At 36.3% G+C, this 72,089-nt stretch overlaps 1 long non-coding RNA gene across 1 annotated transcript; it reads right to left on the bottom strand.

Annotated features, from left to right (window-relative positions):
- Window positions 1–18,869: 18,869 nt before the first annotated feature.
- LOC140170419 (uncharacterized) lies at window positions 18,870–23,627 on the bottom strand. Its single transcript, XR_011861543.1, has 2 exons — window positions 23,055–23,627; window positions 18,870–20,201 (listed from the first exon to the last, which is right to left on the bottom strand). It is a non-coding gene; the product is annotated as an uncharacterized lncRNA (long non-coding RNA).
- Window positions 23,628–72,089: the final 48,462 nt, after the last annotated feature.

Genomic DNA, 72,089 nt, shown 5'->3' with positions numbered 1-72,089 from the left:
CGCGCACCACGTATTTAACATCGCAATTTCTCTATTGTGTTTCATGAATGACCTGAGGGATAAATACTTTGCAACTTGTTCCCTTGTTAGTTTCCTAATTAGTTTCGTAATGATGCCGTAAAGCTAGGGTAGATCAAGAAGTTAAATTACACATGACGAAATTTCGAAAACCTTTTCAATCTGACGACGCTCTCTTTGAAATTTTGTTGTTTGCTATGGATTCCCGTTGTAAAAGCCGCACTACTTATCTAGCCGAGGGATTCACAAAAAGCTACTATTGCTAAACACAAAGGTAGAGGTAATACAGCAATTTATAACGCCTTGGGAACGCATAATCCAATAAGTCATGTAACAATACCAGATTCAGGTGTTGTTTCTATGGTTTCTGATACGTTAAAAGCCAATTTTAATTAACATTGTAACCAATTGTCGTTTGTAAGACATGTAAGTCGGCTCAAGGTTTGAGCGCAAGAAAAACATACTGATATGTTATTAGCAATAGTCATCGTCTTCAGTTTGGGGTACACAACTTGCATTGAGTAGTAGTGAGTAGTTTTCAGCAGAAGCGGTGTCAAAGTTTTGGATTACTTACGTCTCACCGGTGATATTTGTTTATACTGGACGTCTACAAAGAATGGTCCTCTTTTAGTTGCTTCATGATTGGCACGCGGCTTTATAGTTGTATCTATAAACAAATTACAATTTGTTTGTAAATCTAAGATCACCAACTGATTATTTTTGAGGTGCTATTGGATAAGATGACTTTAGCAGAGTCTGATTTAGCAGATTCAATGGTTCGGTTTCTTTAAGTTTAAATAAAGCAGCTGTTAAACAACAGTAAATTTGATTATTTAAAACTAACGTTGTCATCGGTGTCTTTTGACTTCGGCTTTGCACGAACGTTGGCAGAAACAAACATGAGAACTGCACACATTGTTCGAATCGTTTATGACGGCGTGTTGCTTGTTTTCGGAGTTCCAGCAAATAGTTTGATACTAGTCGCATTTGGACGAAAATCAGTGTCGAAAAACAACACTGTTATCATACTGATTGCTTTAGCATCTGCTGATCTTCTTAGTTGTTTTCTAGAAGGTTCTTTTCGTGTTGCTGTGCTAACGCTACCAGAATTGAACGACACAAACGACATCAATATAGACCGTTGCTACGAGCGTCACAGGAAACCATGGATGTGTCAAGGGATCGTTTTTTCTATGGTGACATTGGAAACGTATACCATGTTACTTAACTGTCTCATTGCTATCAATTGTTTTGATACAGTCCGTAAACAACCGGTAAGAACATTAACCAAATCCCGTGTCTTGGCTCTTATTTTGGCACTTTTTACCTCCTGCGTCATTTTAGGAGTTATAGCAATGCTAATGGATTTTACGCCAGCAAATCGGAATGGTCTGATACAATTTGTTATTTGGGGTATCATTGGTTTGTTAGTGTGTCTGGGTTTGTTGATCGTCATAATCTGTAACATTCTGACTGTTTGGCAAATAAGAAAACAACAAAAACAATCTGCCGATTTTGCTAGCGAATTAGCGCGTAGATTTACCAGACAGGCAAGTTCTAGACGCAATGAAACACATGGAATGGAACAAAATCAAAGTCACCAACCATCTGATGATATGCATTATAAAACCAAAATTCAAGTCATTAAAAAGCTTCTTATCACAACGTTTACATTTGCCATTACGCTGTTGACAACCCTTATTTTGCTTCTTGTTGTTGATGAGGAAACTGTAAGACAGAGCAGGTCATTTATTGTATACATCTTGTTTTTAATTATAAGAGATATATGGCGAATAAACCACGTCATAAATGCCTTTATCTATGGTTTTATGAGCTCGAAATTTAAGGATGCTTTAAGAAATATTGAAAGGGAAGGCAATGTGAGTAGTATCAGAGAGAATGTCATGAAATTGTGTTGTCGACACAGACGTAAAAGAAAGGTGCATGTAGTCCATGTGTCCGTAAAATCACGTGAGACAGTATCAACAATAAATGATGTGGGTGGTGGTCATCCGGGTCAGACAAACTCATCGGAGCCGGACTGTGACAGTAAACAACCTACAAAAGCACTATCAAAACGTACATCATCAACTCTTACGATCAGCATTGAAAGTACCAAAACTTCACAGATTCCTGTCAGTTCAGTGCATATAGCATGCGAGGGATATCTTCAGAGTCACTATTAACCATCCGAAATTCATCATCTATTGTTTTATTAATTTATGTTTGACATTATTATTAGTATTGCTCAACTCAGTTTTTTAATGAATTGTCTGATGTAAAATTTCCTATGAATATTCTATCAGTGTTTTGATCATTATGCCGGGATTCGATTTTACTGTTTTTTGTTTCTATCTATATTTTTGATGATGTAACTAAAATATATATGTGCAATATGCACGAATGGAAATACCCATCCGATCGTCTACCCAGGGTAAGGTTACCCAGGGTAACCTTACCCTGGGTAGACTCTATATTACTTTGTAAAAATCTGGATATATATCCGTGTGCTGTTACTAACCATGCTAACACAGACAGGGTATATGACGTATGACTTCTTGCCAACGTGTAATGTCTATGACAATTATACGCCTATGAACATTATACATCTTTTGCAGTGTTTTTTTGTTTTTTTGTTTTATTTCTTCTTTAAACCTGGGACACTCAATCAGTCGAAAACACAATTAATCATCTTTTCTTCCTTGAGGCCCAGGGATCAATACAACATTTACATAACATAATTATTAAGATTTTAAAAATACTACATACATTCAAATACACGATAATATTGCAAATTAAGAAATGAAGATTGTTCAAACCCCCGGGGGGGGGGAGGGGGGCACTCAACTAAGAACTAATTTTGGGTCAAAACAGGAGCTTGATGAACTGAAATTTCAACATATTTGTGGGGCTCTGTGAACTAAAATCGGCCAAATTATAGGCTTTGGAGCTAAAATTTTCCAAATTTTTCCAAATTTTAGCTAAAGAGCTACAATTGTCAGAGTTTGAGGCTTAATGAACTGGAGCATATTGCAAATGTGGGGCTTAAGCAACTGCCGCAGAGTCTGAAAAAGGGACCCTTGACCGCCGCACATACCTGTACCACCTTTACATGTGAGTGCCCCCGTGGTTCAAACGGTCTAAAATAAGATTTGGAATTTTATCCACTAAGAAACTGTTCATTCAAACTCGTTCGTAATATTATGACTTGTAATATCTTTCAAACCTATCTGTCGAGCTTTCAGGGAAAAAGGTTCCCATATGTTTGGGAGAAGATTTGATAATAACAGAACAATTTCACATTAAGTCCGAAATTGTGTCCTCCACAAAGCTCAAATTCAGCCTCCCTAAATCCGCCATTTTAGGCAAATTCGCTACGTTATGAGCATCATATTCATGTTAACTTATAGAAAGCACATTTTCTATTAAACAATAAATATTTTGCACCATCTCCGCTCCCGACACACTTCAATTAATATTTAGCCCGTGCGGTTTATGAAGACCCCTTCCAGATCAATCTTGGAATTTTGCAAACAAATATTCCATACTTAATGTCAAGTCTGTATAATAATTGATAGTATCAGTAAATATAGAAACCATCCCAATCTGCGGGTTTTGCTTAGAAGAGAATTGTATTTAAGAAAGTTGGTGTAAAAATTAAAATGGCATGTCATGGTAATATTGAATAATATGGAATACTGTATAAATTGGAAGGAGAGATGAAAAATAAAGTGTAATAAACAATTTATGAAAGACAAACAAATAAAGCAACAGTGAAGTGTGACAATTTTACTCTATACAGGGGGTGTATTTATTACGTACACATTGTGACTTTTTGCATTTCAGCATTTTCATGACCATATTCCAGTAGAACATGATGAAAAACATCCACAGTCCAAATTTGGTGGGAATCGGATCATGAGGGCCCGAGATATGGCCACATGAATACCTTATTAGCCCCATTGAAATCAGTGTAAATTGGCCTGGTTCATAACTGTTTGGTTACATGGTATTCAAAACGCTGAAATGCAAAATACAGTTTTCTGTGACGTCATCACTTCGGTACTCTATTGACGATTATATACACCCAAAACAGTTCTAAAGGTCATGTGAATTTTACAATCATCTCTGCAAGTAGATTAACCAAATAGTCTATATAGTCTAGGCTAACTCTATTACTATTTGAATTTCAAAATTTCTTGCGCTCCACGCCTTGTTACTAACTTGGCGATGCAACCGCGTAAATACATTGATCCTCGCTATGATAACGGTTATTGCACCACTGAGAACTTCTCATATTTAGGGATATTAAATTCTAACAAGGTAAAACCTGAATACGTACATACTTGTGCACGCATCACACCATCATCATCCCTATATCTTCGTGTTCGAAATTGCCACGATAGTAGATTGAATCTACTAGTTCTTCAACAGCCACACATGGTGATTTTGATCCGCCGTGTTTAACAGGTTTAATAGACTCAGGCTAAGCATAAAAATACGATAGATATTTCCAACTATGCAATGCGCCTCTACGCATCTTTCACCCTTTAAAACTCAATCAAATCCGAATTTTGGTCAATGTTTGGTTTCAAAGCGCCGGCTGGGAATTCAAAGCGGCGATGTAGGCTTACCGTAGTCTTTCAACACACGTGTTCATGTACACGTTAAAGAAAAGGTTTTTAATGAGACCAAAAATGAAGTGATTTTCATACTTTTCTACACAAAGTCGAAATGTAGGTATCAAAGGTCGATGGTATGAATTTGGTACATCATAGTCAATTTCGATGACGTCACTGGGAACCACGTGATTCACTTGGCGTATTTCTATTGGTTCGTTTTCCCGCCTATGATGTGCGTACTGCTTCATTAGTAAAATGACTTATCCCGTATTTGATTGACAGTTGTTGTGCATTTGAGTGCATTAATCAGTCTTAATTCCAGACCTGTTAAGGGGGTACTACACCCCTGACCAATTTTGTGATATGTTTATTATAGGGGCAAAGACTACAACTACTGCACCGAAAATTCAGCAACTCAAGGCAAGTAGTTATTGATTTATTGATCAAATATTGGTTTTCCTCATTTTTGACTGTAACTCCACAACTGTTGTCTGTGCTGAAATAAAATTTCCAGTGCAGTAGTTGTAGTCCTTGCCCTATAATATACATATCTTACTTGTCACCAATGCGCTATAATTTTTGAGAAAAATGCAAAATAGGCACAAAATTAGGCAGGGGTGTAGTACCCCCTTAAGGGCAGAGTAATGGGAGAGAACATGGACCTTTTCGAGCTTCATTATTTCTGAATTGTATGTGCAAAGTATATAAAACTATACATTTTTGAAAAGGAAATGAGTCAAGAAATCCCATGGTTACGTCAGATTTGTTCAAAAATCTCAAGTTTTTGAAAAATCACAAAAAATCACTTTTTACCCCAATTTTTTGTGACAACTTAGAAAAAAATCCGTTCGGAGTAAAAAAAATTCAGTTAGCTTTTCATGAAGAAGAGACATAAACTTAGGGAAGGTTTTTTTATTTTTTTGAAATTTGTCTCTTTTTTCGAAATATTGATAAAAACATGTGAAAAAAGCCATTTTGTCACTCTATTAAGCTAAAAATTGCACATAATGGTGTATATTTTTGGTTAAAACAAATATTTTGAAAAAATGAAAAAACCTTCCCTAGACTTTGATGTACTCTAAAGAATAGTGCAAAAAGTTTACCCATTGCTTGCATATTTTTCGAGTTATCTTGTCACAAAAATCGCGCAATATTGTCAAAAGTGAACTCTGAGAAATCGACGTTTTAGTAAAAAAATGTCAAAATTATGCACAAAACGTCCTTAAATTTTAAAACGGTAAGACTTTCACGCTTGTAAAAGCTGCACCTGGTGCATGGTCTAAATATGCGTCTTTTTGCACCAATGAATCTATAATCTCTGCTTTCAGTGCGCCAAAATTCAAAATAATTAAAAAATCCAAGTGGCATTTTGACTGCAAACTTTTGTTTTGTTTACACCACATTTGCTGGCGTTAACAACATACCGAATGCGCCTTGACTGCGTTGGACATACGCGCAGAGTTGCGTCGCGTCACTTGACGCGAATCGCGCGCGTAATCACAATATTTCGCATTCGCGCATTTCTGACTCATTATTTCCCGCCAATTTACTAAGCTGTCTGAGCCATGTGACTTTTTAGAGTTGAAAAGAGTGAAATAAATCAAGCAAAAATACGAATAAATATTAGCAAGTTGTATTTTATCAGTTTCAAGTGAAAGAATACATCTTAGTGTTGATAAATATCAAAAAATCTCAAATTCGGTCGTGGACGAATGTGTCTTCCATTACTCTGGCCTTAAGTTTGCACGAGTGACGTATACGTTAATATATTATTTTCAATAAGGTGCAAAAAGATACTTTTAACATACATACCATATTGTGCATTTCATTTTCGTCATTAAAGCCATATTATAACATTTGATGAGGACGAAGCCCTCAATATTTTTTTTTTAAATTCTGTTTTACACACGATTGTAATGTAACATTCCCTGCAAAAATCAAGACTTTAGGTGCTGTACTTTAGGTGCTGTAGTTTTGTCAAAATCCGAGATTTTGGATAAATGATCTGAACAAAACGGTTTATTATTACTATGGAAATATAAGTCGAACACGTATGCGATGTTCATAACACAGTACATACATAGCGTGCGGACTGTCATACCTTAATATTTACCTCAGTTGTTCGGCTCAAAATTAAAAGGGGACATATCTGACAGCAAAAGCTGACATTTTATGGAAATATTAATATATTTTATATGGCTTTAATAATTCAAAGTTATTTAATCTATCTCTAAGATATAAACTTTTTCATAAATGGTGCGCGATCATTGGGCTATTCCAGTTGAAATATATACACCCCTTTTGAAAACATGACCTTAATTTTCTACACAAATGTTATTTTGGTTTGCAAGGCTTTAAATCCGAAATATAATTTACCAAGGTGTACAAAATCGGATTTATGAAGGCATTCATGGGCAATATGAAAACTACCGTCCACGCGTACAATATTAATGAGATATGAATCCCTGCTAGGGAGAGGATTGACATTATGATGATCGGCATCCAGCACATACAATTTGTACCAACGATTACACACATGCGCAGCGCCATTTTTATGTTTCGTTGAAAGTTTTGTGAATTCGAGGCTTTTCCCGATTTCCAAGCTGCGACAAAAATAGCAATGTACGCAATTAATATCACCATACAGGCAATAAAATTAATTCCAGCGAAAAGGATTAAAGAAAAATACCACAACGGTTGTGCGGGAGGAGTGATTTCCACTTCAAATGTTACCACAGATTTCTGGCTTAGAGAAATAGTTTCTATTTCTTCACTAACATTTGAAGAGCTCATTATTAACGGTAACCCAACACACACATCGGTAAGACCATAAAACCTATTGTCTGAAGTACCAGCCAGCAATGATGAAACTAAAGCTAATGCAATGGTAACCACCCAAATACAAAGGATCACCAAGACACACCTTTCACGTTTCATGTGATTAATACTGAAAGTATAAACGCAATGATGATAGCGGTCTAATGTTATTACCGTGAGCAGAAGCAAGGATGTTTCGCTAGATATGACAGCTGAGAAATTTGCAAATCTGCACATCGGACTTGACCGCCATTTATCTGAATAAAGAGAAAATGTATCACCGAAGTATTTATCTACACCAGCTAATATAATCATGTACACACCCATCAAAAAGTCAGCTATGGCTAAGTTTAATATTAAAATATTAGATACGGTTTGTGAGTTATTTTTTAGTTTCGTGTTCAAACGCCACACACACACGCGGTACACGATAACGTTGCCGATGATAGTTGATATTCCAAATAACCATAGAAATAACCGAAGAGCAACATTTTTCATCAAGCGTCCGCACATGAATAGAACTGGCTGTGCTTCAACGGAGACACAGTTATCGATGGTACTGTAGCAACATAATCTATGGTCGTCGACATATCTGTAAAAGTAGATCATAAACATGCATAGTTGTTCTTCAAAGATAGATACCTCAAAAAAAGTAACTAACCCCCCTTAAATAATGGCCATTATTCAAAAAGGGGCTATTGTATTACGAATCTGTAAAATGCGTTGGAAGCAGAATTTATTTCTGCGCATTTTGACACCTCATTTGATACAATAGCCCAGAAAACAATAAAACACAGGTCAATTTAATGTAGTTATGTCGAGATTTGAAAGTTGCGCTTACATACAATACAAAAACACTCAGATATCATTACACAGATTTCCTTCCATTACACTGAATACAAAATCAATACAATTTACTGCAACTTTCAAATCTTGGGTTACCGGTACATTGATTTAAATGTACGCTGTGACGTCAATATTTAGTCAATTACTATAAATGAAGTGTCAAAATGTGCAGAAATAAATTCTGCTTTCAACGCATTTTACAGATTTGTAATACAACTGTTGTTGAATAATGGTCATTATTTAAGGGGGGGGGGGGGGTAGTTATTTTTTTGAGATATTTACATTAACAATATATAACATGTGATTCCACAAGCGTAAAACCCTGACAGAAAAACTGCTCACTAGTTTAGTGTCAAATTGTCATCGTGCATAAGAATTCATATAGCATTAATTTTTCTTGGTTTTATTATTTTTCTTACAGTGATTTGAGGTTATTTAAATCATCAAATCCTCCGGTTTGTACAAACACTGGGCTTTCATCATGTTCATTGTTGTTTCCTTCAATAAGCAGCCTGGAAAAAAGAACAGAGACAATAAGTGTTGCGCATTATCTAAAAACCAGGACAAAAGGATTGTGATGAAATTAGTACGGTATTACAAATGAGTCCCCGTTCTTCCGATCAATGTTGAATCCTGACATTTTGTTCATGTGCACTCAGTAGTACCCAATATTGATTGGTGGGGCAGGGGGAGGTATTGGGAGTGAGGTAATGTTTAGACCTGACACTAATGAAATCGCAATTTCATCACTCTAAAAATAACGAAAATATGGCCATTACAATGTGCACATTCTATTTTTTATTCCAACCTATTTAGTCTAGCATTGTACTATAGCTCTACGCCCATAATGCATATACATTTTGTCGACGTCCGCCACCAGTGCGTAGATCTCTGTTTGACATGGGGTTGGGGTTGGGGTGGGTGGTTGGGTGGTTGTGGGGTTGGGTGGTTGGGTGGTTGTGGGGTTGGAAATAGTTGAAGTATATTGAATCCACCACATTTTGGCGACAGAATATGTTTATGGTACAAGTGCGACCAATTTGCCATAATGAAGCTAAAATGGTAAAATATGGTGCAAAAGTGGAACAAATGTCACTCTTGAGGCTAAAATGGTCATACTTGCATACGTGCGTCAACCTGGGGGTGAATGTATGGACCATCCCCCTTATCAACATATTGGGGATTCATGCCCCCCCGGATCTAAGCCTATGGCCGTCAACCCACATACAGGCGTCAATATGGGATTGATTGTATGGACCACCCCCTTGGCCCCTTCAAATATTAGGCCTCATAGCGAAGCTGTACTTAAAAAAATCTGAATCACGTCAATGTCCTTACGTAGACTGTATACCGGACAGCACCACGGATTGGCACAGTCAGGGGTTTATATCTTACTCTTTCCAAAGCAGACAGTGATATACATCTACTCTCAGTCTGTACATGAGACTAACCGCTTTAAGTCCCTTTCTAAGTACGAAGTACTGGGATGGCCCATATTCCCAATTCTAATGCACATTCTCGTCCTATATGATGTACTTCACAACCGTGTATGTATACTCCGTATTGGTGTCTCAAATCGACCAAGCCAGATGTGACAGCCATACGTGTAGATCCCGGGGGCATGAATCCCCCCCAATATTTTGTTAATGGGATGCTCCATACAATCAACCTGGTTATCACATTAAGTGTTATATGCGTGTGGTATAATGTTGTGCAGCTTGTTGTTATGTGGTCACAGTGACCGATAGCAAACCTCAGAGGGATCTCATTGGGAATTACACATGCGTACTTCATTAAGACAGAGGTTATGTAATGTCTGTCCCTGGCCACCATTTGCCAATTAATGAGTCGTTAAAATTTGTTTTAAAATCGTTTTAATCACAGCGTAGGCTTAATTTATACAATTTCAAAAATAAAATGCATCATTCTTACATTAACTGAAGGTTTGAAAGTCCCTTGAAAATATTCTTCGTGATGTGATAAACTCCTGTGTTCTGAAACAAACTGATAAAGATGAAATACCGTAAAACCGCATCTACAAGCATATATTATTTTTGATGAAAGCTAAATTAATGGATCTGTAATTTATTTGCTCAAACTCCATAATGGCGCCTGCATTAATTAAGCTTTTATCAGAAGCACTCTATATGCTTGTAGACGAGGTTATACGGTAATACGTGTTTTTATTATAATTACTAGTATTGGAACGAGCTCATTTAAATTCAGTTCAGACTGATCGTTGATCAGTCATGTACATAGCCACAGCGTGTAACATTCAAACATACACAGTAATGCAAATTATGTGTATCGTTCAGTACACCGCCCACATTGGACTATTCCAGTTGAAATCCATACACCCCCTATGGAACACATGACCTTAATCTCATACACAGGGAGCGTGGCTAGAACCAAAAACACTAGGGTTAAAGCCCCAACCAAAGCGTCACCTAGTTTCAGTGCGTACAATAGCTGAAGCTGAGACGGGCTCCTTTGTCGACAGACGCCCTGAAAGGTTGCCACTAGAAGTATAGGCAAAATATCTAATTTTGGACCATGAGAGCCAAGTTTGGTACGCACATATAATTATTGCGTCGAGCGTACTACGCAAAGACTACACGCCTACGGCGCAAGTACATCTTTCGAGAATTGACCAATTCCGGTATTTGGTCGCGCGATCGTGTTGTTCCAAAAAAGTATGCTGACGCAGATCGAGAATTAGTTACATTGCCTATAGTTGATCGCCGAAATACAGGGACCGGACAAGATTGATCATCAAGCAACTTTCTCGGCGATTGACCTCGGATGACCCGAAATCATCCACCCAGCTGAAAGCCAAAGGTTTTGGCCGTAATGTCGGTGATAACATCGAAACAAAAAAAAAGAGTTTTTCTGGTTAACATGATTTAATTTACCGAAATATTGTTATTTGATTTTTGACTTGAACCGAACTATAACTTGAATGAGATGAGGTTATTTCAAAAACAGAAAGCCAGTAAATTTATATAAACACAATTAAAAAATGTTCTTACAGGTGGGATTGCCAATATGATTTTAACGTAATAGGTTTTTACATCGAATGTTTAAAGGTTATGCGTTTTATTTCACTGAATTTGAAATGATTTACATTTCATATCACCATAACAATGTTACTTACAGTATTTCCAAGGATCTCAAATCTCCAAAAATACCGTCAGATAATGCTTTTAGGTTGTTAAATGACAGATCTCTGAAATAAAAGTTGATATTACATGAATAACAAGCATAATATTTACAGCGGCGACGGTACCAAGTCTTAAGGGCTCTGTAACTCACTTTTGCACATATCTTTTGTGGGACCTGAGAGTACATTAGACATACTAGTAGGATCAAAATATGACACAGCTACCCCTAACCCCAAAAAATTGCAACAGAAGCTTTTTTGGTATTTTCTTGCAGTATAAGGTCTAATGAATAACATATCAAAAGTTTACAAAAATTCAACTTGGGCGAGGGGTCCAACAGTGACGTAATCAAAATGGCCGCCAAAAGCTGGAAAAATACCCATTAATCTACTGATTTCATCAATTTTTCACTCGTTTTTGTGGGTTCCACTGCTGACAACCTTGTTCAGATGTACATTACTGGATGTAGTAATGAATCTTTATATTGTGGTATTCAGATTGATCGATTTTACAACCATAATGAATTTCAAAATGGCCGCCAGTTTGGTATTTTGGCATATGAAATCAAATCATGCACGTAATTGTAAGGCGAAACTTAAAGCGTTTAATTTTCTAAAATAGCCAATATCCTTTGCACCCATATTCCCATTAAATTTTCTATAGAGGTAGACATACGAACCAAATTAGCAGCAACAGCGAATTTCAAAATGGCCGCCATTTTGGTATGTTAGCTTATTGACTTAAATTATGCACATATTGCAACTTGAAACTTAAAGCGACATAAATTCTAAAATAACCAACATCCTATGTACCAATAGTACCATTAAAATTATACTTTTAAGTAGGCATACATTGTATGTACCAATTTGGAGCCATATAGCATTTCAAAATGGCTGTCAGCTATAATCACCATTATAAAAATCAATATGTTGCTTACAGTATATTCTTGAAGTAAACAAAATTCATCTTGCTATTCCACGATGCGATGCCTTTGTTTACAGTGGTATACATCGACCACATGTATGTTGTAATTAGTTATCATCATCATCTGAGAATAGTTCCTGATCCATGTTCTCACATTAGCCTATGTGTGCACATGCTCCAGTGCAATTGAGTCCATTCTTTCTGCAGCTACATTTCATTGTGATGCATTCTGTAGAACAATTGCATCGAATCATCTTCAGCAATGATTCTGGCGCTGGACTTCTTTTTGTCACCTTGAAGAATCCATCCTCAGTCAATTGGATGCATACCATCACTTTTACACATCCACTGCATGACCTATAGATACATACTCCTGGAGTGATACTTGGCAGCAGAGGTTGTGGGTGGAAGTCTTTCAGGTTAAACGAAGCTCTTTGCTGTGCATTTTTTTTTGGAAAGAAACCGGCAGCGTAAGGATTCCAAAGACTCTGATTGCTGACCATTAAACAGGGACACCATTGCTTTGCAGCCTTCACTTTATACATATTCTTGATCCATATTGGGAGTGCGAAATGCCTTGGAACAAACTTGTAATACAGGATGACCATTGATGGTTTTGTTAAATACATACTTGCCTACCACAAATATTCTTGAAGTAGTGTCACAACCTGAAAACGCATGGGCCAACAACAAATCCGAACATATGTCATAACTGAGTAAGCGGTTCGGAACCTTGATATCATACATATAGTTTATCATTGTCAGACCGAAAGTACAAGTCCTTACAGTCCTTTTCTGCATAATGAAGAAGTAATACCCTAGATGTGTCTTCTCCAATTAGGGTTGTTAACTTAAATGATGCCATTGCGACTGTTGCTTTCACTGTATCAATATCGGCAGCTCCATCAGCGTGGATCAGATGACATCCTTTCTGTTCCATACAGTCCCCAATTTATCAATCAAAGACAACCGTGGCCTTGCCATAGTGATCAAATGTGAAAGAACATAGTGATCACTCAGTCCTTGGAACTGTCTCAGGGGCATCACCCTCTGATAAGTGAGTCACATGCAAAACCAGTTCAAAGTAGGTAAACAAAATGGAAGGACATGCTGACTTTTCATATAGCTACAAACGGAAGGCTAGAGTCAAGACCCTTGCATCTGCACGGACTGTCAGGGTCACTGATGACCAAACCATTGATCCAGCTATGTTGTTCAAAAGTTTCTGGTTTCCAGATAAAGCACCACTACTACAAGCCATACAGGATCATGTGTCCTCATCAGAGGCTGATGGCCCTGAGGCAGTTCTAAGGACTGATCACTATGTTCTTGATGGAGATCTTCTACATCGCTTGAAGTGGACAGAAGGAAGCACCTATAGTTCCCTTGCTGATATAATTAATACATCCTTCACATTTGATCACTATGGCAAGGCCACGGTTGTCTTTGAGAGATACACTGGTGGACAAAACACAAAGGATAACACGAATCAGCGCTGCAAGAGTCGGGTTGCAAATAAGGTAGACATATCAGATGCTGGCAATTTGCTGGCAAAAAAAAAATGATCTGAACAAACAGACACTCATTAAACTAACTGGGGAGCATATGCAACAGAAAGGATGCCATGTGATCCACGCTGAAGGAGATGCATATGTTCCGAAGCGCTTACTCAGTGATGACATTTGTTCGGATGTGTTGTTTGAACATGCGTTTTCAGGATACAACACTACTTCAAGAATATTTGGGGTAGGCATGAAGTCTGTATTGCACAACATTATCAATGGTGATCCTGTATGGATCAAGAATATATAGAAGTGAAGGCTGCAAAGCAATGGTGTCCTTGTTTAATGGTCAGCAATCAGAGTCTTTGGAATCCTTATGCTACAGGTTTCTTTCCAAAAAAGTTTGCCCAGCAGAGAACTTTGTTAAACCTGAAAGACTTCCACCCACAGCCTCTGCTGCAATGCTTAACTCTTGTAGAACGTACATCTATATCTGACTGGGGATGGATCGTTTAAGGTGACAAATTTGTTCCATTCATGATAAAAAGAATTCCAGCACGAGAATCATTGCTGAAGATGACTCCATTCAATTGTTCTACAGGATGCATCACAAAGAAATGTAGCTGCAGAAAGAATGGACTCAATTACACTGAAGTATGTGGACACATAGGCTATATATGTAAGAATATGGATCAAGAACTTTTCTGAGATGATGATGATGATGATGATGATGATGATGATGATGATGATGATGATGATGATGATGATGATGATGATGATGATGATGATGATGATGATGATGATGATGATGATGATGATGATGATGATGATGACCACTAATTCCAACATACATACAATGTGGTCGATGAATACTACTGCAAACAAAGGAATCGCATCGTGGTAAATATGGTTCCCAAATTGGTACATATGCCTACTTGAAAGTATAATATTAATGTTGGTTATTTCAGAATTTCTGTCGCTTTAAGTTTCAAGTTACAATACGTGCATAATTTAACTCAATAAGCCAACATACCAAAATGGCGGCCATTTTGAAATTCACTCTTGTTGCCAATTTGGTTTGCATGCCTACCTCTATATAAATTTGAATGGGAATATATGTGCAAAGGATATTGGCTATTTTAGAAAATCTAACGCCTTAAGTTTTGCCTTACAATTACGTGTATGATTTCACTTCATAAGCCAAAATACCAAAATGGCAGCCATTTTGAAATTAATTATGGCTGTCAAATTGCTCCATCTGAATACCACAATTTAAAGATTCATTACTACATCTAGTAATGTACTTCTGAACAAGGTTGTTACCAGTGGAACCCACAATAACGAGTGAACAATGGATAAAATTAGTTGATTAATGGGTATTTTTCCAGCTTTTGGCGGCCATTTTGATTACGTCACAGTTGGACCCCTCCCCCAAGTTGAATTTTTGTAAACTTTTGATATGTTATTTATTAGACCTTATACTGCAAGAAAATACCAAAAATCCTTCTGTTGCAATTTTTTGGGGTCCTGTGGTAACTTTACTCTACTATACCAAATTGCATTCTGAATACAAACAATGTCCTTATGATTTGCGATATAATACCAACCCTATTAAAATGATCATATTAATCATTCTACAACTGGTCTTAAAATGATCATATCAATCATTTTAGTGCAGTGATAGCGCCATCTGGTGTTATTTAGTTAATGCTGCATATAAAACGTTTTGAAGCTATATTTAACATCATAAAATATTATAATATATAATATATAATTTGATAATTAAGGTTGTCGATATTTTTTTCTCAAATTTAACACATAGTATGTGTTTAAAAATGGGCAATTGTCAATGAACTCAAAAACAACAACGTGGGAGACAACACTTTTTGTGGTGGTCATGTTCTATACCAACCGAGAGATCATTTGGTTTATTTATAAAGAATATCCGCTATGGGATTTCTTAAGTATCTCATACCAAAGAAAAATGCCCCTACACCAGACAATACCATAATCTGCGCATATTTAAAGGCACAATATTTCTTTATGACGTTATTATCATTCATATATAGAATATTTGATTCTTACATAATGTATCACATACATAATCCGCACTACTTGGCACCATATTTCCAACTCCATGGAAAGTACCCAACCTGACGCAACATGAACATAATCTGCGCTAATTGGCACCAATATCCTATGGAGTAAAAGCCTAAAAGCCGTGACAAACATAATCAGCGCTGTAATTGAGCCCACAAAGATCCCAAAACGCAGACAAAACAATCACGCGCATTTTAATTTCAATTTAAAAATTGAAAGGCCATCCCATTTGGAATTCTTATCGTGTGTATTTTATAACACCCAATTCCATACTTACACACATGTATTAAAGGTTACATGTAGTTACTATTGAAAATATATTCGATTTCAAATAATGACCATGTCATTTGCCATGATTTGTCATAAATGCATATAATTAATGCAGAATATCATTGAAAGCCGAAAAATAACTGCACGTATGCGTCTTCTTTTATAGACATGAAAAGTTTTGCTTCAATCATTTCATGTATTTATTTACCACAATGACTAGGAAACTGTTGACATACATGTACCAGGCTTATGTCTTTAACTTCAACAACCATTTTTGACTTGTTTTGTTTTTGATTATGCAGTAAACAAGGTAGACAGTGGTAAAGTGCTTTTTCTTTAACTTTGGCTACTTTTTGATTTTATGATAAAGTGCCTACTTGACACCAACAGAAAGATTCTTTTTGTGGAATTATTTAGCTTACATATTTTCAGACTTTAGAATTTGCTATGAATTCAAAGTCATATCAAACTTATTTTGAACTTGTTGACTTATTACTTTATTTCTATACAGCTGGTTCTCATTTCCTTTGTGAACCATTTTTCTCCAGTGTTTTGCGCTGGGAGACATCTTAGTTTAACACGACCGCTCTATGCAGTGTTTAAGGCTCAAGTATATACAATTGAAAGCTTTTAGACTTGAACTTGAATACAAAATTATAATCACTTGCTGACTTGCAAGTTATTATCTTATCTGTGTCCCCACTTGTTATGATAAACATGTTTTATTAAACATAAGCCATTTAATTAATTTCAATTAAGCCTGCAAAGGCTAGATAATATTTACTTCAATTCTTATGTTATGCCTGAATTCGAAGTTACCTCATATTGTGAACATTTGACATTCATTGTGATATTTCTGTATATACAATTGAAAGCTTTTAGACTTAAACTTGAATTCACAATTATAATCACTTGCTGACTTGCGAGTTATTATCTTATCCGTGTCCCCACTTGTTATGATAACCTGTTTTATTAATCATGTTAAGCCATTAAATGAACTTCAATTAAGCCTGCAAGGCTTGATTATATTTACTTCAATTCTTATATTGTTATGCATGAATTGGAAGTGAACATTTGACATTTATTATATTTCTGTTTCAAATGATTACCTTGAAAACGTTTAACGCTCTGATAAAACATTTAATGCTCGTGTTAATTTAAACCGCATAATTTAGCATAAAACATGTTTTCAAAGTTACGTAAAACTTAAAACCAATTGATTATTCTTACTTACTTTCCGCTAAAACATGTAAACTTATACATGACTCACTGTTACTTTACTTTCACTTAACATATACCTTTATTGGGCGTGGAGGGTGGGTTTTTCAGTAGACGTTGATCTCTCGATGATAAAACATGATGTGAGTCAAAAACCCATTTGCATTTGCCAGCTACAATTATGCCAAGTGATTGGTTGTATCATAGCAACAACAAAAACCTTTAACAAAACCATTATGAATGCATTCAATAACCCTGCACCTGTTTTAACATAGGTGAACGCATATCTGAAATCACTGATGTGCATACCTCCAAGTGGATCAACGGCTTAATCCATATTATACACAAGGGTAAAAAAAAAACCCATTTATACGCCTGGCCAAAAATTTTCTCCCCATTGACAATTTGGTTTTAATTCGACTTCGCTTAATTAAACGCTATTGTCAATGAACTCAAAAACAACAACGTGGGAGACAACACTTTTTGTGGTGGTCATGTTCTATACCAACCGAGAGATCATCTGGTTTATTTACAACGAACATCCTCTATGGGATCTCTCAAGTATCTTATACCAAAGACAACTGCCCTACACCAGACAATACCATAATCTGCGCATATTTAAAGGCACAATATTTCTTTATGACGTTATTATCATTCATATATAGAATATTTGATTCTTACATAATGTATCACATACATAATCCGCACTACTTGGCACCATATTTCCAACTCCATGGAAAGTACCCAACCTGACGCAACATGAACATAATCTGCGCTAATTGGCACCAATATCCTATGGAGTAAAAGCCTAAAAGCCGTGACAAACATAATCAGCGCTGTAATTGAGCCCAAAAAGATCCCAAAACGCAGACAAAACAATCACGCGCATTTTAATTTCAATTTAAAAATTGAAAGGCCATCCCATTTGGAATTCTTATCGTGTGTATTTTATAACACCCAATTCCATACTTACACACATGTATTAAAGGTTACATGTAGTTACTATTGAAAATATATTCGATTTCAAATAATGACCATGTCATTTGCCATGATTTGTCATAAATGCATATAATTAATGCAGAATATCATTGAAAGCCGAAAATAACTGCCAAACAAGTTCCTTTATTTCAAAAGGAACTTGCTTAACACCCGCCCTTTTTTTTCAATTTCAATGATTCAATGCTCCTGGATGCAACATGGAACATGTAGCATGAAGTTAGCTGGCGCTACTCGGCTTTATAGGATAAAGAATTATTTCACTTTTGGAGCTTGAGTTGATGATTGTGATTTTAGAGTGGCACACGATTGGCCAACATAATTGCCCAAATTACTTTTGGGTTTTAAAGCGATTAGCACCTCGAGAACTGATTTTAAGCATTGCAGTGGCTAAATGCTTTACCGTATATTTTATTTCTTACATGTAACGGTTTTCAAATAAATGTTGAATAAAATGAACACATATATTTTGAATCATACATATCAAACACAAATTCCCATATCAATCATTTGGATTTCATACTGTCACTGATACCGAATAGATGCAATTGGAACGTAGAAAAACCTAATCAAAACCTTCGTGGGATAAAAGCAGGAAAACCTTCCAATTGCAGCGTGTATCGTTTCAATATTTACAAAGGATTTTCATACAGGATATATATACAATTTTTCTTTTATGAACTTGTTTTATCATTTCGCCTTTGCCAACTGTGAGGTTCATAGCAAGAGTGTTATATCAATATATGTTACCAACTTGCTTTATTATGCATTTCAGGAATTAAATTTCAATTTGTGTCCCCAAGGAAACCAAATTAAATGTATCTTAGACTGCTTAATCCTGTACTGTATACTTGTAGTTCATTGTCCTTTTTTGGTCATTGTTTAGCTCTAGTGATGATCATGCCGTTTCCAAATAAAGTTTGCTTGACTTTGTTTTGTGACTACAAACTACTTGCATTGTTTTTTGTTTTCATCTGAGCTTTCATCAAATGCCAATTCCATGCTGTCACACCCCTGACAAATATGTTGATGATGCGGTGATGCGACTATTAATATTGTAATCGACTGTGCATCGATTTCAACGGTTTCTCTGGTTTACAACATCGTTCACCTAAACACGTAATAATTCCTGCACATGTGAGAAACGTTCGCACATCCGGTCCTTGCGATTTGGTAGTTCACAGCACCTAGCTTGCAATTGGTGGTGAGCTTTTGCCGAAATTGCCTTCATCCTTTCATAGCAAGTGTGTAGAAGAATTTAAATATCACAGATACACATAGGTCATGTGGTTCTTGAATTATGTTGTAACAAACGCTGAAACAACAACACTTTTGTAAGAAGTGTGGAGGTACCAACTCCTTAACAACAATACAATAATCCAACACGTTTTCAAGCTGACGTTTTCACGGTATATGATTTGTAGAATTAACTTTGCAAAACATCAACGTTTTATTTTTCCATGACATATTGATTTAGATAACGAATCAATATATATATCCATGTGTTCATGCATGTCCACACGTTCCTGCGTGAATTTGTTTTTAATTTCCATGAGCTCAGGAACTTCGCCTTGTGAAGTACCGCCAATTGTCGCTTGTTGTAGACTGAACTTTATACCATGCATGATGTCCCCTACACATTTTGCCATGTCCCACACGATATTGTTCATGTTCGTAATGTTCACAAGTGGCCTATGCTAATTCCACAACATCAACACTATGAATTTCTGAAATGAAACAAAATACACAGCAAGAGACAACTGATGCTATACACTGTATGTCTTATACTACTGTTTTATGATATGCAGATATGATTTGTCTGTTGGTGTCTGTTCTGCCATGTTTCTTTTATAGACGTCTGTAAATTATAACTATAGGCCTACTCCTTTGTTTTTATTTTTAAAACGCCTATTTGTTACAAAATTGTTTGACATTGTAGCTCATTGTATGCATGTGAATTCGCGAACGTGACCTTTGCCCTTTCAACTTAGGCTTGTTTTGTTCTCTTACTACATTAGCTGTTTAACTATAATGAAAATGGTGGCTAACATCACAACGCACTATGCAATTAGTGGCTTCCTCATATAACTGCTCCCCTACTTTCTCATCTATTTTGTATAATCATGTATTCCTTGCCCGTTGCCTACATACATATACCTCTTAACCATATTTGATGTGTCCGCATACTTTATAAATACCACCTACAAACATGAATGCCTATATACATAATAGTTCGGCTTTTTAGTGTAGGCCTATACTCAAAAATATATTTCTTGCCTGTACGAATATGCCATGTGGTCTGCCTATGTTCCGCACTATTAGCCAGTACCTAAGGTATTTGCTAGCTTTTGCTAACCCTGTAATAAGCATAAGGGTTCTCAGATTTTACATTTGCACAAGTCAGTTTTTGTTTGTTTTTTTTTTCATTCTTTTTAACTAGGCCTCTCGTTCTTGCACTCCAAACGTCCTAACCATGGATGGAGTATAACTGGTATTAAATTGACAACCACCCGAAAGAATTTCTTTAAATACATGCCAACTACAATATTTTGATATGCCTATGTTCCATATTATCAGCCAGGGTATTTGCTACACACTGTAATAAGCTTTTAATGGTTCTCAAAATTTACAATTTTTGTTTTTATCATTCTTTTTAACCAAGCCTCTCGCGCTTTACCCGATACTTGCACTACAAACGTCCTAAACCATCGCTGGAGTTGTGCGAATGCACGAATTCAATAATATAACTCGTATTAATTGACAATCCCCCAAAAGAATCTCTTTAAGGTTATTAATTATTTTAAACTGTTGTGATTTGGTAGTTCACAGTATCTTATGAATGGTTGTGAGCTTTGGCAAAAACTGCATTGCTCAATTCATAGCGAGCGTGTAGAAGAATCAAAATATCACAGATATACTTTTATAATAGGTGCTGCGGTTCTTGAGTTACGTTGTAAAGAGGGCTGAAACAACAACACTTTTGTAAAACGTACATAGCTCATTAACAACAATAAATTAAGCAAGTTTGCAAAGTATACGATTTGTAGAACTTTGCAAAACATCAAGGTGTTAACTTTCAATAATATATTGATCTAGATAATGAAAATCGATTTTTAGATTGCTTCGACCAACAATACCTCGTCTACCCTTAAACGCATGTAATTTATAATTTTTTAATATTAGGCCTAAGGCCTAATATACTCAATTCCATTTATTTTGTATTTATTTTTTCTTCATGCACTATATTACCTGTATGTATTCTTTGATATAGTTATATTAAATTGTATAATGCAGATCCACTAATCGGTCATTTCTACCTTGTTACTAATTTATGTTCTTGAAGGACTATTTATATATTTTACTGCATATCTATATTGTATCTATCATTACCCTTACAAAATGTGTTTCATTTTAATCTACTAGATGCTATTACTCGAGCTCGTAAGCTCGTTATGTTGTATATTTATACAGTACTTAAACTTCATTTTCCTTATTTGTGACCTAAGTGACCATCCCAATTTGTTTACCTCCAGAAAATAAGATATTTTTTCTTGTTGGCCTTCTTTACTTCCCGTTTTTATATTTTACTGCATATCTATATTATATCTATCATTACCCTTACAATTGGGGTTTCATTTTGCTATTACTGTATCTGCTTATTATTTTTTATATTTATATTAGACCTATTACTTATACTTCCATTTTCCTTACTTGTGACTTAAGTGACCATCCCTATTTGTCAGATTGTTTTCCCTTCATTAAGATCCAGACTCTGCCATTATATAGAGCTGGTCTATCTCTCTTGATAAACAATAATTTTTCTTTCTTCTTATTCTGTTTTTCATTAGTAATAGAACCATGAATTTAGTGTAACCTCCTTGACCCTACCATTTGTTGCTTGATTAATATTGTTCCCCGCTAGTTATCCTTGTACTTATTGCCTACCATAATTACTAGCCTACTACTATTAGATCCTGTAATATTCATGTTTAGGCCTATGATTTTTTGAAGAAACCATGTCAAACTGAAGCGTCATTAATAGCTATAAACTCGAACTTGTGGGATATTGGTTTTACGTACTCTATCAACTTGCATTAACTCGAAACTGAATCTGACCGTGCATTTGTATAATAATTTTGATCCCACTGTACTTCGAAAGGCACCATAGGTCATACTACTTGCCCTCCGCCTTAATTACCATGACTGTGCTCATGTGTATTAAGCATGTTTGAACTTAATCTATTTAACTGCATTGTTCATAATTATTCGATCACTGAAATGCCCACGCTGGCACTATTTAATGTTTTAAAACACACCTTATCTTATGCCTTACGCACTCATTTCTTGGCACTGCTTATAGCGGGGCTTATAGATGTTATATGTGTAGGCCTATGCATGTAGGCTTACATTTAATAAAATTTCAAGAGATAAGGGATACGTATAGTTGCGTAATCTTTTCGCTACATGTATTAAATTAATTAATCGCTGTCCTTCATATTGATCCTCGTTAGTGCTATTTCTGTTATTTATTATTATCATTATTATTTCATCGTATAATTAACATATTAATCATAACTTGCCTACTCAAGTACATTGTCCCTTCCATACCGCCGAAAGACAAAGATTCCACCATGATGACGCACCGTCCTGCACAATCACGATCTATGTTACAATCACACCCTGATTGTTTTACTGTTGCCATTTTGTTTATCCTGTTGGTAGATTGCTATACATTGCCATAGAGCGAATGCAAGCATTAACATGTCACTGTTTTATATTGACATGCAGCTATTTAACCATAGATGCTTTAACCTTTTTTTTCAGTAGACGTTGATCTCTCGATGATAAAACATGATGTGAGTCAAAAACCCATTTGCATTTGCCAGCTACAATTATGCCAAGTGATTGGTTGTATCATAGCAACAACAAAAACCTTTAACAAAACCATTATGAATGCATTCAATAACCCTGCACCTGTTTTAACATAGGTGAACGCATATCTGAAATCACTGATGTGCATACCTCCAAGTGGATCAACGGCTTAATCCATATTATACACAAGGGTAAAAAAAAAAACCCCATTTATACGCCTGGCCAAAAATTTTCTCCCCATTGACAATTTGGTTTTAATTCGACTTCGCTTAATTAAACGCTAATGTATGTGTCAATATACACAAATAGCAATAGAAGTAATAATTTAAAAAAAACCCTTGAAACTTGACCAAGTGAAATTCTGAGTTAATGCAAACAAGAGCAAGTACAGATTGAACCGATTGGTTTTGGACAAATTAAAAATTACTATTAATTGACCCAAATGGTGAAATTAACATGTATTTGGACAAAGTGGTAGTGTCAATCCCTACTCAGACACGACGCTTATATTATACAAAGTGGTAGTGTCAATCCCTACTCAGACACGACGCTTATATTATACAAAGTGGTATGGTCAATCCCTACTCAGACAAGAAGCTTATATTATACAAAGTGGTAGTGTCAATCCCTACTCAGACACGACGCTTATATTATACAAAGTGGTAGTGTCAATCCCTACTCAGACACGACGCTTATATTATACAAAGTGGTATGGTCAATCCCTACTCAGACACGACGCTTATATTATACAAAGTGGTAGTGTCAATCCCTACTCAGACAAGACGCTTATATTATACAAAGTGGTAGTGTCAATCCCTACTCAGACACGACACTTATATTATACAAAGTGGTAGTGTCAATCCCTACTCAGACACGACGCTTATATTATACAAAGTGGTAGTGTCAATCCCTACTCAGACAAGACGCTTATATTATACAAAGTGGTAGTGTCAATCCCTACTCAGACACGACGCTTATATTATACAAAGTGGTATGGTCAATCCCTACTCAGACACGACGCTTATATTATACAAAGTGGTAGTGTCAATCCCTACTCAGACACGACGCTTATATTATACAAAGTGGTAGTGTCAATCCCTACTCAGACACGACGCTTATATTATACAAAGTGGTAGTGTCAATCCCTACTCAGACACGACGCTTATATTATACAAAGTGGTAGTGTCAATCCCTACTCAGACAAGACGCTTATATTATACAAAGTGGTAGTGTCAATCCCTACTCAGACAAGACGCTTATATTATACAAAGTGCTAGGGTCAATCCCTACTCAGACAAGACGCTTATATTATACAAAGTGGTAGGGTCAATCCCTACTCAGACACGACGCTTATATTATACAAAGTGGTAGTGTCAATCCCTACTCAGACAAGACGCTTATATTATACAAAGTGCTAGGGTCAATCCCTACTCAGACACGACGCTTATATTATACAAAGTGGTATGGTCAATCCCTACTCAGACACGACGCTTATATTATACAAAGTGGTAGGGTCAATCCCTACTCAGACACGACGCTTATATTATACAAAGTGGTAGTGTCAATCCATACTCAGACACGACGCTTATATTATACAAAGTGGTAGGGTCAATCCCTACCCAGACACGACGCTTATATTATACAAAGTGGTAGTGTCAATCCCTACTCAGACACGACGCTTATATTATACAAAGTGGTATGGTCAATCCCTACTCAGACAAGACGCTTATATTATACAAAGTGGTAGTGTCAATCCCTACTCAGACACGACGCTTATATTATACAAAGTGGTATGGTCAATCCCTACTCAGACACGACGCTTATATTATACAAAGTGGTATGGTCAATCCCTACTCAGACACGACGCTTATATTATACAAAGTGGTAGTGTCAATCCCTACTCAGACACGACGCTTATATTATACAAAGTGGTAGTGTCAATCCCTACTCAGACACGACGCTTATATTATACAAAGTGGTATGGTCAATCCCTACTCAGACACGACGCTTATATTATACAAAGTGGTAGTGTCAATCCCTACTCAGACACGACGCTTATATTATACAAAGTGGTAGTGTCAATCCCTACTCAGACACGACGCTTATATTATACAAAGTGGTAGGGTCAATCCCTACTCAGACACGACGCTTATATTATACAAAGTGGTATGGTCAATCCCTACTCAGACAAGACGCTTATATTATACAAAGTGGTAGGGTCAATCCCTACTCAGACACGACGCTTATATTATACAAAGTGGTAGTGTCAATCCCTACTCAGACACGACGCTTATATTATACAAAGTGGTAGTGTCAATCCCTACTCAGACACGACGCTTATATTATACAAAGTGGTAGTGTCAATCCCTACTCAGACACGACGCTTATATTATACAAAGTGGTATGGTCAATCCCTACTCAGACACGACGCTTATATTATACAAAGTGGTAGTGTCAATCCCTACTCAGACACGACGCTTATATTATACAAAGTGGTAGTGTCAATCCCTACTCAGACACGACGCTTATATTATACAAAGTGGTAGTGTCAATCCCTACTCAGACAAGACGCTTATATTATACAAAGTGGTATGGTCAATCCCTACTCAGACAAGATGCTTATATTATACAAAGTGGTAGTGTCAATCCCTACTCAGACAAGACGCTTATATTATACAAAGTGGTAGTGTCAATCCCTACTCAGACACGACGCTTATATTATACAAAGTGGTATGGTCAATCCCTACTCAGACAAGACGCTTATATTATACAAAGTGGTAGTGTCAATCCCTACTCAGACACGACGCTTATATTATACAAAGTGGTAGTGTCAATCCCTACTCAGACAAGACGCTTATATTATACAAAGTGGTAGTGTCAATCCCTACTCAGACACGACGCTTATATTATACAAAGTGGTATGGTCAATCCCTACTCAGACACGACGCTTATATTATACAAAGTGGTAGTGTCAATCCCTACTCAGACACGACGCTTATATTATACAAAGTGGTAGTGTCAATCCCTACTCAGACACGACACTTATATTATACAAAGTGGTAGTGTCAATCCCTACTCAGACACGACGCTTATATTATACAAAGTGGTAGTGTCAATCCCTACTCAGACAAGACGCTTATATTATACAAAGTGGTATGGTCAATCCCTACTCAGACAAGACGCTTATATTATACAAAGTGGTAGTGTCAATCCCTACTCAGACACGACGCTTATATTATACAAAGTGGTAGTGTCAATCCCTACTCAGACAAGACGCTTATATTATACAAAGTGGTAGTGTCAATCCCTACTCAGACACGCCGCTTATATTATACAAAGTGGTAGTGTCAATCCCTACTCAGACACGACGCTTATATTATACAAAGTGGTAGTGTCAATCCCTACCAGACACGACGCTTATATTATACAAAGTGGTAGTGTCAATCCCTACTCAGACACGACGCTTATATTATACAAAGTGGTATACAAAGTGGTATGGTCAATCCCTACTCAGACACGACGCTTATATTATACAAAGTGGTAGTGTCAATCCCTACTCAGACACGACGCTTATATTATACAAAGTGGTAGTGTCAATCCCTACTCAGACAAGACGCTTATATTATACAAAGTGGTAGTGTCAATCCCTACTCAGACACGACGCTTATATTATACAAAGTGGTATGGTCAATCCCTACTCAGACACGACGCTTATATTATACAAAGTGGTAGTGTCAATCCCTACTCAGACACGACGCTTATATTATACAAAGTGGTAGTGTCAATCCCTACTCAGACAAGACGCTTATATTATACAAAGTGGTAGTGTCAATCCCTACTCAGACACGACGCTTATATTATACAAAGTGGTAGTGTCAATCCCTACTCAGACACGACGCTTATATTATACAAAGTGGTAGTGTCAATCCCTACTCAGACACGACGCTTATATTATACAAAGTGGTAGTGTCAATCCCTACTCAGACACGACGCTTATATTATACAAAGTGGTAGTGTCAATCCCTACTCAGACAAGACGCTTATATTATACAAAGTGGTATGGTCAATCCCTACTCAGACAAGACGCTTATATTATACAAAGTGGTAGTGTCAATCCCTACTCAGACAAGACGCTTATATTATACAAAGTCGTAGTGTCAATCACTACTCAGACAAGACGCTTATATTATACAAAGTGGTAGTGTCAATCCCTACTCAGACACGACGCTTATATTATACAAAGTGGTATGGTCAATCCCTACTCAGACAAGACGCTTATATTATACAAAGTGGTATGGTCAATCCCTACTCAGACAAGACGCTTATATTATACAAAGTGGTAGTGTCAATCCCTACTCAGACACGACGCTTATATTATACAAAGTGGTAGGGTAAATCCCTACTCAGACACGACGCTTATATTATACAAAGTGGTAGTGTCAATCCCTACTCAGACACGACGCTTATATTATACAAAGTGGTATGGTCAATCCCTACTCAGACACGACGCTTATATTATACAAAGTGGTAGTGTCAATCCCTACTCAGACACGACGCTTATATTATACAAAGTGGTAGTGTCAATCCCTACTCAGACACGACGCTTATATTATACAAAGTGGTAGTGTCAATCCCTACTCAGACACGACGCTTATATTATACAAAGTGGTAGTGTCAATCCCTACTCAGACACGACGCTTATATTATACAAAGTGGTAGTGTCAATCACTACTCAGACAAGACGCTTATATTATACAAAGTGGTAGTGTCAATCCCTACTCAGACACGACGCTTATATTATACAAAGTGGTATGGTCAATCCCTACTCAGACACGACGCTTATATTATACAAAGTGGTAGTGTCAATCCCTACTCAGACACGACGCTTATATTATACAAAGTGGTAGTGTCAATCCCTACTCAGACACGACGCTTATATTATACAAAGTGGTAGTGTCAATCCCTACTCAGACACGACGCTTATATTATACAAAGTGGTATGGTCAATCCCTACTCAGACACGACGCTTATATTATACAAAGTGGTAGTGTCAATCCCTACTCAGACACGACGCTTATATTATACAAAGTGGTAGTGTCAATCCTTACTCAGACACGACGCTTATATTATACAAAGTGGTAGTGTCAATCCCTACTCAGACACGACGCTTATATTATACAAAGTGGTAGTGTCAATCCCTACTCAGACAAGACGCTTATATTATACAAAGTGGTAGTGTCAATCCCTACTCAGACACGACGCTTATATTATACAAAGTGGTAGTGTCAATCCCTACTCAGACACGACGCTTATATTATACAAAGTGGTATGGTCAATCCCTACTCAGACAAGACGCTTATATTATACAAAGTGGTAGTGTCAATCCCTACTCAGACACGACGCTTATATTATACAAAGTGGTAGTGTCAATCCCTACTCAGACACGACGCTTATATTATACAAAGTGGTAGTGTCAATCCCTACTCAGACACGACGCTTATATTATACAAAGTGGTAGTGTCAATCCCTACTCAGACACGACGCTTATATTATACAAAGTGGTAGTGTCAATCCCTACTCAGACACGACGCTTATATTATACAAAGTGGTATGGTCAATCCCTACTCAGACACGACGCTTATATTATACAAAGTGGTAGTGTCAATCCCTACTCAGACACGACGCTTATATTATACAAAGTGGTAGTGTCAATCCCTACTCAGACACGACGCTTATATTATACAAAGTGGTATGGTCAATCCCTACTCAGACACGAAGCTTATATTATACAAAGTGGTAGTGTCAATCCCTACTCAGACACGACGCTTATATTATACAAAGTGGTAGTGTCAATCCCTACTCAGACACGACGCTTATATTATACAAAGTGGTAGTGTCAATCCCTACTCAGACACGACGCTTATATTATACAAAGTGGTAGTGTCAATCCCTACTCAGACACGACGCTTATATTATACAAAGTGGTAGTGTCAATCCCTACTCAGACACGACGCTTATATTATACAAAGTGGTAGTGTCAATCCCTACTCAGACAAGACGCTTATATTATACAAAGTGGTAGTGTCAATCCCTACTCAGACACGACGCTTATATTATACAAAGTGGTAGTGTCAATCCCTACTCAGACACGACGCTTATATTATACAAAGTGGTAGTGTCAATCCCTACTCAGACAAGACGCTTATATTATACAAAGTGGTAGTGTCAATCCCTACTCAGACAAGACGCTTATATTATACAAAGTGGTAGGGTCAATCCCTACTCAGACACGACGCTTATATTATACAAAGTGGTAGTGTCAATCCCTACTCAGACAAGACGCTTATATTATACAAAGTGGTAGTGTCAATCCCTACTCAGACAAGACGCTTATATTATACAAAGTGGTAGTGTCAATCCCTACTCAGACAAGACGCTTATATTATACAAAGTGGTAGGGTCAATCCCTACTCAGACACGACGCTTATATTATACAAAGTGGTAGTGTCAATCCCTACTCAGACACGACGCTTATATTATACAAAGTGGTAGTGTCAATCCCTACTCAGACACGACGCTTATATTATACAAAGTGGTAGTGTCAATCACTACTCAGACAAGACGCTTATATTACACAAAGTGGTAGTGTCAATCCCTACTCAGACAAGACGCTTATATTATACAAAGTGGTATGGTCAATCCCTACTCAGACAAGACGCTTATATTATACAAAGTGGTAGTGTCAATCCCTACTCAGACACGACGCTTATATTATACAAAGTGGTAGGGTCAATCCCTACTCAGACACGACGCTTATATTATACAAAGTGGTAGTGTCAATCCCTACTCAGACACGACGCTTATATTATACAAAGTGGTAGTGTCAATCCCTACTCAGACAAGACGCTTATATTGTACAAAGTGGTAGTGTCAATCCCTACTCAGACAAGACGCTTATATTATACAAAGTGCTAGGGTCAATCCCTACTCAGACACGACGCTTATATTATACAAAGTGGTAGGGTCAATCCCTACTCAGACACGACGCTTATATTATACAAAGTGGTATGGTCAATCCCTACTCAGACAAGACGCTTATATTATACAAAGTGCTAGGATCAATCCCTACTCAGACAAGACGCTTATATTATACAAAGTGGTAGTGTCAATCCCTACTCAGACAAGACGCTTATATTATACAAAGTGGTAGTGTCAATCCCTACTCAGACAAGACGCTTATATTATACAAAGTGGTAGTGTCAATCCCTACTCAGACAAGACGCTTATATTATACAAAGTGGTATGGTCAATCCCTAGTCAGACACGACGCTTATATTATACAAAGTGGTAGTGTCAATCCCTACTCAGACACGACGCTTATATTATACAAAGTGGTATGGTCAATCCCTACTCAGACAAGACGCTTATATTATACAAAGTGGTAGTGTCAATCCCTACTCAGACAAGACGCTTATATTATACAAAGTGGTAGTGTCAATCCCTACTCAGACAAGACGCTTATATTATACAAAGTGGTAGGGTCAATCCCTACTCAGACACGACGCTTATATTATACAAAGTGGTATGGTCAATCCCTACTCAGACACGACGCTTATATTATACAAAGTGGTAGTGTCAATCCCTACTCAGACACGACGCTTATATTATACAAAGTGGTAGTGTCAATCCCTACTCAGACAAGACGCTTATATTATACAAAGTGGTAGTGTCAATCCCTACTCAGACAAGACGCTTATATTATACAAAGTGGTAGTGTCAATCCCTACTCAGACACGACGCTTATATTATACAAAGTGGTAGTGTCAATCCCTACTCAGACACGACGCTTATATTATACAAAGTGGTAGTGTCAATCCCTACTCAGACACGACGCTTATATTATACAAAGTGGTATGGTCAATCCCTACTCAGACACGACGCTTATATTATACAAAGTGGTAGTGTCAATCCCTACTCAGACACGACGCTTATATTATACAAAGTGGTAGTGTCAATCCCTACTCAGACACGACGCTTATATTATACAAAGTGGTATGGTCAATCCCTACTCAGACACGACGCTTATATTATACAAAGTGGTAGTGTCAATCCCTACTCAGACACGACGCTTATATTATACAAAGTGGTAGTGTCAATCCCTACTCAGACACGACGCTTATATTATACAAAGTGGTAGTGTCAATCCCTACTCAGACACGACGCTTATATTATACAAAGTGGTAGTGTCAATCCCTACTCAGACACGACGCTTATATTATACAAAGTGGTAGTGTCAATCCCTACTCAGACAAGACGCTTATATTATACAAAGTGGTATGGTCAATCCCTACTCAGACACGACGCTTATATTATACAAAGTGGTAGTGTCAATCCCTACTCAGACACGACGCTTATATTATACAAAGTGGTATGGTCAATCCCTACTCAGACACTACGCTTATATTATACAAAGTGGTAGTGTCAATCCCTACTCAGACAAGACGCTTATATTATACAAAGTGGTAGTGTCAATCCCTACTCAGACACGACGCTTATATTATTTAAAAAAAATGGTATTCGTTATATATTCTGTTCGACGATATTCTCTTCAACAAATATTCGTTAAAAGATACAAAATATGAATACCTGAGTGGAAAAAGGGCCCAACTCCATCAAAACTGTTTTTGAGATATTAAGAAAAAACTTAATATTTGGAAAAGTTTTATAGACAGAATGTTTTCATCTTCAGGGGACATTTAATACGTGAGCATACAATATAACGTACATTCGAAATTATATATGATTTTTCTATGGCAACGGTACAGGTCTTAATACGAGCTGGAGTTGGGCCCTTCTTCCACTAATATACTGGAAGTACCAGTTCCGTGTTATAAATAGCTACAGAAATTAGGTAATCACCATTAATTGCACAAGTAGAACTCATGTAATATGTTAGCAAGAAAGTTTATTGTAGTGAAAAGCAGATTTCATGGATAAAAAAAATTCCTCTTTAACCCAATATTTGTGGAAGAAGGTCCCAACTCCATGGTTAAGTGTACGTGGAAGACTATTTAGAGAGTGGATTTTGGCTCAATTTTGTAAAAAAATCAGAGTTGGGCCCTTCTCCCACTCAGGTATTCAGAAACAGATTGAATAAAAGCCTGAACCAGACATGACATATCCAACAGATTCGCATAAACAGGTATATTTACAAAAAGCTTAGTTGTTCCAGACCAGTAAATGTATGCATGTGAATTTCCGTTAATTGGTTGTTCCTCAAAGACCTGTGAAAAGAGAAACAAGATCAAACTAATTTAATATCGGTGCCAATAATCCCTGCAAACACAAACCGGTGCATAGAAAACATTCCTCAAATACATGTATGCTGCAAATCATTCTAACATAATGTTATTTAAGTATTGACAAGTATTTTGCAATGACCATGCGTGCCCTCTTTAATGGCTTCTACACGGTTGTTTGATGGCATATAAAACGCCATGAAATGTAAGGAATAACTCGTATTATTTGGCTAATTTATATTTAAAATATATATAAATGGCGCCCTTAATTTGCACACAAATGTACAGTTATTAAATAAAAAGTACCACAAAAAGCAGGAAAAATGAATAAAAGGGCAACGAATTTTTCAAAAAAACTTTTTATCATGAAGTGTAAGGAATAACTTATATTATTTGGCTAATTTATATTTAAACTATATATAAATAGCGCCCTTAATTGGCACACAGATGTACAGTTATTGGATAAAAAGTACCACAAAAAAGCAGAAAAAATGAATAAAATGGCAACGAATTAAAAAAAACACACTTTGTTATCATGAAATGTAAAGAATAATTCATATTATTTGGCTAATTTATATTTAAAATATATATAAATAGCGCCCTCAATGTGCACACAAATGTACAGTTATTGAATAAAAAGTACCACAAAAATATTGAATAAAAAGTACCACAAAAAGCAGAAAAAAATGAATAAAATGGCAAAATTGATCATGACATGTAAGGATTAACTCATATTATTTGGCTAATTTATATTTAAAATATATATAAATAACGCCCTCAATTGGACACAAATGTACAATTATTGAATTAAAAGTATCACTAAAAAGCAGAAAAAGATTTAATTTGATATAGAAACGTAAATCTATGTTAAAAATAGCTAAAACATAAATGTGTATATTAATGTGGTAACTGTTGCTATTGTCTAGAATATTGAAGATAGATTATATAATGTTTTGTAAGAAAAATTAATAAATGGTCACATCAAACAATCGTGACTGTCAATATTCAAATGGCGACTTACAGCCACTGTAGATTATCTAGCCCGTAGAATGCCCCATAAGAAATACTCGTCATATTATTATCACTTATTGACCTGAAAATCATTTCAAAATATAATAAAATATCAGATCAGTTAGAATTCAAATAGGTTTTTTGCCGCAAAGACATAAATATATAAAAACAAAGGGAGTGCGCGTCTCAAATAGTGTGTTTAGAATGAGAGCAGGTAATTTATTAATTAAGGATGCGTAGAGGATGGTGAGGAGGGGGATGGGGTGTGTGTTGGGGGATGGTGTCGAGGGGGATGAGAGTGCGTTGTGTAGTCACTTGTGTTTGAATAAATATCATGCTGATAAATTCTATATTGAGACAGAGTGACATACAAAATTCTTAGACGTGTAAAACGCTTGAAATATCCTCCTTCAATAGTTGGTACTCGTTCCTCTGATAGCTTTCTGTAAATAAAATGGAGAAATGCTAAAAAAGTCCATTGTTTGCCATACGTACTTTGTCACAAAATCATGATTTTTACCAATATGATTCATCTTTTACCCATTTTACCCCCAGGTGTCTGGTATGTATGGGTAAAGTGTTTTTTATTTTTAAATAGCAATAAATAAACAAAATATTATAATAACAATACAGACAAAAAAGGTGTATTTTGGGTATTGAACAGAGCCCAAATACCCAAAAATCCACAGATGCCAACCATAATAATTAGGTAACATTTGACCCCATTGATTTTACTAATCATATATATAGTTTTGCCATAACATACTTAATGTATTATGATGCCAAGGTATATTATAGTAATTCTCTTCTTAAAACGCTACTTGGATCTCAGGGTAGGCTATTTCTTTTTCAAACATCAAGCCGTTTGGTATATATTATAAAGGTCTGGTATAAGCTTCCATGATTCGTGCCCAACCTAGTGCTCGTTATAAAGTGCTGATATTAAGCATTGTACGACATGTCCTAGTGCTACAAATAATTTTGAGCACTTAAGAGTGATAACGCTCTTGTTGATACGTAATAATGCTCGGCTCAACAAAGGAGTGTCCTTATATTGTAATTGCATTGGTGTTTTTTAAATTGTAAATTGTAACTTACAGGGTGTCTGATTTATAGGCCATGTGAGATAAAACCGAGTTCCACTTTCCATTACATGTCGTGATGAAATTATTTTCGTCATTAGCACAGACACAAACGTCAGGACAGCGTCTTGTCTCTGGTAAACCAGAAGATGGAGGTGTGAATCAAGTAAAATATCACGGAAACAGACCTTAAATGTAATACCGTAAAACCTCGTCTACAAGCATATAGAGTGCTTCTGACGAAAGCTAAATTAATCCAGGCGCCATTGTTGAAATTGAGCAAATAAATTACAGATCCAAGCATATACAAACAAGTATTATTGCAAGACCAATCTATTGTATTGGTATAATTTACGCATGTGTCGTATTAATTGTATTTTAATAATCTTAGCCAGCAAACGTTATTATGCAAATGATTTTGAATAAAATAATAATGAATAAAATCCTACCACATTCAGATTCATCGTCTCCATAAATACAGTCATTATCGCCGTCACAAACTGCTTCCATGGCAACGCAGGATGGTGGCTCTTGAAATGATAGCCTCTTACATAAATGCTTACCCGGGCAAACAACATAAGCTAAAAATAAAATATAACGCTAATTATAATACATTCTTCATGGATCATACGTGTTATTCCTGCATGGAAACACACAAAAGGAAGGCGGTATTTTGTTTTCAGTTTTATTTATTGGCCGAGGCATGCAGTGAACAAGTTTGATATAAAATAGTAAGATTTGATATTGTTAAATTGTACTGAATGATTTTTTTTCACTTGGTGATGACCTAATAAAATTGCGAAAAAAACGTAAACGTGCTTTTAATTTCAGGGTTTAGCCTTGCCCATGATCGTCTTATAGCATATCTATAAAGGAAGCACTATAGGAAGGCAGTACTGGGGAGGTTATGGAAAATGATTCAAAGTCAGTAAACTAAATCTCAAAACTTAAAAAAGAAATAATGCAAAGACTCAGGATAGAACAGAAAAATTAATACGACACGTCCTCCAGTAACTACCCACAAATAACATAGTGATATTAAAAAAAAAAATGAGTGTAAATAACATGTATTTTTACAGATTGACGCCTATGTTAATGAAACAAGTACCACCATAAAAGCACGTATGATATGCTCTCTGCAGTACCGGGTTAGCTCTTGATCAGAGCCCTCGCAGTACCTTAGAAGATCCAGTGATCCCCAAGTAAAATAAACCCAAGCAAGTGACTAGTACCGGTATTAGCATGATTATTAAAGAAAATGTATAGGCCAATCCCTGCCTAGTTTAGACCATGATGATTCTGTAAAAAAATTAATACCACTCCCAGCAGTACGTGTACAGAGCTTGCCAAAGGCAAGCTTCACTATAGGCAAGCTACATAAGTCACCAACAAGTAAGTAGGACCACTATGCAGTAGGACCACTATGCAGTAAAGATCACTGTCTACCTAAGATATTGGTCTACCCCAACCACCAACCGCGAAAGTCCACTCAACCTGCAGTTGGTCTTTACTATTAGTGTCAGAGGGCATATGGCATGGTTTTTCATTGTTTCTTTCAATTGGATGGAAAATAGGTTGGCTTTGGAGCAAAGCTATACCGGGTGAGTCATCATGGGGATGGGCACCTACGATGATCTGGGAGAACTGGGCCATTTATTATTTTTTTTTGGGGGGGGGGGCACATGCTGGTTTCTAATTGGATTTTCTACATTTTAAAGTCGATGGGGGGGAGGGGGCGTGTACTGTCCACCATGCCCAAAATGACGCTACGCCGGTTACTCTCTGGCCCACCTGTTGATCAATATTATACAATGCTTAAAGTTACATTATCCAAATCATAGTACATTTGAAAACGAGTTACCGCAATGTCGTTCGTCTTCGTCGTTATATTTGCACTGTACAGTTCCATCACACACTCCACTATCTAAAATGCAAAATCCTCCTCTCCCACCGCAACTAAATTCATCAACCATGCATATATCTATGATGAGTAACAAATGTGACTTTAAATTTACAGGATTTATTAAAGCCATAATGTGTTTTGTCACCTGGCTTCCAGTAGCTCTTCTGATCAATAATTGGACAATTAGTTATTTATTTATTAGATAGAAAAATCAGACTATAGGCCTCCGTTAATTAATCAATGTAACGTAACATGAAGGAACGTTGGAAACTTACGTTCAATATCATGTGATTGGAATTGCATAAAAAACCCATCAGAATTCCCAAAGTCATCCGCAGTCTTAAAAAATAACCACATTTTCTTTGTAAACGAAGTTATTGATACCAACATCCTTTCTCCAGTAATGCGAACCAGTAATGAATCGGTATTTATCGGAGAATGCTCTTCTCCTATTTCTAAGTAGTCCAAATCCGCCTCAATTTGAAATGTTCTTATAAAAATTGTGATATAACTGCTTTCCCCAGTAAGTAGGTAAGTGCATACAATACCATAATATTGAAACATTAATACTGATTCGATCTTTGCCCTTGTGTATGATGTTAGGTTGTAGATTTCATTTGAAGTTAGAATTCTTTCATTTGTGTCGTCACATGCTAAAGCAGGCAGTATATATAAAGTGAACTAATTAGTAGGCAAAGCCGAATTGTTTTACTTAAGCACTTCAATTCAAATAAAAATATTAATCTTAAGTATATCGATTTTTAATCAAGTTAAAACGAGCTATTGGAAACGGTTTATCCACCAAAATATTTCTAGTAAAAAATTATCTATTATATTTACCACAAAATGAATTGCCAGAGCAAACTGGGGATTGTATACATACTTGTTGCACATATAAGCAAACAAATGTATAAAAAACATGATCCAACTCGCATTTCATCTCAGTAGTAAGATCACAACGCGATGCTCCATCTATAAAGATGCAAACAAATAAAAGTGATACCAACAACCAAAAAACAAAGAATGAAACGCAGCAACGAGACAAAACAAATTGGTCGAAACAATGAACCACATTTTGCCTTATAGCCATAATGTGTGATTTGCTTCACAGCGACGCCCTCAATTTTACTCGGATTTTTCTTTTTGCATAATTATAATGCCCAGTGGTGTACTAAATTACCACGTAAAAGAATAAGCCGGAAGTGCTTTAATAACATTAAAATATAACTTTTTATATTAAAATCCTGTCGACCGGTTTTATTCAGAGTTCATCGATCGACTGCTTGCAAACATCTCCCGTGGATGTCAGATTATGTGTACACACGTCGAGCGCGATGCTCCGTGTAGTATTACATGTTACGATCGGCGAGCGTAGTACACGCATTGTAGGCGCTGGAATAAATTCGCAATTTTCTTCGTTATATCTAGCTCATTTGTTTGGCTCGAAATTAAAAGGGGATAATGTGATCAGTGAAAAGTTTGAAAACAAACATTTAAATAGGAATTTTTTATTCTTTATGCAAATCACACATTATTGCTTTAACTCTCTGGTATTCTTTTCATATTCAGATATTTAGAAAAATACAAGTGTGAGCAATTCTAGACGTAAGGCAGGTCGGAAGGGAGTATGACTAGTGGTAACAAATTATAAAGAAGAAAAACAACTGATACTCAAGAGGAGTGGTATGGGTTTTATAATGCAAAATATAAAACAGAAAACAAGACTAAGAAATATAGGTAAGCAAGCATTGATAGGTAGGTGTACTGATCTTGCTGTGAATGAGGCTCGATCCAACCATGGACGAAGAAGATAGCAGACCGCGTACAGGCAGTCAACGTCTCCGCATCATTCGATAATAAGGCCCGATTGTTCCATGAAATGCGACAAGCAAAATTGCTACTCACTTATCGCAGCGATCTATCGCCTTCATGAATATGCGGGAATTCACAGCATACAAATACAACTTCCAAGATTCAAAGGCCAGGTATTTTCGGCAGTGATACATTGTAATAAAGGAAAATTATGCGCTTTACTTTGTAGCGCCACCACAGGTAACTTACTTGATAATTTGACCTCCATCCAAAACGATAGCTCAATATTTTGTATTTCTGTCGTATGAATGTGACCATCTCTAATATCATATAAACCTATTAATAAACTTGATACGTCTCTTACACCAAACGCACTGGGTCTGTTTGATTCCGTAAACATTACTATAGGCTCTTGGATTTGGTATTCCGATGCAGAAACTCCGATGTTTAACCATTCAGGCCCGCGAAATCCACGAAAATAAACGTTAATATAAGAATTAACAGAATGCAATTTATCGCCAAAAAGTGTCCAAGTGCAAAGTCCTAAAATGTTCTCGAAGTATAATTTCGGATAAAATGGGGAAGTAATGTTGACCGCTTCATCTTTTTTGATATACTTGTCACCTGGAATATGTTTACAAAGTTGCGTGAATTCTGAAAAAAAAACCACCCGATATTGTCGTTATGAAGGCATGCTGACGAATTCCACATAACTACAAGCCGTTCCTTTGTGCAAATAACTATTATAGAGGGCGACTGACGTGTTTTCTTTGGTGCAAGCCCGTTTATATATCATTGGCGCTGTCTGCATTTGACAATTGTAATTGGACTTTTGGTGTGAGAAAGGTTTTTAACACAAGTCAACACATACATAAATGACAGCCAGTGAAAAAATTTCACTGACCATCCAGGATTTGAACCTGGGACCTTCGGATCACTTGACTTTTGGTGACTATAAAACACGATGTCTTTTATCTTCAAATTATAAAAAATATCGGATCTGCCATTGACAATAGAGTTATACACTGAGTGATGGACAAACGTTTAGAATACCTTCTTCCATGCTCAATAACAACTCCCGAAAATTATGCAAATTCAGAAGAAATGGGTATGGTTTGTAATGACGAGTTCTACGACAGAAATCCTACAAATTAAGGCTATAATACATCTTACATCTGCGTACCATAATATATGAATGCCCCCCCCGGGACCTCGTACCTACCCGTGCAATTCTGCTCATCGGACGAATCAAGACATAGTTGGTACCCGTCACAGATCTGGGAATCATCCATGCAGCCATATCCATTAGCGCAGTTGAATTCATTTACCTGACAAGACACTACAGTGTACAGGGAAAATAATTACTCATCAATTGTTTTATGATAAGATAATTCCAGCTTGTTAGATGTTTAGAATACCCCCTCCCCAAGTTGCCAACATAAAGATGTTTCCAGGGGGCAAAATGACATTTCAGCTTGTTAGATGTTTAGAATAACCCCCTCCCGCAAGTTGCCAACATAAAGATATTTCCAGGGGGCAAAAAGGCATTTCCAGCTTGTTGGATGTTTAGAATAACCCCCTCCCCAAGTTGCCAACATAAAGATATTTCCAGGGGGCAAAAACACATTTCCAGCTTGTTAGATGTTTAGAATAACCCCCTCCCCCAAGTTGCCAACATACTCTTGTAATCGGACCTGGCCTCTCGCTGTAGTTGTATTTCATACGCATATACACACACGCCATATAAGGGACACATTATCTGAGTTACATTGTAAAATGTGCATGAAGGTCTTATTCATAGGTACCTAATTTTGGTGCGACATGTATCTCATTTTGATAGCGCCAGTCAAACCAATCAATAGTCCTATTGTTGAAGAGGATAATAAGCTTCTACCTATATCTATAGTATTTTTAAATAGCTCAAGTCTTTGTTTGCTTTGGCTAAAACCTGTTCAAGTGGTGGGTTATAAAGCAATGTATTTTGTCTAGGTATGTATAACCAACAATTAACAATGAGAGGACATTCCTGAACATCGTTGACTTAGGGGCTTTAATATAGATGATTGGTGTTAATAGAGAGGTTGTGATTCCCATACGCCGGGTCATACGTCTGTCATACTATTCATACATATAGATGATTGGTGTTGATAGAGAGGTTGTGATTCCCATACGCCGGGTCATACGCCTGTCATACTATTCATTCATATAGATGATTGGTGTTAATAGAGAGGTTGTGATTCCCATACGCCGGGTCATACGCCTGTCATACTATTCATACATATAGATGATTGGTGTTAATAGAGAGGTTGTGATTCCCATACGCCGGGTCATACGTCTGTCATACTATTCATACATATAGATGATTGGTGTTAATAGAGAGGTTGTGATTCCCATACGCCGGGTCATACGTCTGTCATACTATTCATACATATAGATGATTGGTGTTAATAGAGAGGTTGTGATTCCCATACGCCGGGTCATACGTCTGTCATACTATTCATACATATAGATGATTGGTGTTAATAGAGAGGTTGTGATTCCCATACGCCGGGTCATACGTCTGTCATACTATTCAAAAAAGGACGTCTCTTACCGTATTTAACCAGTATTTAATATTTTGCACGTACTAAATGAACGTGCAAAATATTAAATACGATATAGAAATGCACAGTGTTGGTATGTCTATAATAATATAAATATAATCTATGATTAGTGGGTTTTTAGCGGGTTCGCCGTCGGACAAATTTAGAACTGTCAAGCTTTCGTCAGGAGTAGCTCTGACTTCGTAAAAGCCTATCCCACAATAATCTATGATATGTAACATATTTTGTTTGTTTGTTTTGTCAATGAGATTTTTAATCATGTGGTATGAACGCACGAATGTGCAATATTGCAGAACCTACCATAATATTGAACGGTTATTATCTCTACTTCAAATCCCTTATAATTTGCTTGGTTATTTGTTTCCATGTTCAACCATGTTATTCTGGTATCCAAAGTAATAAGATTCGGTCGTACTTCGTAGCCTGTTATTTCCATAACCATTGACTCTGTTGTGGTGGTATTACCTTTTCCAATCCTTAGAAAATCGTCATTTATCTCTAGATTGATAAATTTCACTATTAGGTAGCTTTCGGTTGAATACACAATCCAAACACAGTCCAAATCATTTGGATATTGGTTTGGATAAAATGGAGAAGAAAGATTGGCAACCATTTCTTGGGTAAGATGAGTTGGTAAGTCTGAATCACAGAAATCTAATTAAATATATAGTAACATTAATGATAGTATTAACCTTATTTCCTAATATTTGTGCTTATTATCAGACATTGATTTGATTATTATAATACTTTTTTTCCCGTCATTGCCCCTGTTTTATGTAATAATAATAATAATAATAATAATAATAATAATAATAATAATAATAATAATAATAATAATAATAATAATAATAATAATAATAATAATAATAATAATAATAATAATGAATGAATGAATAATGATGAATAAACGGGAAGAATCATTGAACATGTGACATAATAATATGGCGACATACACAAAGATAAAAGTGATTTAAGACCAAGAAAAAAAAAATACATAAACATAAAATAATACATAAAAATAAACATACTGCTGTCAGCATGAAGAGTTAAATGCTGTTTATATTTTTTGTAATTGTAATGAAAAATGAAGTCTTACTGCGTCATTTAGTTTTTATGACTTTAAGGATTCCAACATTTTAAATGCAATAGTCAGCACGAAAAGTGGTAAACCGTAAACTAAGCTCACATTGGTTCATTTAACTAAAACAGCAAATTTTTATTAGTAAAAAAACCTACCATTTCAGACAACTGCTGATCCCATAAATTAACTTTAAAGACCCTTCTATCTTAGTTTAAGATCAAGGTTGGGGTATAAATTCCACGTGTTGAATGCACGAAATGGCTATCCACCAGTACGGGGTGCCGCGGGTCAACGCGGACAATTCAAATTAATGGCATTGCATTGCTTAAATCATATAACTACTTACAGTAAGCCAAAAAATTAAGGTACCAGTTGTGTTCACCCCTGTATATCCTAAATAAAGACAAATGTGTCAAAATTAAAACAAGCAGCCGATGTCTGTATTCTTTAGCTCTGATTTAAGACCTTATTTGTTGAAGTTGGTTGAGAATTAAAGAAACGGTAGTCCAAAACCTGATGATGATACGAAATAAAAAGTTGCACATTTGTGTTCTAATCAATGAAAGCACGACGCTAGTTTTTCGTGCTAATCAATGAAAGTACAGCGCTAGTTATCTTGTTTGCGAACGCTTTGTGTACAAATCAATAGGGCATGCAATATGGCAAACTGCAACTTTTAAATTTGCATCTTCCTTGGGTTTTTGGATCGTCGTGTCTTTATTTCTTAAACAATGTCAACGAATGAGGTCTTAAATTCGAGCTAAAAGATGCAGCTATTGGCTGTTGGTTCCAATTATTACATATCTGCCTTTGTTTAGGATATACAGGGGGTGAACGTAAGTGGTACCTTAATTTTTTGGCTTACTGTATTGTATTAGCATTACGAACAGCTTGTCGGTAAATCAAAGGAGAAATGCCTTACGTAATATAGGCCTACGTATTGCATCTCCTTATTTGTCTTAATCTCCCTGGTCTCAATTAGATCTATAATTCAAATGAACCAAATTGTGTTCTTCCCCTTGAGCACTACTACCTTTCTGACACTGCCCTGATTGCTTAATCATATGATATGATTATCAATCAAAATAGAGCTTTTAGATCTTGTAGCAGTTTGTATCCCTACCGAATATTCTTACCGGAGCACACCCGGGAGCACACCGTCTTCACTAGGAAAATAATTATTTTGTATAGGCAGGAAACGAACCGGTCTACAATGCTCCGCCAGTTGCCGAGAGTCACAAAATAACTCAGCGCGGTTAGCGATTGGTATTGGTATCTCATTGGCTAAAAACGCCGGCTAAAAACTAATCGCTATAACTTAGCGATCATGTTATTAATTTAGCTGTTTGAGTTGTCCTTCAAAATATACATAGAAGATTTATTATTCTATTGTATAATGTCGGACAATAAAACTTCATAAAATTTAATCTCAATGAATAGTCCGAGGCGACTCACATTTCTGAAGCACCTATAATTGGATTGATATGAATTGTGTGACCAAACCACGCTCCCGTGCTATAGGCCTATGCTAGCTGGTGTGTTTACTATTGATATGATAAAATCTCAAATCCTTGAATATATTTCGTTATTTTTTTTCATTTGAACAAGACTTTTTACAGGCTTGCACGTGAATATATGTGTTGAAACAATCTGATAACCTTTACTCTGCGTATTGAATTTCTTGCTTGCGTCTAGAAAAAAACAAAACAAATTTGCTTGAGTTAGAAACGTAAAAAGGGCATTGAGCATATGCAGATCGCAGCAGAGCATGCGTATATGCGTAGTGGAAAGAAAAGTTATGTATCTATCGTACCAGTGGTGTTCCTACAGGTACTGGTGGCGTGTTATACTTTGCCTGGAGTGCTCGGCCTTTTATCTCGAAACTATTCAACCAGGGCGAAACAAAATCGCCATACCGTGCTGTTGAATAAACTAGTGGTTCGCACTACTATCATGCGATTTCTGGCACGAAGGTATAGGGATGGTGACGCTATGCGGAGTCCTCTATATAATCAATCACAATACATGTAGCTCTAAAAGTCGATTAATAATTTTACACTTTACCCGTATTTGTAGCTCTTCTTACCGCACTCTTCTTCATCAGACACTGCAATACATTGTCGAAAACCATCACACATGAAACCAACACTCATAAAAGCAACGTCATTAACACATTCAAAGGCGTGTATTGCAGGATTATCTAGATGAAATTAAACACGAAAGGTATCCATATTGTATTAAGGGTAGACAAGGTACTCTTGGTCGAAGCAGCCAAAAAATATCGATTTTTATTATGTAAATCAATATATTATTGAAAAATAACACTTTGATGTAATTGTAAAAGTTCATTCTACAAACCATATACTTTCAAACCTTGCTTAATTTATCGTTGTTAATGAGTTGTGTACGTTTATGTAAGTGAGCATGAGCTATGAAATGAGCAATGCGATTTTTGCCAAAGCTGACTACCATTCGCAAGATGCTGTGAACTACCAAATCGCAACACTTTAAAATAGTGTCAAACCTTAACCCCTTTCTCACGGGTATATTTGCCTATTTCACGGTTCCGCCATGATGCAAGAGAGCCTCGAACTGGCATGACATGAAAGGGAGAATTATATTACGCAACGTTATATGATAGGTTCAACTGCCATTCATGCATGCTGCCAGATCGAGGCTCTCCTCACACATGGCGGAACCACGCAATGGGTGCATACTGACACACTTGTATCAGCTTGTATCTTTATCATGTTGGCGCAAAAAAACCCTATTAGAACCATATTATAGCATTTGCTGATGAGGACGCCTTCAATATTTTTCAAAATCCTGTGTAATTTAGTACCCTTCAAAAATCAATACTTTAGGTGTTGTGGTTTTGTCGAGATTTTGAATAAACCACAGGAACCGTTGTTTTATTATTACGATAGAAATATTAGTCGAACGCGTACACGATGTGAAGAACACAGTACGTACATGGCGTGCGGGCCCAAATTAAAAGAGGACATATATTTGACAGTGAAAACTAACATTTTATACCAAAAAATACAATTTTGTTTCTTATGGAAATATTATAATATGGTGTTATAATAATAATAAAGATTAGAAAACAATTTGATAATATTTCCTAAAAATGTGAAAGAAAAGAGCAACACACCTGCCAATTTGTTGATCGTAAAATGAAATTGATCTCCTGGTTCGGTTTCACATGTAACACAGTGCCATACGATGTACATAGCAGGACTTTGTATCGAAATTTCTTGTGACAAGTGATTACCAGATTGAAGGACAAATATACTCGAATTGTCCGTCTCTGTTTTGCCGATGCCAATTGTTAATGAGCTATGTATCTTGAGAAATACGCGAAAGAATTGAATTGAATAGTAACCACTACTAGACGAAGACCAAAGTTGCCAATTACATTTCCACCGTTTTTGCATAGTTTGTAGGTAAAAGCTGCTAATATTGACTGATTGACCTGCGGTCATTTCAATTAACCTATGACACGAGTCTAACATAAAAGCAACAAAAATAATAATTCCATGAATATTTGAATCAACACAAAATAAATAAATAAATAAATAAACGAATAAATAAATAAATAAATAAATAAATAAATAAATAAATAAATAAATAAATAAATAAATAAATAAATAAATAAATAAATAATTAAAAAAAAGTCAAAGCTTGTTTTTTTCAATTCGCCAGGACACTTGACAGCTGGCGTATCCTTGTTTCCCGGAAGTGATGTCAGCAGTTGTTCATGCAGCAGTGAGTCGTACAATTTGTGAAAAGGCCATCATACAAGATGTCGAAAGCTAAGAATTGTGAGTATATTTGAGATTGGATTTTGCAATCATGATTAAATTTCGCATTACTATTTACCTAGGATAGGTCCAAGAATATCATATCGTAGAATATCATCCCCCCTAAAATCCCTTTGTGCTCTCTGAAATCCACGATGGCGTCCGAAATGGCCGCGGAGAAAATTAAATTGCGCGGAGAAAGGACAATTTTGCGACGCGTCGCGCGATTTTGCGCCGCGAAAATCGTTGGACCCTGGTTATGAGTTATTACCAGGTTATAAGCTTGGCATATTACCTGTAATGACTGACCGAGGTATTTCGCACATAAATTCCGATATGTCCACGTTATCGCACCCAATAAGTTGAAACTCCGATAGGTAGTGATAATACTTGCGATAAACCACACATCTCTCATGGTACATTTCCAAGGGAACTTGAGGAGTAATGGCATTGCTGTAAGATGAATCTGGCAGAGTAACACATACAATTACACGTGGTTTGGTCTGAAATCATCAACATTTAGTAGCTTGGCATCAGGCCAGAGGATGATTTAAGGAAGCCCCATCATGCACTGCAAAAGTGTTATCACTAGAGTTTCAACTGCCACTTTACTTTTCAAATCCCATTGAACTCTGTGCAAAAGATGTTGTTTTAGAATTGTGCGTGTGTCATTATTACTTAATCGATTTCAGAACAAAATTGATGTGTGTTTAAAGGATAATTCACACCTTCTGTAGGTAACATAAAATGTGAAATCGACCAGCATCTTCACAGCGTTTTGTGTGTAAATATAACTGTACAAATTCAAATTAAACCATGCACGTGCAGTACGTCTATATGCAGTGGGCGGGCGAGTAGTGGTGTCATGTTCGCTCACACAGCTATGCTAACCGCAAGTAACATAATGGAATGTTGGGAAGTGCTTAAATCATCCTCTAGCATCAGGCTTTTTAATGCACTGCGCAAAGCAAGGCCCCTCCCCCCCAAAAGGCTGTTGAATTTTAAACTCTGAAATGTTTCACCTGGAAATCAGTCGTAATTCAACAATGAGGCACAAAAATGACCTGTCATGGCCGCACGGTTCTTATTTATATCATAAATTACCACAAAGTTAAGCGAAGTTGACCTGCTATGTTTGTTGTTTCAACGCACTGACCCGTAAATACCTTAAAATGACAGTACACCCTCGACGCTGAGACCCAAAGTGTACAGGGGCGCAAACGTTAGAAAACCGATGTCAGAGTGAGAGAAAACATACCATTTCAAATCATCAATCCCCAAATGATACACTTGTTTGCTATCTAACTTTGCATTTTTGAGTGATTTTAAAGCATCTTTATCAGATGACCAACAAACATGTTCGGTATAACCAAATAGGTTTTGGAGTCATGTTACAGTTAGTGAAAGTTGATAATTTTGCAAGCATTTAGACCGCCACAATTCTCCGAACTCAGAATGTGCATTTGATCCTTTGCAGTTGGTCATCAGACTGTGTGCCCTTTCAAATATTTGAGAAAGGTACCCAGAAATTAGTGCATGTGTAAAAATATCCTAATCTCCTTACCTAATCCGCAAGTCGTCCATCGAACATTCAAGTCACTAAACGCTGATGCAACTCCGATATACTTGATTGTTCCAAAGCATACATCACGTGATACGCTAAATATACGTGAATGGTTGCTGCGAATCTCAAACTTATTTTCATCCCATGATACTGTTAGTGTTTGCAATTCCGCTGGTTTTAACCAAAACGTATTGCCACCATAATGGAATCTATAATTACGTGGAAATGAGCATATTAGACCTGTCCAGGAATTCCCTTTGAAAGGATGATGAAAAGCTGCAAAAAGGCAGGACACATTTATATAACATTGAATTGAAGACCTGAGCGCAAGAAGATCCTAAGTCCACTTTGCCCCTCATCATGTATACACTAAAGTTACGTATAGTTTCTTAGGGTTTAATACATGTTCTAGGGTGAAAACTTCATGAAAGGTTGTGAAAGATTTGTTTTGGCCCCTGAACATGTATAAAACATTACCAAACTATACGCAACTTTAGTGTATACATGTTGAGGGGTCAAGTGGACTTACGGTCTTCTTGCGCAAAGGTCTTCAATTATTATAGAGAAATGCGTTATGGTTGGGAGCCTGAATGTGTATTCAATCAGTTTCAGTGACGTATCTACCGTAAAACCTCGTCTACAAGCATATACAATGTTTTTATGAAAGTTAAATTTATTCGAAACAAACGTAAATATGCCAATACAATAAATTGCTCTTAAAATAATACTTGTTTGTATATGCTTGGATCCGTAATTTATTTGTTCAAACTCCATAATGGCGCCTGGAATAATGTAGCTTTCATCGGAAGCACTCTTTATGCTTATAGACGAGGTTTTACGGTATTTTAGGCTTAGGGTGGGGGAGTGACAAAGTGTCCTCAAAACCTACTTCTGATGGATCTACTGGACATAAACTCAAAAATACATAAAGCCCTCGAAAAATAAAATATTCAATCAATCACATGCTTTTTATCACTCAACCCATATAATGATTAAGAGTTGCCATTACACTCATTATACTACTTTCATGTGAGTGAGTGAGTGGTATTTGTCATTGTTAAAAACATTTCATCATTAGTATACAGACAAAGACAAATCTGTGAAAATTATAAGAAGCAGCTAGTACCTGTACCCTTTTAGCTCTGATTTAAGACCTCACTTGTTGAAATTGGCTGAGAATTAAAGAAATAATGATCTGAAACCCAAGAAAGTAAAGAAATCAAGAGTTGCACTTTTATGTTCTAATAAATGGAAAGCACCGCACTACTTTTAAATACGCTAATCAATGGAAGCACGGCGCTACTTTCTTGTTCTAGAATGTTTTGTGTACAAATCAAATTAATAGGGCATACAATGGAACTAACGGTAATATTTGAATTTGCATCTTTCTTGGGGTTTTGGATCATTGTGTCTTTATTTCTTGACCGATTTAAACGCACGAGGTCTTAAAATTGAGCTAAAACATGCAGACGGCATAACTGTCTTTGTTTAGGATATATTGGGGTTTGAAATACTTCTTCTTCTTCTTCTTCTTCTTCCTTATAAGTGCCTCCCTCATATGTATGAGTATTGTCGCACTGCGTACAGACAAGCTGTACTTATTTTTACTCTGGAACCTAGAGTAGATGAGTGTATTTTGAAGTACAGTCAACATGATGAGGATGATCCCCTGCTCTTTTCGAATAGCCTGTGACGTTCTTTAACGTGCACACTACATTAATGTGAGAAAATATGCATGTACACGGGACCGACAGCTTAAAGTGCCCTCCGAAGCACTAAGCAAGTAGAGTGAAGTGTCTTGCTCAAGGACACAAAGAGCCGGACCTGGGATTCGAACCCTTGACCCTTGGGTTCACAGTCCTATGCCTTAACCGCTAGGCATATCTTGCAAATATCATAATGCAAAATGATGGCATAAAGCCTGTAGTTTACATTAAGGAACCAGTTGTGTAAACCCCTGTATATCCTTAATCAAGACAAACATGTTCAAATTAAAACAAGTAGCTAATACCTGTACTCCTTAGCTCTGATTTAAGACCTTATTTGTCGAAATTGATTGCGAATTAAAGAAACGGTGATATAAAACCTTATGAAGAAACGAAATCACGACGCTAGTTTTAACGTGCTAATCAATGAAAGCACGGCGCTAGTTCTCTTGTTCTAGAAAGTTTTTTGTACGAATCAAATCAATAGGGCTTACAATGGAGCTAACGGCAATATTTGAATTTGCATCTTCCTTGGGTGTTTGGATCATTGTGTCTTTATTTCTTGACCGATTTAAACTCTTCAGGTCTTAAAATTGACATAACTGTCTTGCATAAAGCCTGCAGTGTATTCTTACCTACTATTGGTATATTCGATGCGTAACCATTAAAGAGTTTTGTTGGTGACAAAAGTATGTATATACTGCCTTCCCCTTGAATACCAAATGTAAAATTTGTAGCTCCATATTTCAGGGTTAAAAGCGGTACAAAGGCATGATAATATAATATCATCGCTATATCATGCACGCCTGGTGTTGATATATCGATACAAGCATCATTTGCTGTAAAATTAGAATAGCAGAAACAGTAATAATAATCTCGATGATGATCATTTTGATAAAAGTATGATAATCATGTGAATGATAATCATACTTAATTATGATGATGATGAGACATAACATAATTTTAATATAATATTATAATGTACCGTAAAAACTCGATAGTTAGCATATGTGCTTACTATCGAGCGCTTTTGAAAGTCCGGCGCTTTACCAACTGAGCTATTGGAGTTGAGACACACATTTGCAGGTTTACCTGTTCGTATGTGTATCGATGATTTGCTCAAAACCCTTACACTTTTGTGGATGTGGCTCTTCATGTTTGCATGTTTAAATGCGCTCGATAGTAAGCACATGCTAACTATCTATACGGTAGGCGATGTTACATAAAGGTGGATAATATATTAACATAACTAAATATATTAAAAATGTCTGAGACGTTCTATGACTATGCACAATACAAATACTGGCTCGTCAAATTTGACATATTGCATAAAAATTGCCTTTTTAAGCTTTTGTGACAGCTCTCTATTGTAGCTTCGGATATACAGATGTACGGTAGTCCTTTTTTGGAAATGGAATACATGTATGCTGATTACAGAGAACGTTTTATTATAAATTCTATTACCCCCACGACCCATTATTCAAAATCGCGCACTGTGATTTGTTGAAACGCGTCACGTGACAGACCATTAATTAGCGATAAAGTGTCAAGGGCAACAAACTTTATGTTCTTCTATCATCACAGCGCACAGCAGAGCGCGCAGCACACCTGCTTATGTAGGGGAGAATGGAATGTCAGGGGTGTGTTATTGCATGTGCATACCTGCTTATAGGGGAGAATGGAATGTTAGGTTGTGTTATTGGAATGTGCATACGCTTTGGCTACGCGTATGCGCTCCACCTTGAGGTAAACAACTTGAAATATTTGGGCAAAAAATTTGATATTTTCTCTTTAAATCACACTATTTTGTGGTAATAGAATAGAAATAAAGGGTGCAGCATTATCCTTTACACGCAAATAATGTGTCCTTGGCAGTAAAAACGTTTAAATAATGGGTTCGGCTGCGTCTCACCCATTATTTACGTTTTTACTGCCTCGGACACATTATTTTCGTGTAAAGGATCATGCATTACCCTTTATTTCTTAAATGTACTTCCCTGTGTAAGATATAATCAAAGATGCGCTTATATTTCGCACCCACGTCACCCCACACATCCCTACACAGATCAACATCAATTTGATGTTTAATTTAACAATGCTTACAGAAATTAACCAGATTCCTTTCGAGGTCTCTCAAGACAGTGCTCACGGGAAGCGGCATTGCTGAAAATACATTTTATTAATTATCAATCACGAATAATTAGTGCAGGTTTATAATAGCAATTGGCTGAAACAGCAATTTTACGAAATACGTGTAATACATCAAGTATCATGATTCAAATACACATAGAAGTGTATATAAAACATGATAATAAAATACTGAGTTCAGTGCCTTTATTGCACATATAGCTATACCAATTCATAAAACATTTCTCAACAATTAAACATTTCACAATAATTTTACAACTCTTAAACATGCACCAAGTTTCATATACTGCTTTCAATCTTTGTCAATTTAGAGCTTCAGGTAGCAAATGTGGAACCAACAATTTTCCCCATACGACAATATCAAACAAATTGTCATAACATGCACAAAAACCTGTGAAAATTACCGCCATCCCGTCGATACGCTATCCTGCGTACTCGTGAAATTTGGTCTCCAAAGTTAAGTAAGAAGGACTCAATGCTGACTGCAAGAAATCTTACATAAGTGTATGTACCAGACAAAGTGTGAGTGTAACAGTCACACGTGACACTCACTTTAGGGCCATGTCTTCTGTTTTGAAATCATATACACGTGTTAAAATAGTGAACTAAATTGGGTGTCATTTTGAAAATGTTTCAAATTCTGGTGGTTAGACACCCCTCTGCGTATGAAATGAATAAAGTTTGTTCGGCTTATATAAGGCGGAAATTATTCGGCTTTTGTTACTGCGCAAGTCAATAAAGTCCCAACTCACGCTCGCACATATTATGTTTAATAATGTATGCTTATTAAAGTATAATAATGGTGGACAAACTGGTTTCATAAACAAACTGACATACGACCATATCAATTCACTTGGTTTTGTCAAGCAAACTTTTCAGTTTGTTTATTTAACCAACAATCTTGATGATCTTATTCAACGAAACTAGTTTCGATTCTGCTATGTGATTTGTTGAAACGTGTCACGTGAAAGACCTTTATTTACAATAAAGTTGCCAAGGCAACGAAATTTATGTTCTTCTCGCATAACAGCGCAGAACAAATCGTGATATGTAATGCAGTATAAGTGCCTTTGTACACTGTACGCAAAGCATTACGCTTGCTTATGCGTTCGATGTTTCCGTAATACTCGCTCTTACTTACGCTTTGGCTACGCGTACGGGCTCCACCTTGAAGTAAACAACTTTAAATATTTGGAAGTAATATTTTATCTTTAAAATCACACTATTTTGAGGTAATAGAATAGAAATTAAGGGGTCAGCATTATCCTTTACATCCAAATAATGTGTCCGAAGCAATATAAACGTAAATAATGGGTGAGGCGTAGCCGAACACATTATTTAAACATTATGACTGTCGTGGATAATTCATTGCCCCTTAAACATTATTCAATATTTTGAACAAAAATCCAGATTATGTTCAATAACATCAAAGGCTACAATTGTGCCAATTTTGATGCCTTTCCGTAAAAATGCGCAATAATTCTGCACTACTCTCTCACCTTTTGGTGTCACATCAACATCTTCGCATTCCAGGGTCTTGTTAACACCTGTGACTCGGCAACCCACAGCAAACCTCTGACAAGTACACTTGTCAAAGAGGTATTGAATTTCATCGTAACCATTCGGCACAATAAGATAAGCTTCCTCATGTACTTCTTTACACGTGATCCTTGCATTCTGCCACGTAGGTGGAATCATATTTTCATATTTAAGAATGCTATTGATCCAAAAATAACAACTACTATTGAAGCACAATGGCGTGTGAGCTATAATAATAATAATAATAATAATAATAATAATAATAATAATAATAATAATAATAATAATAATAATAATAATAATAATAATAATAATAATAATAATAATAATAATAATAATAATAATAATAATAACAATGGAATTTGAGGAGCTGCATAGATAATTGGTGGATGTTACTATCTAAGTGCGGATATGTTTGCGCCAAGTTCGGCTGCAACCAGCCTAGTTGATACGATCTGATTGTGATGATTCACCATGGCAGCGAAATTACAGCGCTTTGATCCCTCTGAGATTTGGGAAAAGGCGCTATTTAAAACACCGAAATTTAATTATTTATATATAGTAATAATAGTATATAAGAAATAGTATAATTTTAATATAATTATAATAATAGTTCAGCTTCAGAATTATTTATCCTCCAGTTATTGATATGTAATACGTCCATTTTCTTACAGTTACTGAAGTAACAATGTGTCATATCCTCATCTGATTTATCCATACAAGTTGGGAAGCCATCACATCGCTGACGTTTGTCAATGCATATTGTATGGTTATCACAAAGCATTCCATCTGAACAATACTCGGTCGTATCTTAAATACAACATAAGGAATGGTCAGGATATCATTGCCATTGAAACTACATGGCTAAAAAGAAAGTATACATGTATAAAGAAAAACAAAGGTGCAAATGACCTTTGGATGACCTTTTGCCTATCCATTACTGGTAAACAAATGGTTATTCCGTCCAAATATTAAAGCATAACACACTTAGATAAGCGGTCATTGAAAATCTGTTTATGTGAAGACGCGAAATGCCGTTTTCTTTTAAAAGAAGTGAAATAATATGATCGCGTTTTTAAATACCTAGATAATTAGGCCTATATTCTACGCTTTTTAGACTATAGACTGTTATATGATAATGATGGTAGACTAGGTAATATATATTATTCTTAAGCGATCTACTCATTTTTGAATAGAACGTTTTCAAATGTGCCGATGGAAACTATTCATATGGGAACATGATTCACCAAAATGACAGATCGAGGTCATTCACCGGGGTCATTCACCAAACTCAATTTGATTGCTACATAATGGATGGTGTAAACATGTTACAAACAATATTGTAGTCAGTCTCGCCTGGGTACACGGATACTCTACTCTGTATTATAGATTCTATTACTCTTACGACCCATTATTCAAAATCGCGCACTGTGATTTGTTAAAACACGCCACGTGAGAGTCCATTATTCTGCAATAATGGGTCAAGCGCCATAACACATTCTACACACAGCATTACGCTTGGTTATACGTGCAATATTTCCGCGTTACGCGCTGTCACTTACGCGTACGCGCTCCACCTTGAAGTAAACAACTTAAAATATTCTGCCAAAAATAATATTTTCTCTTTAAATCGCACTATTTTCTGGTAATAGAATAGAAATAAAGGGTGCAGTATTATCCTTTACACGCAAATAATGTGTCCTCGGCAGTAAAAACGTTAAAATAATGGGTTCGGCTGCGCCTCACCCATTATTAACGTTTTTACTGCCTCGGACACATTATATGGGTGTAAAGGATAATGCATTACTCTTTATTTCTTAAATATATATTATAGAATGAATAGATTTGTATCAACTAATCAAGTTTAAGTAGTTTATCTTTTTAGAGGGAAACATAACAGAATCTTGTCAAAATGAAATGGGTAATCTAACGAATAGTTACGGGACAAAAAATAAAAAGGGATTCTGTTAAAAATGAATAGTACACTTGAGTAAAACGCACTTTGAACCTGAGAAGAGTTAAATGCATTAATGATAAAGTAGAACCTGTGTGGTTGCCTCTGAAATCCTGAACTAAATACCATCCACATTGATGACGTAAGTGACTTAATCGTTTTCGGCGCCAGATCAATATGTTTTGGAAACTCATAGACAGCATTGGTTCCAATGGTAGAAATATTTCCCAAGATTAATCTATCAAACTCATCCAACAGTAATTCCACAATACTAAAATGAAACTCATTATCATCGGTCAAATCCTGAGATGTAAAGATCCATGAGCAATGCGTAGTATGTGCCGCATATGGTCGTGGAAAGTGCGGAGATGCTACAACATAAACACCATTGTTTGGTAGCACTATTTTCTTCTTAAAACAGGAGACTAAAATGTAAATGAGATTATCGTAATAACATAATTATGAACATATTAAGTATTGAAGTCGTTTCAAGTATTTGATTCACATCCCCTATAGAGTGATTCGAATTTCCGAACTTTTTGTCCATTCGTGATTGTTGGAAACCCAGACTTTTAAAGTGACCAAAGGCGACAAACTCCAGCACAAAATGCTCATTTTGGACATTTTCGTGATTTTTCATTCATTTAATTGCATTTGCAAGCTTTTCAAGTAATATTGACAACTGGAATTCAAGTTATTTTCAGAAAGCAAACTTGGAAATGCAGATATTTCTTTTATTGAAAAGTAATCCCTTTATAGGGGTGTGCACTTATTTTCTGGAATAGTCCATTCCGTGGCTCATACCACGATTGTTTGGCACATAGAACTGTATTAAATTTTAATCAAAGTTAAACTTAAACATAATGACAATAATAATAATTAAACTTGCATCTTTACAAGGGGTAGACACTTGTATAATGTCAAGTTAAAACATCATAAAATGAGAAATTTTCAAATTACTTTTAACTCATATGCTATGTGGTAACAAATTATAAAAGTATCCCTAGGGGTCAACAGGGGTCAAATTTTACACAACAAAATTGCTCAGATTTTGTCATAACCCACACCAGTATTCCTCTGGTCATAACGATTCAGAAAAAGTATAGTAAGCTAGGAAACATCATACGAATATAATACATGGTGTCCCTGAAAGAACTGTATCGTCGGGAACTGGATTTTTTTTGTATTTTAACGCATAAACCAAACTTAAATAAATAACCGATGTGGTTGAGGAATATATCAGCTATCACATACTTTTTAAATTTTGACAACTGACCGCTCCGTTTTTGAAAAGAATTTTACGAAACTACCTCATTTGCAATCCGTTCCACGGAGTCAAATATCTATCAATGACAACAAACGCCCATGCGCCGATCATACGCAGTGACCAGCACTCCGAATAGATGAATCCGTGGAAAGGTTTGAAAATGGGGGACTTTCGTAACATTCTTGTATTTCAAAAAGTATGGTCAATTGTCAAAATTCAAAAAGTATGTGATAGCTGATTTATTCCTCAACCACACCAGTTTATGTTATGTTTATTTTTGGCGTTAAAATACACAAAGAAACTTAAAGGTTTCTGACGATACGGTTCTTTTGGCAATAAAATAGCGTTCTAGACAGTGCAAATTATTCTTCATTTGAGTTCATTTTATATGACGAAAAATTTGAGACCATTTTATTTAATGAATATTAACATATTAATAAAATGACAGATTTCAAATGGAATAGACTAATAACCTGTATCACAGTGGCGTTCATCAGTTCCATCTTTACACGATTTGTGACCGTCACATACAGTCTTCATATCCAATCTGACGCTTCCCTTCTGACAATGAAAGCCAGGAAAATTATCTAAAAGACATCATAAACAATATTCTACAAAATTAAATTTAGTAATACATGTATCATGATCAACGGTATTCCTTCTTCATCCTCCTGTAACTTCTTCTTCTTCTTCTTCTTCTTCTTCTGCTCCTCCTCCTCCTTCTTCTTCTTTTTCTTCTTCTCCCTTTTCTGCTCCTCCTCCTCCTCCTGCTTCTTCTTCTTTTTCTTTTTTCTTTTTCTTTTTTCTTTTTCTTTTCTTTTCTTCTTCTTTTCTTCTTCTTCTTCTTCTTCTTCTTCTTCTTCTTCTTCTTCTTCTTCTTCTTCTTCTTCTTCTTCTTCTTCTTCTTCTTCTTCTTCTTCTTCTTCTTCTTCTTCTTCTTCTTCTTCTTCTTCTTCTTCTTCTTCTTCTTCTTCTTCTTCTTCTCTTTGTACCAGTATAATAACGTGTTTGACTTATTTCAAACCTGTCTGACATGTCTGATGGCCTACATTCAAGTGATAATACCTTTTGCAATTCGTTCAATTAGAATCCAAATACCATTTACAATCGGATATATAGGGAAAAACAGCTCCACATTATCTTCAATAATTTGCTGATCTTCATCATTCTGGTCAGGTCTTGTTTTAAACCATATCCATATTTGTGATGTATTTAGCGATATGCTTTGGTTATCAGAAAATTCAACATCTCGACTGGCTATTTCTGCCATATAGGATTGTTTGAAAAAGCTAGATCCATTACCGAATATTAACGACACTCCTAAAGCAATGCTGAATTGTTTGAAGTATATAAGAAACGTGCCGCTATCTGGGGATGTTATTACCCACTTTGTATCCGCAATAGTTGTCCTAGGGAAGAGATGCGTAGTCAGATTGTGAGCGCTTCCTCTTGGTAATGTCAATAGTTGTATGTCGGCATAAGCTATATAAGATAATGTTATAGTTAAGGTTAGCAACTATTTTAAACTGTTGCGATTTGGTAGTTCATAGCATCTTGCAAATGGTAGTTGCATTGATCATTTCCTAGCGAGTGTGTAGAAGAATTTAAATATCAGGTCCCGTGGTTCTTGAGTTATGTTTTAAAAGCTTTTAAAGAGGGCTGAAACACTTTTGTAAACTCATTCACTTTATTTATTTATTTATTTATTTATTTATTTATTTATTTATTTATTTATTTATTTATTTATTTATTTATTTATTTATTTATTTATTTATTTATTTATTTATTTATTTATTTATTTATTTATTTATTTATTTATTTATTTATTATTTATTTAACCTGGGGTGATCAATCTAAATGCACCGGCATTGTTCTCCCTTGGTTTCCAGGTGGCACAAAGGCCATACATTACAAGAACTTACACCAAGAGGTATACAATAAAAAACATCATTTAAGATATAGGTCATATGATTGCACATTACATAAAAAGTATCAAGGTAATATACATAATAACAATAGAGAAAATGGAAAATATTTTTTTTATGACAAAACACAATTGATTAAGGTATCGGGGGAAAAAGCTGGAACAACGTCAGGTCTAACCCTGTACTAACTGGCAAGAAAAGTCCCATTTTAATATTTTTCAATAATATTTTTGGGCTGCAGTACCTAAGTCTACCTAGAATAACTAAACATGTTTTCTTCAACTTACTGCAAAGTTTTTCATCAGATTCGTCAAAGCAATTGTAAAAAGTATCACACACTTGATGTGAATATAAACAAACGTGTCCATGTTTAACATTTTCGCACTGAAAGTCGTCACAAACATCTAAAATACAGAGCAACAAAATGAAAAGAAGAGTGATGAGAAGATCACGAACAAGAAGAAGGCGATAAAGGTGGTGGAGGAAACACTAAAAAAACCCTAAAAAACAACGATATCGATGATGATGATGATGATGATGATGATGATGATGATGATAATGATGATGCTAATGCTGCTGCTGATGATGATGATGACGCAGACGATGGAAGAGATGATGGTGATAATTATTGTAAACATAGGATACTGTTTTTTTTGTGATAAATTTAGGCATGAGTCATGCAATCCTTCAATTTATTGTGTAATCAATATTGGATCTGCCTGGCCTTTTGCCAAATGTTATAAATAAATAAAAATGCCCATGATCATGCCAAGATCTTACCATGAACATGCTAAGAACATGCCATATTTTCGCCAACAACGGGCATGAATTTTCATGAATTTGGGAAATTTTGATGGGTTGTTAATGCTCACTCATGAATATTCATGCCCTTGCATGCTATTTTTTTTGTCATGCTTGTAGTCAGAGCCTTGACATGTTCAGGGCATGTTCATGGGTAACTCAAATTCTCTCTACTTCCATGCCCATAAATTCCTTATTCATGGGTAACTCATGGCATGAAACATGGTCAATGCCAAATTTTCTCTACTTCCATGCCCGTTAATTTTTATTCAAGGGCGTCAATTACAATTTTAATGGGTGCAAAATTAAACACCCATGAATCCTTGATAGAGGATTTCCATGCCATATACAAAACAAAAGAATCAGAATGTCTTGCCATGTTCATGCCATGAACATGCGATGTTCATGGCATGATTTGCATAGCAACCAGTAGCGAATTTTGGGAATACCCATACATTTTTTTTATCCTGACCAAGTAAGGTAAAAAGGGAGCCCCTTTGAATTTTATTGAAATGTAAACATGATAACGAGAGCAAAAGCATTCTGAGCCGTAAAATTATAGTAACAGTTATTGAAAAAGTTATTTCCAAAATAAAAGAGCGACAATATAGATCAACGTCTTAGCATAAAAGCATTATCCTTGCATGTCACATACTATGTGAAGTTCATAATTGTTATCTGCAGTAAGTTTAATCAAATTTACACATACCAGGAGAAAATGCACCGTCGCGGGAATAATTTCGTGTGTTTTTGGATCCCTTCGCACAGCGTCATCATTTCTATAATTATCGTCGCGTTTTTTAACAGCCACGAATGGCGATTTTGATCGCACACCACACGATAAAAAGATTTCTATTCTTTCCCACTACAAATGCGGCGTTGCCATTCATCAGCTGAAATTACTCATTTTTACGATCTGCGCAAGCTAATTAATTACGCATCCTCAACGAATCAAATTAAGAACATTCTATTTTTGTCAGTTTTTTGTTTTCTTATCGCAGATCGGAAGTTCAAAGCGCTGACAGGAGCTTACACATATATATATTCATCTGCAAGACAAGCGATAGGTTTTACAAAAGACCAAAAAATAACGGGATATATTCAAGGATTTCAGATCTGATAATACATTGAATATCAAAAGAATATACACCACCAGACCACAACATGTAGTTTTTTCATTATGATAGCTAGGAATAAAATTAATTCACCTCAATATGCACCTATGTGATCTTATTGTCAATGAGTTTTCTATTCTATACAGAATGTGATACACTCGACGTTCAACAATAGGATTGATCATGAATATTTTGAATTAGCTGAATTAATTACATTCTGGAGCTATTAGCATTTGGTTTTTAGCCAATGATTGGTTTTTAGCCAATGATTGGTTTTTAACCAATGATTGGTTTTTGGGCGAGAAATGCGAGAAAATAATCGTGCTGTCTATGTAATCTGGAAACTACAGAGGCGATAGTGTACATTTAAATGTGTCATTACTACTTCGTGTTGATATACAAACAGTGCTATAAAGTTGTTTTACCAAGGAATGTGTTTGTATTAAAAGAAATAATTGTTTTACAACTTGGATAAACTAGAATTACTTTTATGCAAATCCGAAAATTGCAACAGATATTTTCATTTCTTTAAGATTTAACGGTATTGCCAGATTTTACATACAGTTGGGCTACATTAATAGCCTCATTATAGTTTTATTAATACTGACAAAATACTTGCTTGTATGTGCTTGCTGTTCTACTATAGCGTATAAAATCTGTTAATGATACTACGCACAGTCAATTAAGTTATGTCAACATGTCCTGGCCGTGATTATTTTTCCTGGCCTTCTTTGAGATCGCATGCAAACACTGAACAATGACATCTCAATTACATAATAATGAACTCATGTCTGTGAGCCAATTTTAGTCGCCATTATCTTATTTACATAATGGTTTTGACCTCGAGTCATGAGTGGCGATTCATTGTTTAATTGGCATACTCCTCTAAATATCAGGTGGTGGCCGCATTGTATTCTCTAAATTCAGTAAATTTTCATCGTCAACCGTGTAATTGAATGGGATTATTTTAATCCGCTTGAAATATCTCAAACAAATAGGCCTATGTTGATATGTATAATATAAATACAACTATACAAGCTAAAACCGTTGGGGTTCGATAATGAACCCCAAAATTCTTTCCCCGACCCCAACTTTCTACCACCAGTATCAAATGGTGCGTCCCTTAGTTTAATTCTTTCAATCACAATTTCACTCCTCTGCTAATGATGTCAAGTGAAAATCGAAGTAATACTGCATTAGTCCAAACAAAAAAATAAACATGTTTCACGTCCCCTCCCGCTTCCTTTTTGGAGGTTTCTTCAATTATATTTTTATCTTTTGAAATTCAGTTATAACTTTTTAAAAATCATGTCTAGGATGTTGAGATGCTTTCTATAGCCTTCCCAATATACAAGAAACAATTTGGAAGGTTTTGAGATCATTAGAGGGGGCCTACCCCTCAAATAAAAAGAGGCCTCCTCCTCAGTATTGTGCACGCTAAAATAGCTCTAAATATGGGTATTTACATCGATAATGCGATACACAATAAAAAGGCCCCTCCTCCTCCTTTTTTTCAAAAACCTGGACGTGAAACATGTTTCTTATTTTACTTGGACTTATCAATATGGAACTACACCTTTATCTGGACAATTAATTTGCTCGCCCTATTCCTTTTAAAGGAATTTTTATTAACCAATCGCTCATCGAGCGCGAGAATAAGTTCAGTTTATTTTGTAATAAAGACACGTGGGTTGAAGCAAGTAGAATTTCTATTGGTTCGTTTACTGTTTACATAAAATAAATCTTTACCTGATGCGGACGCTGTGCCTCGTTACACAAAACAAAAATGAATGTATAGTACCTGACTTCGTCTCTGTTCTTGTAATAGTCACCAAGAACCCGGAATTAATTGTGTCATGTTGAAATATGTCATTTCGATTCGATGCGATTGTGAACATCAACCACATGGCTTTGCTGCTACCTGGAATACCAATACCAATTTCTTTTGGATAATCACCACGTATAGGCGTGCCACGTTGTCCAGTAATCCAATAAGCAACAGCGTTAAATGATGGTAATGTCCCATAACCAACCAATAAGGAATCCTCATACGATATGTTAGTTATGATTGGATGTACGATAAAAATACCATCGTCGCCTGAATAAATTATTTCAATGCAGAAGGGCAGTGAATTATCATTCAAGTCTTTGATGGAATAAACGTTGGGATAGTTTGGTGATGAAATAGAGAACTCGTTGCCCTTAGAAATTGATGGAGACCCATATGAGTGGCATATATCTAAAAAAAGAGAACAATATACAATTTCCGTTTAATCTATTTTGTGGAAGTTGCGCTGAAAGAAGACAAACCGAGTAGGAAATGCGCAGTGAACTCTTTACGTTGTGTGCACATAGGGTAACATACATGCAAGACCCAATATCGATTAAGTGGCGTCACGGGAAACAAATGTATACACACGCGTATATCACGTGATGGTAATAAATAATAATAATAATAATAATAATAATAATAATAATAATAATAATAATAATAATAATAATAATAATAATAATAATAATAATAATAAAATAATAATAATAATAATAATAATAATAATAATAATAAATAAGTATTTGTAATGCACCATTTATCTAGAAAATTAAATCTAATCCAAGGCGCAGAAAACTAAACACATATAAACAAGAATATATGTATACATGAAAACAGAGTTAACAAAAAGTACAGCTGAATAAAACAAATCAACTATCCAAATTGTTAGCTCTATACAATTTCATACAAAATACAATCAACATGAACCAAATAATCCTTAATACATGTTAAACGAAAATACAGAGCAGTATATATCGTTATGAATTCGGCAGAGTGACGAATCGAGAATTTTGAGTAAATTGAGTTATTATTGAGATCTTTTATTTCCACCAAAAATTAATGGTAAATGTTACTCCCTGACGTAGATACCAAAATTTTGATTTGGACGAATCGCGATTAACCAATAATTACTACACAAAAGCCCAAAATCAAGAATGCGTGCTATAGTTTTACACGTAGTTGAATGCGTATTCGACCTCGTATACAACTATTTGTGCAGCGATAGAGACATTTTGGATTCAGCATAAAGCCGAATAGCCGTAAATACCCATTTGGAGGGATGATATCGATTGTTTCAGAACATTTAATTATTGCAAATAATTCGAGCATATTCACTTCTATAATATACATTTCAAATGAGTGCTCAAGAATGTTCTACATTTTTAGCAGGACCAACGGAATGGTACCAAGATTTTCAAACGCAGTTTACTCAGAACAGCAATTTTGCGTATTCGGCACTCTGCCGTGTTCATAACGATATATAGTATGATCAATCAAATATTAGTTGACATTATAGGCAGCATTGAATAAGAAAGTCTTGAGTCTGCAGAGTCATAAGAATGGGTGTGATATGATCATAAATTATTTGCGAGTGTTTGTCAAAACGCGTGCGGCAGACTTCTGTACCGAAGAGGCTTGGGAGCAATTTTGGCACACATTCATGGGCGCATTTAAGTAATCGCTGCGCTCCCAACATGTATCTAGACCATTTAAGGTTTGAAAATCCCCAAAATTTGGCATGCACAAGGGGAGGGGCAAAGAATTTTTGGCCGAGAGGGGGCAAGCGATTTTTGGGGGGCCGAGAGGGGGCAAGCGATTTTGGCGAGCCGTTCGGAAATTTTACCCGGGGGGCTCATAATTATTGAAAATTTCCGTTGGCTAAGCGCGAGGTAATGAAGGCGTGAAGTAGTTGTGAATTTTGTTCATTTTGAACAATTCCAAGTAAAAACGAAGTTGTTTTACTCACGTTTTTAGTGACGTTTCATCACTACACTAGTGGCTTCATCAGACGGGCAACTCATCACATCTGACTGCTTCCTTTTATAGGCAACAAGATGCACCGTGGAGGGCGTTTTACTTGGAATTGTACAAAATGAACAAAATTCACAGTTGATATCAACATTCCGAATGAACTTGTTCAAAAAAAAAAAAAAAAAAAGCGTGAAGTAGTATTTCGGCAGTATCCTTTGACAGAAGTTTCCTAATACTATGTAGGTTCCGGATTTGAAAATAAGCAGATTGACACACTTTTTAAATATGATTATCCATTGACAGTGTAGAATCAAAATATACACCTAAATTCCGCACATTGGTTGAAGAAGATATAGTGGAAGATCCGATTTGAATACTCTTACGCTGAATCTTACTTTGAGAGTTACTATGAGCAATTCGAGCTGACGAGCCAAGTCTTCCTCTTTGGTAATAACCTCGGTTTTTTTAATAATCACATGACTATCGATGTCAGTGCTATATACCCCATCTACGGCCAACGGGAGCCAATTATCCTTTGACGAAATATTAAGCAAATAATACTGGAATTTTACTAATTGATGAATCTTACCAATAATGTCACAATACTTCCCAGCGGGTACATACGGACAGGAACAGGTATAACCCACTACTTCCATATTCAGTCCAAATGTATCATATATACCGTATGTAGGAAAAACACGTAGATAACGTGTGGCAACGGCGTAAGGAAACGGAACACTATCTATGTCAATTCCTCCATCCTGATGAGTCGCTTCTGGTCTTAAAATCTACAAAACAAGATCAATTAACTTGCTAATTAAATCTTGGCTTTCCAATCTTGGCTTTAATTTGAGCTAATACGATGTTTTTATATTTTGTATAAAAGTTGGGAATAATTCTTCAATTTTGCAAGAGTCTTACATCATGATGTTATAGAGACATTTCGTAAGGGAGTTAAATACTTATTTTGGTACAAATAGATAGAGGATTAATCAACTATTGTATATTTTACAATTATTACTTATTGTTCTCAATGGATATTAAAACAAGATAATGAGAATGTGTCAACATTCACATTGAAGCCCCCTCATGTACTTGTTAACCTATGTTAATTCAGATCAAGGAGGATTTCGTTGGTTATTGTTATTCGAGTTTCTTGCTTTTACCTTGACTCGGTCATTCTCCATTATTGGTTCAAGCAGACTGGCATTTGACCCATAATACACTTTGACTGTTGTCACATATTGTGTTTGAATTCCAGTTACAATGAAGTCAGAAAGTAAATCAATTTGCAACCAATCACCAGGTACAGCGCGCCACATGCCATAATTACCAAACCTGCAGTACTGTGGAAGCTGACCTTCAATGTAACCTGAAGCGGTGATTTGATCATCATGTATCCGGCCATCTTCTAGTCCAAGAGGGACCGTTGTTCCTGATTTCACTATAAGGGGGTGGAGAATAAATTGACGGGATGATGATGTAACATACGCAATATAAAACAGTTAGAGCAAATGGAATGTACGTGTCCTAACCTGTTTAATACCACACAGCTGTACTGAATTGTAGCTTTCTTGCATTGTTTGCTATGAGAGGGGGGGGGGACCCCCAGTGTTTTTTATTGTATTTCTTATTTTTTCTCTTTCATTTGACACTACTCGGAGGGTCATAGCTTCGTGGTATTTCGCGATATGCCCATTTAAGACCAAATAGTTAGCCAGTTAGTAAGCTAGTAAGCTAGTAAACTAGTAAGTAAGCTAGTAACACACACTAACCTAGGGTGGTCCCGCTATGCGGTCCAACAAAAATAAGCATTGACCCAAAGGGGCGCCCTATACATCCGCTTCTGAAGCTTCTGTGGTCGGGATCCGTCAAACGAGTGAGTTTTGGTTGTGTTTTAGAAGAATTTACGTATTTGATAACGATGTCTCGTTCCTAGGTTATCAGACACCCTCTAAAAACTATGTACAAAAAGGCATAACAGTTACCTGATTCGCATGTATGTCCACGATAGCATGGTGTACAAATACAAGCATTATCATCACTGCATGTCCCACCATTGTTACATGGCATCATACACGTTGCTTGAAAAACAGGGAAAGAAATTAAAAATAAAATACAAATTAAAAGAATGATAATTGTTTGAACAACCTATACCTTTGAACAGGTCTGGAGCCAACATTGGTTAATCCATGATGAATCTACACTTTTATACGCAAATGCTAGTTAACGGAAGTGAGTATACGTGTGAGCACGTAAAATTCGCCATGCCGGAACCTGTGTGCGTATACACGATTACAAGTTGAGTTCAGTATTTTGGAGGTAGCAGCTAAACATTCTGCATAGTTTTATTATTGATATCAACAGAGAAATCACCACCTTTTTGTAATGCTGAGTGGTGCTGCTAAAGCTGCCCACGCGAAGTAGACCTTGCAGACGACGTGGACGCATCGTTGTTAAGGACTCACCATTAGATTTTCAGGGGCCAAGTTTTTTTAAATAAATTTCATGCATTTATACACAGTTAGGTGGGGAAAGTATTTTTTTAGCGTTGGTGGTGCTACTTTCTATTGTAGCTGCCTTGGCAGGGCAGACGCTACGGAAAATTAGCCGCAACGTTATGTTGTAACTGCCTCAGCAGACGCTACGGAAAATTAGCCGCAACGTTATATAGATGCCTCAGCAGACGCTACGGAAAATTAGTCGCCACGTTATATTGTAGCTGCCTCAGCAGATGCTACGGAAAATTAGCCGCAATATTATGTTATAACTGCCTCGGCAGACGCTACTGAAAATTAGCTGCAACGTTATGTTGTAACTGCCTCAGCAGACGCTACGGAAAATTAGCCGCAACGTTATATTGTAGGTGCCTCAGCAGATGCTACGGAAAATTAGTCGCTACGTTATATTGTAGCTGCCTCAGCAGACGCTGCGGAAAATTAGCCGCAACGTTATGTTATAACTGCCTCGGCAGACGCTACGGAAAATTAGCTGCAACGTTATGTTGTAACTGCCTCAGCAGACGCTACGGAAAATTAACCGCAACGTTATATTGTAGCTGCCTCAGCAGACGCTACGGAAAATTAGCCGCAACGTTATATTGTAGATGCCTCAGCAGACGCTACGGAAAATTAGCCGCATTACTGTTTCGGCAGATGCTACGGAAATTAGTCGCTAGGTTATGTTGTAACTGCCTCGGCAGATACTTCGGAAAATCAGCCGCAACGTTATGTTGTAACTGCCTCAGCAGACGCTACGGAAAATTAGCCGCTACGTGTGTCGCAACGGTAAAGATGCTTTGCGGGACGTGCGACTATATTTTGAATTTAAAAGCCAAAATATAGTCCAACGTTTTAGCGGTCCCTTTGCCACTGCATCAGACGTTGTGATTTCCTTAATCCGCTGCGATTTTAAAATAAAATATGCAAGACAACACGAACTCGGATGATTTACAATACGGTGCGCCACAAGTGGTTGCTCAGGTCAAATCGATAAATTCACAGAACTTGGAATTGAAAAACAATTTGCCTCTGCCGAGGTAGCTACAATATAACGTTGCGGCTATGTTGTAGTTGCCTCGGCAGAAGCTACGGAAGACTAGCCACTACGTTATATTGTAGCTGCCTCGGCAGACGCTACGGAAAATTAGCCGCTACGTTATGTTGTAGCTGCTTCGGCAGACGCTACGGAAAATTAGTCGCTAGGTTATGTTTTAACTGCCTCGGCAGACGCTACGGAAAATTAGCCGCTACGTTATATTGTAACTGCCTCGGCAGACGCTACGTAAAATTACCCACTCCGTTATATTGTAGCTGCCTCGGCAGACGCTACGGAAAATTAGCCGCTACGTTATGTTGTAGCTGCCTCGGCAGACGCTACGGAAAATTAGTCGCTAGGTTATGTTTTAACTGCCTCGGCAGACGCTACGGAAAATCAGCCGCTACGTTATATTGTAACTGCCTCGGCAGACGCTACGGAAAATTAGCCGCTACGTTATGTTGTAGCTGCCTCGGCAGACGCTATGGAAAATTAGTCACTAGGTTATGTTTTATGCTACGTATGTCGCAAAGGTAAATAAGCTTTGCGAGACGTGCGACTGTATTTTGAATTTAAAAGTCAAAAAATATACTCCAACGTTTTAGCGGTCCCTTTGCCACTGCATCAGACGTCGTGATTTCCTTAATCCGCTGCGATTTTAAAATCAAATATGCAAGACAACACGAACTCGGATGATTTACAATACGGTGCGCCACAAGTGGTTGCTCAGGTCAAATCGATAAATCGACAGAACTTGGAATTGAAAAACAATTTGCCTCTGCCGAGGTAGCTACAATATAACGTTGCGGCTACGTTATATTGTAGCTGCCTTGGCAGACGCTACGGAAAATTAGCCGCTACGTTATGTTGTAGCTGCCTCGGCAGACGCTACGGAAAATTAGTCGCTAGGTTATGTTTTAACTGCCTCGGCAGACGCTACGGAAAATCAGCCGCTACGTTATATTGTAACTTCCTCGGCAGACGCTACGGAAAATTAGCCGCTACGTTATGTTGTAGCTGCCTCGGCAGACGGTAAATAAGCTTTAGGAGACGTGCGACTGTATTTTGAATTTAAAAGCCAAAAAATATACTCCAACGTTTTAGCGGTGCCTTTGCCACTGCATCAGACGTCGCGATTTCCTTAATCCGCTGCGATTTTACTTTGTCTGATTTGACGTTCCGTTCTCGCCACTCAAGTTAATAAATTTGTTCCGGACTTTTGCAACGGGTAAATGCATATAAATCCCAACCTTGAGCGCGCGGCTGGATTTTTACCAACAGTTTACTTGAGTTAGAATCATGCGGCCTTTACTGTTGAGCAATTGGACAACGGAATCACGCGGCCCTCCCCTCCGTCATTTAAGCAAGAGTGGTGTCCTTCTTAGTCGATAGTCAGCGTTTTAAGAATACAACGGTTAACCAGTTATTCCTAAATGTTACATTGCATCAAATAATTATTCCGAAATAAGTGATATTCTCATATAAGTCAAGCAGGTGATGCGTCCATAAACCAACTCTCAGGTTTGCAGAATGTAAACATGATTAAAATCTTAAATTTGTGATACGCAACGTGAAATGGAATTTTCTCGACACCAATACAAATAAAGTGAAGTATTTTAAATAATCCTCTCGTCAGTTAGGTAGATAGGGTACTAGTATTACACAGATTTTTAAAATGGCAGGCTTCTTTACCTTCTGTTCTAATGTATACACTAAGAAGGCCAACAACAGAAAACAAAATCCGCATCTTCAAAGCTGGTGCACATTCCCTTAAAACAATCATAATACTGCAAAAAATCGATGACGTGTTAAATCTGGGAAATTGATTTATATATGTGGCATTCCATTTAAGGGGGTACTACACCCCTGCCCAATTGTGTGCCTATTTTTGCATTTTTCTCAAAAATTATAGTGCATTGGTGACAAGTAAGATATGTATATTATAGGGGCAAGGACTACAACTACTGCACTGGAATTTTATTTCAGCACAGACAACAGTTGTTGAGTTACAGTCAAAAATGAGGGAAAACCAATATTTGATCAATAAATCAATAACTACTTTCCTTGAGTTGCTGAATTTTCAGTGCAGGTAGGATAATATACATATCCTACCTGTCACCAATGTGCTATAATTTTTGAGAAAAATGAAAAAATATGCACAAAATTGGCCAGGGGTGTAGTACCCCCTTAACAGATTAAGTAGTATTTAAAAACACAACCAAATATAAACAAACACACAACATAATACTTATGAAAGGTATAAGACTTCTTCAAACATTTGAGTCTATATCTCTCTGTTCAGATAATTATTGAATAGAAAGTGATAAACCTCATCCTCGTCTGTATTACGCTGGTGAACTACTCGGATATAAATTTATAAATTTGAGAAATATCTTCTCATATCATTCGTTTGTGTCACTTTTTTGAGGCGAATAATTGAATATATGAATACAAAACCCACCAAGTCCATACTTTGGCCAAATTGAGTTAAGCATGGGAAATTGTTGCTATACATAGGCATGTCATATGTATGAAAGAACAACTCAAATCCATCCTCTGTGTCTATTGAGCATGTGAAAAATAGCATGTATGAAAGAACCACCCAAGTCCAGGATTTGAGTCTTGTAACACATTGATTGAAATCCAGTATATATAAAAGTCCACATGTAACACATTCACTGCTGGAGAGTGACTTTTGAAATAAAATGGGTTTAATCACGGAAAGTGTGTGGTTTATTATATTACATGGCAGTATGCTTATCAACCTTATACACACCTGTGTGCTTTATTTTGTATTATCTTACTAGTGGCAATCTCATTCCAACATTGTTGTCTTTGTATATGATTAAAAAAACCCACCCAAGTCAGCATTTAAAATGAACCCCCACGAACCCACTGAAATGCTAATCGTCATACCTAATACAGTTTAACCCACCCATTTGCACGTACAACTTACCATATTGACCAGGTAAATCTAACTGAAGGAATTTAAAATGATACACAGGTTTTTCTTCTCAAAATCACTTCCCATGGACATGGGTGGGTTTTGAATTCATGTATTCAATTGAAATTGAAACAATTACCTTATCATCTGATTCTGCAATACCCCGCTAGAACGACCTCGTATATCTTAACTCGGAATCGTTGTAGCAATGTATCGTCTCGTAGTTAAAAACCCCATGACGCGTGGTAAAGCTACTGAAAATAACTACAATTATTGTAAATGTAGCATATTCGCGCTTCGTGTCGTGTTCAAAGAAGAAAATATTCTGTTCCATCAAACACGCTATGATTAATTACTGCATTGTCAATAACCACTCGAGTCTATTGGATTCTATTTTTGTTGACAGTACATGATGTGTATGATGCTTTCAGATTTTACTGCTGTGTCAATAACCACTCGAGTCTTTTGTTTTCTATTTTTGTTGACAGTAGATGACGACTTCAGATTGTGCTCTAAAAGCACCCACACACTGAGCATGTAATCTTGGAAATAAAAGCCTATCTAAAAAAATGTGCAATTGAAAAGCGCCCTCTTTAGCAATTAGAAAATACATGATGTTTACATCAACGTCAAGGGCGCAGTCTTAGCTTTTAAACGCCGTCTGTTCTGTTCAATTTGCTTGTTTTAATCTCGAGATATGTTTAGTTAACAACGAAAGGGTAAAATCACAATAGTGCCACTTTCAGTAGGGAAGAGGGCTGTACATGTAAATCAATGATAGCATCAAGTTTATCAAGAATTCCTTCTTGAAATCAAAAGAATGCATCGTTTACACAACAATACATGATTTTCTTTTTCCACTTGGAACAGAACTACAACGTTCACGTGATAGATGACAAAGATTAGTAAGATAAGTATCTTTGAAAGGAGTGGTATTGCATTCAATCTATGATTGCAGACATACACAGGTGATGCGTGCAACCTGCTTTTAGTGCAGGGCGATCTATTCAAAAATTGTATTCATCTATTGCTATGGAAGTTAATCCGATTATTACGTAGCTTCGACAGTGTATACATTGAGCCATAGACGTAATAAGCAGCTTTTCTTTACTTTTAGTCGAGGAAAATGGTCTTATGGCCGTGAAATCGTGTACTAATGTATTTTTGTTACGTAACAACCAGGAGTAGGTAGATTCAACATCTGTCGTAATGTGGTCCAGAATTGACTCAGAGTCCAAAAGGTAGGAACGGAACATTCGAAGTCATCGAAACCATATGTCGTCATTAATTTGCTGAATCTTGGTTTGTCGGTTGAATTTTCAATGCTAATGTATACTGCGCCCTAAAGTATCCGAAGACTTAAAAATAGCCACTTATTAAAGACATTAAAACTAAATTACAAAATAAAGTAGTTGATATATAAAGAATTTTGTTCAACGTATTTTGATACATCATTCATGACGATGCAACTTTATTTTCCTAACTTATACCAATTTGAATAAAAAAGAGAGCTTTTCAAAAGTGACAAAATTTGCATTAAGCACACAGATACTGATCACAGCAGAGTGAACGTTCATCCCTTTAGAACCCGTAACATTAGGTAGCAAAAATCGCCTTGAAGGAGGAAATATCTCAATTTGTCACTTTTGAAACGCGACAATTTTTCATTCAAATGAGTATATCTTAGTGGAATAAAATCACATCATGTCAAATAAGGTATCAAAGTATGCAGAGCAAAATTCTCCATCAATCGATTACTTTATTTTGTAATTTAGATATTGATTTTGTGTTAAGTGTTTGGATACTTTTTGGCACAGTTATCATTGTCTGCACTGAAAGTCAAAATT

The sequence above is a fragment of the Amphiura filiformis genome, chromosome 14 (assembly GCF_039555335.1).
Source record: "Amphiura filiformis chromosome 14, Afil_fr2py, whole genome shotgun sequence".
NCBI classification, from domain to species: Eukaryota; Metazoa; Echinodermata; class Ophiuroidea; order Amphilepidida; family Amphiuridae; genus Amphiura; species Amphiura filiformis.
Note: the sequence above shows the minus strand (reverse complement) of the source record. Positions and strands in the feature narration are given on the sequence as shown.